Genomic DNA, 72089 nt, shown 5'->3' on the forward strand with positions numbered 1-72089 from the left:
TACAGACTTCAACCTGACTCCGGATTCACAAATACCAGATTCTTGACAGTGTCAGGGAGAGAGAGAAAGTGTTAGGGAGAGAGGGAGAAATTGTCAGGGAGAGAGTATCAGGGAGAGGCAGAGAGAAGCCGTGAAGTGGCCAGCAGCTTAAACATGTGTTTGCAAACATTTGTGACAAATTCTCTGAATTTTATTACCAGATAGATTCAGGGATGGTTACAGGTAATTTTCAGTGTGCGGAAGGGAATTTGGGGGTGGGGATTTGCACCCCCCTTCCTCTTTGTTTGTCTGTCTATGACCCCTCCCCCTTCCAGCACCTGATATATAATTATCTCCAGGTATGATTGAGCAGCTTCCAAATTGTTTGTCTGCTAGAGGCAGAGAGAGTGTCAGAAAGAAAGAGAGAGTCATGGATGGAAAGAGAGTCAGAGAGAGCGAGAGTGAGAGAGAAAAAGAGTGTCAGGGAGGAGAGAGAGAGTGCCAGGGAGAGAGAAAGAGTGTCAGGGAGAGTGTCAGGAAGAGATAGAGCGAGAAAGAGTGTCAGGAAAAGAGAGAGAAAGAGTGTTAGGGTGAGGGAGAAAGAGAGAAAATGTCAGAGAGAGAGAGTCAGGGAGAGAGAGACAGTGTTAGGGAGAGAGCTAGACAGTGTCAGGGAGATAGAGTAATAGTGTCAGGGAAAATAAGATTTTAAACCTACCGGTAAATCTTTTTCTCCTAGTCCGTAGAGGATGCTGGGGACTCCGTAAGGACCATGGGGTATAGACGAGCTCCGCAGGAGACATGGGCACTCTAAGACTTCAGATGAGTGTGAACTGGCTCCTCCCTCTATGCCCCTCCTCCAGACCTCAGTTAGAGAACTGTGCCCAGAGGAGACGGACAGTACGAGGAAAGGATTTTTGTTAATCTAAGGGCGAGATACATACCAGCCCACACCATACACACCGTACAACCTGGTATATACCAAACCAGTTAACAGCATGAACAAAACAGCATCAGCCAGAGACTGATCTCAACTGTAACATAACCCTTATGTAAGCAACAACTATATACAAGCCTTGCAGAAATAGTCCGCACTGGGACGGGCGCCCAGCATCCTCTACGGACTAGGAGAAAAAGATTTACCGGTAGGTTTAAAATCTTATTTTCTCTTACGTCCTAGAGAATGCTAGGGACTCCGTAAGGACCATGGGGATTATACCAAAGCTCCAGACCGGGCGGGAGAGTGCGGATGACTCTGCAGCACCGATTGAGCAAACATGAGGTCCTCATCAGCCAGGGTATCAAACTTGTAGAATTTTGCAAAAGTGTTTGAACCCGACCAAGTAGCTGCTCGGCAAAGCTGTAATGCCGAGACGCCTCGGGCAGCCGCCCAAGAAGAGCACTTTAAGAAAGCTTTGGACTCTGGGTGTGCACTGGCTCCTCCCTCTATGCCCCTCCTCCAGACCTCAGTTAGGGAAACTGTGCCCAGAGGAGATGGACCGTACGAGGAAGGATTTTTGTAAATCTAAGGGCGAGATCCATACCAGCCACACCAATCACACCGTATAACTTGTGATAAACAAGTATGAACAACAACATAGCCACGGTTCAACCGATAAACTATAACATAACCCTTATGTAAGCAATAACTATATACAAGTCTTGCAGAAGAAGTCCGCACTTGGGACGGGCGCCCAGCATCCTCTACGGACTACGAGAAATAGATTTACCGGTAAGTAAAATCTTATTTTCTCTAACGTCCTTGAGGATGCTGGGACTCCGTAAGGACCATGGGGATTATACTAAAGCTCCCAAACGGGCGGGAGAGTGCGGATGACTCTGTAGCACCGATTGAGCAAACAGGAGGTCCTCCTCAGCCAGGGTATCAAACTTATAGAACTTTGCAAAGGGGTTAGACCCCGACCAAGTAGCTATTCGGCACAACTGTAATGCCGAGACCCCTCGGGCAGCCGCCCAAGAAGAGCCCACTTTCCTAGTGGAATGGGCCTTAACCGATTTCGGTAACGGCAATCCTACCGTAGAATGCGCCTGCTGAATCGTGTTACAGATCCGGCGAGCAATAGTCTGCTTTGAAGCAGGAGCGCCAACCTTGTTGGCCGCATACAGAACAAACAGAGCTTCAGTCTTCCTGATTCTAGCCGTTCTGGTCACAAAAATCTTCAAAGCCTGACCACATCCAGGGACTCGGAATCCTCCAAGTCCCGTGTAGCCACAGGCACGACAATAGGTTGGTTCATATGAAAAGATGAGACCACCTTTGGCAGAAATTGAGGACGAGTCCACAACTCTGCCCTATCCATGTGAAAAACCAAGTATGGCTTTTATGTGATAAAGCCGCCAATTCCGAAACACGTCTAGCCGAAGCTAATGCCAACAACATGACCACTTTCCACGTGAGGTATTTCAACTCCACAGTTTTGAGTGGTTCAAACCAAGGTGACTTGAGGAAACGTAACACCACGTTAAGATCCCAAGGTGCCACCGGAGGCACAAAGGGAGGCTGAATATGCAGCACCCCCTTCACAAAAGTCTGTACTTCAGGAAGAGAGGCTAATTCTCTTTGAAAGAAAATGGATAAGGTCGAAATTTGGACCTTTATGGACCCTAATTTTAGGCCCAAAGTCACTCCTGTTTAAAGGAAGTGAAGCAGATGGCCCAAATGGAACTCCTCCGTAGGAGCAGCTCTGGCCTCACACCAAGAAACAAATTTCCGCCATATACGGTGATAATGTTTTAACGTCACGTCTTTCCTAGCCTTGATCAGGGTAGGAATGACTTCCTCCGGAATTCCTTTTTCTGCTAGGATCCGGCGTTCAACCGCCATGCCGTCAAACGCAGCCGCGGTAAGTCTTGGAACAGACAGGGCCCCTGCCGCAGCAGGTCCTGCCTTAGAGGAAGAGGCCACGGATCTTCTGTGAGCAACTCTTGCAGCTCCGGATACCAAGTCCTCCGTGGCCAATCTGGAACAATGAGGATTGTTCTGACCCTGCTCATTCTTATTATTCTCAACACTTTGGGTATGAGAGGAAGAGGAGGAAACACATAGACTGATCTGTACACCCAAGGTGTCACCAGAGCGTCTACCGCTACCGCCTGAGGGTCCCTTGACCTGGCGCAATACCGCTTTAGCTTTTTGTTGAGACGGGATGCCATCATGTCGATTTGAAGCAGTCCCCATCGATCCGTGATCTGTGCGAAGACTTCTTGATGAAGTCCCCACTCTCCCGGATGCAGGTCGTGCCTGCTGAGGAAGTCCGCCTCCCAGTTGTCCACCCCCGGGATGAACACTGCTGATAGCGCGCTTACATGGCCTTCCGCCCAGCGTAGAATCCTGGTCGCTTCTGCCATGGCCACTCTGCTCCTTGTTCCGCCTTGCCGGTTTATATGAGCCACTGCCGTGACGTTGTCCGACTGAATCAGAACCGGTTTTCTCCCAAGCAACTCCTCCGCTTGACACAGGGCATTGTATATGGCCCTCAACTCCAGGATGTTGATGTGGAGACAAGTCTCTAGGTTTGACCAGAGACCTTGGAAATTTCTTCCCAGTGTTACTGCTCCCCAGCCTCGGAGGCTTGCGTCCGTGGTCACCAGGACCCAGTCCTGAATGCCGAACCTGCGACCCTCTAGCAGGTGAGCACTGTTCAGCCACCACAGTAGAGATAGCCTGGTCCTGGGAGACAGGGTGATCCTTTGATGCATTCGTAAATGGGACCCGGACCACTTGTCCAAGAGGTCCCATTGAAAGGTCCTCGCATGGAACCTGCCGAAAGGGATGGCCTCGTATGAAGCCACCATCTTCCCCAGGACCCGCGTGCAATGATGCACTGAAACCTTTTTTGGTTTTAATAGGTTTCTGACCATGGCTATGAGCTCCTGAACCTTTTCGATCGGAAGAAAACCTTTTCCTGGTCTGTGTCTAGAATCAGCCCCAAAAAGGTCAGACGCGTTGTAGGGACTAGCTGGGACTTCGGTATATTGAGAATCCAGCCGTGTATCTGCAACGTCTTCATGGACAGAAACACGCTGTCCAGCAACTTCTCCCGAGATCTCGCCTTTATGAGGAGATCGTCCAAGTATGGGATAATTGTGACCCCCTGCCTGCGCAGGAGCACCATCATTTCCGCCATTACCTTGGTGAAAATCCTCTGGGCCGTGGAAAGCCCAAACGGCAACGTCTGAAATTGGTAGTGACAGTCCTGCACTGCAAATCTCAGGAACGCCTGATGAGGGGGGAATATCGGAACATGAAGGTATGCATCCTTTATGTCCAGGGACACCATCCCATCACCCCCCCCTCCAGGCTGGCGATGACCGCCCTGAGTGATTCCATCTTGAACTTGAACCTCTTCAAGTACAGATTCAGAGATTTTAGGTTTAAAATGGGTCTGACCGAACCGTCCGGTTTCGGAACCACAAAAGGGTTGAGTAATATCCCTCTCCTTGCTGGAGATGAGGAACTGTGACAATCACCTGTTGAATATACAATTTTTGGATTGCCGCCAACACTAGCTCCCTAGTGCTAGTGACGGGGAAGCCGGCAGAGCCGATTTGAAAAACTGGCGAGGACGCAAGTCTTCGAATTCCAGCCTGTATCCCTGAGAAACAATCTCTAATGCCCAGGGATCCACCTGCGAGTGAACCCAGACGTGGCTGAAAAACCGAAGACGAGCCCCCACTAGATCTGCCTCCCCCCGGGAAGCCCCAGCGTCATGCGGTGGACTTTGCAGAGGCAGGGGAGGACTTTTGCTCTTGGGAACTAGCTGTGTGCAGCTTCTTTCCACTGCCTTTCCCTCTGGCAACAAAGGACGATCCCCGTACCTTTTTGTTTTTATTGGAACGAAAGGACTGCATTTGATAATGAGGTGCCTTTTTTGTATGCTGCAGGGGGACATAAGGTAAGACATTTGACTCACCAGCCGTAGCCGTAGAGACAAAGTCCGAGAGGCCGTCTCCAAACTACTCCTCCCCTTTGTAAGGCAAGGACTCCATATGTCGCTTTGAATCGGCATCTCCCGTCCACTGTCGGGTCCACAAGAGCCGCCTAGCAGAAATAGACATAGCATTTATTCTGGAGCTTAATAAACAAATGTTTCTCTGAGCATCTCTCATATACAAGGCAGCATCTCTGATATGCTCTATGGTCATTTGAATAGCATCCCTATCTAAGGTGTCAATCTCCGTACATAAGGAATCTGCCCATGCCACAACCGCACTACAAACCCAGGCCGACGCCATAGGCGGTCTAGCAATAGTACCTGAATGAGTGTAAATGTGCTTCAAGGTAATTTCCTGCCTGCGGTCAGCAGGTTCCTTGAGGGAAGCCGTATCCTGAGAAGGCAGTGCCACCTTTTTGGACAAGCGTATCAGCGCCTTGTCTACTTTAGGCGAAGATTCCCAGCGTATCCTATCAGTTTGTGGAAAAGGATACGCCATAAGAACCCTTTTGGGAACTTGTGGTCTCCTATCCGGAGATTCCCAAGCCTTTTCGCACAATTCACTTAGTTCAAATGAGGATGGAAAGGTGACTTCAGGCTTTTTCCCTTTATACATGTGTAGCCTCGTGTCAGGGACCGGGGGTTCTTCAGTAATATGCAAAACCTCTTTAATGGCAATAATCATGTACCGAATACCTTTTGCCACCTTCGGCTGTAATTTTGCATCCTCATAGTCGACACTAGAGTCAGTATCTGTGTCATCCATCTGGGATATGGTGCGCTTCTGAGACCCCAAAGGGCCTGGCGCCACAGGGACAGGCATGCACTGGCTACCTGACTGATCCCTAGGTTCTGCCTTGTCTAACCTTTTATGCAATAGATTGACATTTGCATTCAAGACATTCAGCATATCCACCCATTCCGGTGTCGGTGTTGCCGACGGCGACATGACATTCAAGCACTCCCCCTCCACATTAAGCGAGCCTTCCTCATCAAACATGTCGACACACGCGTACCGACACACTTCACACACACAGGGAACCCCTTTCCTGAAGACAGTATCCCTGTCAAGGCCCTTTGGAGAGACAGAGAGAGAGTATGCCAGCACACACCCCAGCGCAATGATCCTGGAGACCAACACAAAATGTTTTTCCCCAGCAGCGCTGTATAATATGTTATCCGCCAATTATGTGCCCCCCCCCTCTCTTTTAAACACCCCTTCACCGTGTGTAAGCAGGGGAGAGTCCGGGGAGCATCCTCTCAGCGGTGCTGTGGAGAGAAAATGGCGCTAGTGAGTGCTGAGGGAGAAGCCCCGCCCCCTCGGCGGCGGGCTTCTGTCCCGCTCAAACTTACAAAAATATGGCGGGGGCTCTTTTATACACATGCACAGTGCCCACCTGTACATGTATATTGTCTTTTGCCATAAGAGGTGTTTATATTGCCGCCCAGGGCGCCCCCCCCCCCCTGCGCCCTGCACCCTTACAGTGACCGGAGTGTGTGAGGTGTATGGGAGCAATGACGCACAGATGCAGTGCTGTGCGTTACCTCCGTGAAGCTGAAGGCTTCTGCCGCCTGACGACTTCTGTCTTCTGTTCTTCTAGCTCTGTGAGGAGAACGGCGGCGCGGCTGCGGGGGTGGACGCCCAGTAAGAACCTGCGTTCACCCCCTCTGGAGCTAATGGTGTCCAGTAGCCGAGGAAGCAGAGCCTATCTTAGACAAGAAGTTCTGCTCCTCTCTCCTCAGTCCCTCGATGCAGGGAGCCTGTTGCCAGCAGTGCTCCCTGTGAAAAAGTAGAAGAAGTAGAGAAAAAATCCAAACAAAAATGCTTTTAGGCAGAGAACTCAGGAGAGCTCTCTGCAGTGCACCCATCCTGCTCTGGGCACAGTGTAAAACTGAGGTCTGGAGGAGGGGCATAGAGGGAGGAGCCAGTGCACACCCAGAGTCCAGAGCTTTCTTAAAGTGCCCTATCTCCTGCGGAGCCCGTCTATTCCCCACGGAGTCCCAGCATCCTCAAGGACGTTAGAGAAATTAACAATTCATACTAACAAGTAGAGAGAATTTTTAGTACTGTATACCCTTCCTCTGGAGAGCGGGATACAGGGAGACTCACCACACTTCCATATGCAAGCAAATGCGCTCGTAAGATGCTGAGTGGATTCAGACACTACTGATGTACACTACCGCTCCTGATAACTGATAATGGACACAGTCGCTCACTGACGGACACGAACGCTCAGCGACTTTCACGTGTATGCAGAAGCTAAGGCCTGCGACTAGGTCTAGGCGGGATCTCTAGTGTACACAACCGCAGCGTCTAAGCTGCGACCGAGTATCCTCGTGGTAGCGTCTGAGACGGAAGTGAGGTCTTTCAGTTCATGGAAGGGAGACGCACGGAAACTGGTCATGAACTCGGAGGAGGGGCGGCCAGGAGAGCGTCTGAATCCCCCTGTTGACTTAAACTCTAAGGATCGCGGCCTCTACCTAGTCCTGGCGCCTATGATCCCTGGAGCGTAGCGCTGTCGCACTTGAGATGTTCGCGCATCAACACACTGTTTGTAGTCTCCACCAATACAGTGTAGCTGTGTCCGGACCCCCCTAGTAAGAGGAAAATCCATAGACTTACCGTCCCCCCATGCTCCGGCCACAGCCTGGTTACGTCTGCTGGACCTGCTAGAACATCCGACACAGATGCCCGTCGAGATAGCACTATTACCGCGAAGGTAAGCGTTGTTGTGACCCGGTGGGGAGTTGTTGGAGCGACTTTTTCCAGTATGCGTTTAAGACGCTGTTAAGAAAAGTCGCTCAAAAAAAGTATAAGTCTATAAAAATAAAATAATAAAAGCTTCAGGCTGCTTTATCAACAGCAGCCCTGTGACCATGCGGCTTCCTGCCGCACCAAGCAAAAAACTGATCTCACTGAGTCAGTGGGCGGGACTATATGGTGAGACCCCGATGCATCCTGGGAGGCCAGAAAGCTCGTGACCGTGTTGGTGCCATTTCCGCTGTCGCTCAACCATATCCCAATGTTATCCTGTGGACCCAGCCAGAGAAAGAGACAGTGACATTGAGAATAAAGGGCTGTGGCCATGTGTAAAGGGGGCATGAGACGTGTCAGTGGTGACTCATGGCTGGGACCCTTCCTCACCCTAGATGTCGTTCCGCTGACCAAAGGACACCAGCAGCTGCTTGTCGTGCACCTTGAGGACCAGGTCCAGGGGTTAGCTAAATGTCTTCTCAGTCTCAGAGCGTGGCTTCTGTTGTCCAGCTGGTAGATGAGTCCGTCCGCCTTGTTCACCACATACACCCTGAAGATCTCCATCTTACCGGAGCCCCTCAGCCCGGCATGGGGAGCAGCGTATGACAGCGTGGCATGCTGGGAGTGACATTTTCCTCCACAGCCAATGGCCACTCTCCATACAGTAGGCGCAGCAGGAGCACACACACCAGTGGCGTAAGTTCATCCCCGTCGCCCAGAGGCAAGTAAGAGTTTGGTGCCCCCACCCTCGAAAAAAAAGTACCAGGACAGAGGTACTACGGCAAGTACTGAGATGAAAGGGACAGTCCAGTGCGGCCAGGACAGACTAAGACAAAAGGGACAGGCACAGAACAGAGGTGACAGGGCCAGAACAGAGGAGCAGGAGAGATGAGTGACAGGACCAGGACAGAATAGAGGGGACAGGAGAGAAGGGTGTCAGGGACAGGGCCAATACAGAGATGACACAGACAGTACAGTGGAGAAGAATAGAAATGACAGGGCCGAGATAGAGAACCAAGATAGAGGTGACAGGGACGAGAGAGGTAATAGGACCAAGACATAGGTGACAGCGCTAGGACAGAGGGGACAGGACGGGGGTGACATTGGCAGAACCAAGACAGAGGTACCAGGACAGAACTGAAGGTATAGAAGAAAGGGTTAACAGGGTTAGGACAGGAGTTTACAGGGTCAGGACAGGGGCGACAGAGACTGCACGGAATAGAAGGGTCAACAGAGAGAGATGACAGGGCGAGCAGCACAGAGGTGACAGAGACAGGACAGAGGTGACAGTGACAGAAGTGAGGGGAGACAGAGCCAGCACAGAGGTGACAGGGATGGGATAGGACAGGGGTGATAGGGACAGGAAAGAGGGGAGACAGGGCCAGCACAGATGTGACATGGTCAGGACAGGGGTGACAGGGACAGAAGAGGGGTGGCAGGGACAGGACAGGGGTGGCAGGGACTGGACAAAGGGGACAAGGACAGAACAGAAGGGTCAGCTGAGAGAGATGACAGGGACAGGGCAGGAGTGACAGTGAGGGGAGAGAGGGAAGGCGGGGCCAGCACAGATGTGACAGCGACAGGACAGGCGTGACAGAAGAGAGTGGAGACAGGGCCAGCACAGAGGTAACAGGGACAGGACAGGGATGAAAGGGACAGGAGAGAGGGGAGACAGGGCCAGCACAGAGATGACAGGTTCTTGACAGGGGTGACAGGGACAGGACAGAGGGGACAGGACAGAAGGGTTAGCAGAGAGATGACAAGGCCAGCTCAGAGGTGACAGGGACAGGACAGGTGTGACAGGAGAGCGGAGACAGGCTCAGCACAGAGGTGACAGGGACAGGACAAGGGTGAAAGGGACAGGAGAGAGGGGAGACAGGACAGCACAGAGATGACAGGTTCAGGACAGGGGTGACAGGGACAGGACAGAAGGGTTAGCAGAGAGATGACAAGGCCAGCTCAGAGGTGACAGGGACAGGACAGGTGTGACAGTGACAGGAGAGCGGAGACAGGCTCAGCACAGAGGTGACAGGGACAGGACAAGGGTGAAAGGGACAGGAGAGAAGGGAGACAGGGCCAGCACAGAGATGACAGGGATAGGACAGGGGTGAAAGGGACAGGAGAGAGTGGAGATAGGGCCAGCACAGAGTTAACAGGGACAGCACAGGGGTGAAAGGGACAGGAGAGAGGGGAGAGGGAAGACAGGGCCAGCACAGAGGTGACAGGTTCAGGGCAGGGGTGACAGGGACAGGACAGAGGGGACAGGGAGAGGACAGAAGGGTTAACAGAGAGATGACAAGGCCAACACAGAGGTGACAGGGACAGGGCAGGGGTGACAGGTCAGGAGAGAGGGGAGACAGAGCCAGGCTTAGTAAAATGACCCTGTGAGCGGTGACAGCAGTGGGTGTTCTGGGCAGTTACTTGACACTCTGTTACAGTATCTACTGTACAGGACACTCATCCGCTTCCCAGCCATGCACCTCATCCCATATCTCCACTCCCTGCACTGCTATTCTTTGGTTTCCTGGATCACTGGGTCACAGAAGCAGTAGAGGCCAGGCGCCAGGAGGGGGCGGAGCATGCAGGCGGGCAGCTACAGCTAGCTGTGTGGGGGCAGGGAAGCCATGCTGGGTCATAAAAGTCCGTAGCTGGTCCCTGCGCTGTACACACTGCCCTCCACTCGGCAGCTCCTGTGTCTGTTATAGTTGAAAGGGCACGTAACTGCCGGGGAATAATGGTGGAAGTGCCCCCTTTAGGGTTGGAGCCGGCGGCAAAATACTCCATTGTCTCCGGCAGTTCCGCCCCTGACGCATACCACGTGACCTGACCTCTAGCACATACCGCTCCCTAGGAATGCTGGGAAGTGTAGTTCATGGCCAAAATGCTGCTGCTGGTGCTGCCAAGCCAAGGAAGGGTGGAGGGAGCCACCAATCACTGAGCAGCGCTACGGGATTCCGTGTCACTGCAATGCTCAAAATCCAGAACAATCCGTTTTAGCGGTACAGACCTTAAAAAAAACGGTACTGTACCGGCTAAAATGGTACAGTTGGAGGGTATGGAGTGTCAGGGAGAGAGAGTGTATGAGAGAGAGAGAGAGAGAAAAAGTGTGTCAGGGAGTGAGAGAGGGTGTCAGGAGAGAGAAAGAGAGAGAGAGTTTCAGGGACAGAGAGAGTGTCAGGAAGAGAGAGGGAGAGAGAGAGAGTCAGAGTCAGAGAGAGAAAAAGAAAGTGTGTCAGGGAGAGAGAGAGAAAGAGAAGGAGTGTCATAGGGACAGAGGCGTAACTAGCATGGGGCGAGCAGGGCACGTGCCCTGGGCGCCGTGGCAGCCCCAGCAGAGGGGGGCGCCACCGCCACCTGCACGGCCCGCTCCGCTCGCCCCATGCAACATGGTTTCCGCCGTCGGTCTCTCCCTGGCTCCCCAGCCCCGGCTGCTGTGCCTGTCACACTGTACAGGCAGCAGCAGCTAGGACGTAGCCTCCCCCTACTCCCCCCCCCAAGCAGTGTCTAATCGTTGAGGCGCGCGTGCGCGACCTTGGAGGTGCGCGCGTGCGCGACCTTGGAGGTGCGCGCGTACACGTGTGCGCGACCTCGGAGGTGCGCGCGCGCGGGGCTTCGAAGGCGGCAGGTGAGCAGGCAGGCGGCGGCAGCAGTAGTAGTAGTTTATTGTCGGGAGGGGGGGGGGGCTGCGGTACAGTGTGTGCGTGGGTTAAGTGTGTGTGTGTGTGTGGGACAGTGTGAGTGTAAGTGAATATTTGTAGTCCTGTGTGTGTGGGGGGGGGGGGGGGAGGGAGGCAAAGTATGAGAATGTGTGTGTAGTCTGAGTGGGTGTGTGTGGGGTTTGGGGGGTGGCCAGTCTGTGTGTGTGTAATCTGTAGATTATACACACACACAGACTGGCCACCCCCAAACTCCACACACACCCACTCAGACTACACACACATTCTCATACTTTCCCCTCCCCCACCAGAGACGTAACTAGCATGGGGCGAGCAGGGCACGTGCCCCTGGGCGCCGTGGCAGCCCCAGCAGAGGGGGGCGCCACCGCCACCTGCACGGCCCGCTCCGCTCGCCCCATGCGACATGGTTTAAGCCGGCGGGCTCTCCCTGGCTCCCCAGACCCGGCTGCTGTGCCTGTCACACAGGCAGCAGCAGCTAGGACGGAGCCTCCCCCTACTCCCCCCCCCCCCCCCCCCCAAGCAGTGTCTAATCGTGGAGGCGCGCGACCTCGGAGGTGCTTTCGCGCGGGTCTTCGGAGGCGGCAGGTGAGCAGGCAGGCGGCGGCAGCAGTAGTTTATTGTCGGGAGGGGAGGGGGGGTGCGGTACAGTGTGTGTGTGGGTTAAGTGTGTGTGTGTGTGGGACAGTGGGAGTGTAAGTGAATATTGTAGTCCTGTGTGTGTGGGGGGGAGGCGAAAGTATGAGAATGTGTGTGTAGTCTGAGTGGGTGTGTGTGGGGTTTGGGGGGTGGCCAGTCTGTGTGTGTGTAATCTGTAGATTACACACACACACACAGACTGGCCACCCCCAAACTCCACACACACCCACTCAGACTACACACTCATTCTCATACTTTCCCCTCCCCCACACACACTGGACTGCAAAAACTGACACACACTCACACTGTCCCCCCCCCCCCCCCCCCCCCCCCCCACACACACACACACACGGGAAGTTAGTCATTTAGAACTAATGGAAAACTGACAGTGGATGAGACCTGAGAAGTATCATCCATTTTGTCGTAGCCGGTCTTCGAACTATAACAAGAATTTCCAAAAGTCAGTTACTAACCCTAGGATTTCCCAACTGATGGTGTGCTGAGTGACGACGCAGGTTGAGGTGATGGTGTGCTGAGTGAGTGACGACGCAGGGGAGGTGATGGTGTGCTGAGTGACGACGCAGGGGGAGGTGATGGTGTGCTGAGTGACGACGCAGAGGTAGGTTATGGTGTGCTGAGTGACGACGCAGGGGAGGTGATGGTGTGCTGAGTGACGACGCAGGGGGAGGTGATGGTGTGCTGAGTGACGACGCAGGGGGAGGTGATGGTGTGCTGAGTGAGAGACGACCAGAGGCGTAACTTACTTATTTTTTAATTAGCAGACAGCAGCAGCACGTAGGAAGGAGGCCCTGGAGGATTCACGCCTGCACCTGTCACCGTAGCAACCAGAGCCGTCCGCGCTGAGTGGAGAAGATGCCGCAGAAGAGGAGTCCAGCCAGACGCAGGACCAGGGAAGGACATCCAACCTTCGGTGGACCGGGACACTGCAGCAAGGGAGGAGACTGACCAGCAATGGGAGCACCGGAAGAAGACCCTGGCTGGCTTAAAGAAGACGGCACGGAACAGCGGGGAGGATGGCGCAGATCGGGATCCTGCAGCAGGAGAGAAGATTCCCCTTCGGAGCGCAGCAGACCACACTGAAAAGGGTGCATCCCCGGTGCAGTGCTCTGCATCCCGGTGGCGCCGAAGATGTGGAGTGTCGGAGGTGGCAGAAGCGCCGCAGCTTGGGGTGAGAAACCGCTGCAACCCTTCCACTGCTAAACTCTGCAATTAGTCGATTAAGGGGGTAGGCTCCCCTCACCACAGTGCCCCACAGGCCTTGTTAATTAAGGGGGTTGAATCCCCTCACTCTATAATGTGAATTTCGGCTCCTACCGTGTGTTATAATATGAAAGGGGCACCAGTACTAGATAGTATAATGGGTCCTACTACACTGAAGGCCACGCCCCTTCTGAGTGACCACGCCCCCTTTTCCAGGGCGCGCGCGCGCATAATGCAAACCTCCGCGTTTTCATATCCCCCTTCAAAAATTAAACTTCGACCACTGCACCTACATCTATACATACACACCCTGACATCTTTATACACAGTGACACCTATTTGTGTAGGAGATGATGATGTTAAGGTGCATGTGGAATTGAAAAGAATGTTCCCAGTATGACCTGAAACAGCTGGCGTGTCATGTTGGCACATCGCCATTAGCGTGCGCACATACTTTCCTTTTGTATTTTATTTATTATTATTTATTTATTTGGGATGGGGGGGGGGCGCCATTTTTGATCTTGCCCTGGGCTCCAAAACCCCTATTTACGCCTCTGCATAGGGAGAGAGAGAGAGAGAGATAGTGAGTGTCATGGAGGGTACAATCAATGCTGCATAGATAAAAGTAAAATCATACTTGCCTACCTGACCCTCTCCATGAGGGAGAAAATGCTCTGTTCCTGGACTTTCCTGGTAATGTATGATTGCCATCACCTGTGGTGAGCTAGTTTATTGATAAGAAAGGTGTTTCACCACAGGTGATGGCAATCATACATTACCAGGAAAGTCCAGGAACAGAGCATTTTCTCCCTCATGGAGAGGGTCAGGTAGGCAAGTATGAAGTAAATACTTAAAACAGGCTTGTCCAACCCGCGGCCCGCGGGCCGCATGCGGCCCAAGTCGGCTAGTAATGCGGCCCAGGAGCAGCGCTGCAGCAGAGGTTTTTTTTTTTTTTTTTCGAGTACGGACACCACATGTGAGGCTGAGCCGGCCCCAGCAGGCTGTCAGCACATCCTGATTGGATTGCTGCTGCTGGGACCAGCACCAGCTCACGACCTCTCCGCTGTCAGTCACAGTGTAGCCCTCCTCCGCTGCATAGCGGCACACGTGACTGAGCAGCGCGAGAGTAGAGGAGCCCAGCGGAGAAGTTGGTTGTACAAGAACACGTAAGTGAGCCGGGGGTGGGTGTCTGTCCGTGGCCGCGCCGCTGTACAGTGTCCCGGGGGGGGAGGGGGAAATCAAGATCTGAAGTCCTGCGCCGCTGTACAGTGTCCGGGGAAGGGGGGGTGGGAAATCAAGATCTGAAGTCCGTGGCCGCGGCCTGCGCCGCTGTACAGTGTCCTGTACAGACGTCCCTCCCGTAGTACAGCAGAGAGGAGCGGCGGACGGAGACGGAGGCAGCGCTGCAGGAGCGGTAAGTATGTGTCTGTGTGTGTGTGTGTTTTTTTTTACAGCTACAAGGGGCACAGTACAAGGGCGCAGCTACAAGGGGCACAGTACAAGGGGGCAGCTACAGGGCCACAACTACAAGGGGCACAGTACAAGGGGACAGCTAAAAGGGGCACAGTACAAGGGGGCAGCTACAAGGGGCACAGTACAAGGGGGCATCTACAGGGCCACAACTACAAGGGGCACAGTACAAGGGGGCAGCTACAAGGGGCACAGTACAAGGGGGCAGCTACAGGGCCACAACTACAAGGGGCACAGTACAAGGAGGCAGCTACAGGGCCACAACTACAAGGGGCACAGTACAAGGGGGCAGCTACAGGGCCACAACTACAAGGGGCACAGTACAAGGGGGCAGCTAGTGCTACAGGGCCACAACTACAAGGGGCACAGTACAAGGGGGCAGCTACAGGGCCACAACTACAAGGGGCACAGTACAAGGGGACAGCTAAAAGGGGCACAGTACAAGGGGGCAGCTACAAGGGGCACAGTACAAGGGGGCATCTACAGGGCCACAACTACAAGGGGCACAGTACAAGGGGGCAGCTACAAGGGGCACAGTACAAGGGGGCAGCTACAGGGCCACAACTACAAGGGGCACAGTACAAGGAGGCAGCTACAGGGCCACAACTACAAGGGGCACAGTACAAGGGGGCAGCTACAGGGCCACAACTACAAGGGGCACAGTACAAGGGGGCAGCTAGTGCTACAGGGCCACAACTACAAGGGGCACAGTACAAGGGGGCAGCTACAGGGGCACAACTACAAGGGGCACAGTACAAGGGGCGCAGCTACAGGGGCACAACTACAAGGGGCGCAGCTACAGGGGCACAACTACAAGGGGCACAGTACAAGGGGGCAGCTACAGGGGCACAACTACAAGGGGTGCAGCTACAGGGGCACCGCTACAAGGGGCGCAGCTACAGGGGAACAACTACAAGGGGCGCAGCTATAGTGGCACAGCTACAAGGGGTGCAGCTACAGGGGCACAACTACAAGGGACGCAGCTACAGGGGCACAGCTACAAGGGGCACAGTACAAGGGGCACAACTACAAGGGGCACAGTACAAGGGGCGCAGCTACAGGGTCACAACTACAAGGGGCGCAGCTATAGTGGCACAGCTACAAGGGGCGCAGCTACAGGGGCACAACTACAAGGGATGCAGCTACAGGGGCAAAGCTACAAGGGGCACAGTACAAGGGGCGCAGCTACAGGGGCACAACTACAAGGGGCACAGTACAAGGGGGCAGCTAAAAGGGGCACAGTACAAGGGGGCAGCTACAGGGCCACAACTACAAGGGGCACAGTACAAGGGGGCAGCTACAAGGGGCACAGTACAAGGGGGCAGCTACAAGGGGCACAGTACAAGGAGGCAGCTACAGGGCCACAACTACAAGGGGCACAGTACAAGGGGGCAGCTACAAGGGGCACAGTACAAGGGGGCAGCTACAGGGCCACAACTACAAGGGGCACAGTACAAGGAGGCAGCTACAGGGCCACAACTGCAAGGGGCACAGTACAAGGGGGCAGCTACAGGGCCACAACTACAAGGGGCACAGTACAAGGGGGCAGCTACAGGGCCACAACTACAAGGGGCACAGTACAAGGGGGCAGCTACAAGGGGCACAGTACAAGGGGGCAGCTACAGGGCCACAACTACAAGGGGCACAGTACAAGGGGGCAGCTACAAGGGGCACAGTACAAGGGGGCAGCTACAGGGCCACAACTACAAGGGGCACAGTACAAGGGGCAGCTACAGGGCCACAACTACAAGGGGCACAGTACAAGGGGGCAGCTACAGGGCCACAACTACAAGGGGCACAGTACAAGGGGGCAGCTACAGGGGCACAACTACAAGGGGCACAGTACAAGGGGCGCAGCTACAGGGGCACAACTACAAGGGGTGCAGCTACAGGGGCACAACTACAAGGGGCACAGTACAAGGGGGCAGCTACAGGGGCACAACTACAAGGGGTGCAGCTACAGGGGCACCGCTACAAGGGGCGCAGCTACAGGGGAACAACTACAAGGGGCGCAGCTATAGTGGCACAGCTACAAGGGGCGCAGCTACAGGGGCACAACTACAAGGGACGCAGCTACAGGGGCACAGCTACAAGGGGCACAGTACAAGGGGCACAGCTACAGGGGCACAACTACAAGGGGCACAGTACAAGGGGCGCAGCTACAGGGGCACAACTACAAGGGGCGAACGTCTTCCCGCGTCAGTGAGGGCATAATATTCATTCATTCGTTTGTAAGTATAATTTTCATTTTTATAGGTACCGACCCTTTTGGATTCTACTGGACAAGTGGACGTGATCGGCGTGGGATGTAGGTAAGTAATCTGTCTCTCATTCAGGTATCGTTACTGTTATTTTATTTTATGTGCGGCCCAAACCAAATTTTCATCTTCTAATGTGGCCCAGGGAAGGTGAAAGGTTGGACACCCCTGACTTAAAACAACGGAGAATAGATTTAACATTGACCACTGTAAGGGCGGAAATTCTCTTCTGCCCTCTCGTGCTGTCACATCCGGGTCCTTTCTACGAGGAGGAAATAGAACTATTGCATGACCTGCTGTGGTGACAGCACATCCGCCTCCCACAACCATAGAAAGTAGGAAGTAGTTTGTGCACTCTATCATTTGCACTTCCTGCCTCTTTGCCCACGCTCCTGCTGCACGGTGTACACCATGGTGAGAGCTCTAGGGCCGGTACATTGAGGCATAGCTGCTCAGTGACGGGTTAGGAGTAATTTGTTCAGATTTAGGTTACTCGTGTGTCCCCACCAGAGCTGGGACCTGTACATCCACAACCGGCGGGGATCGTTAAGTTTGTTACCAATACAGTCAGCGGCATGTATGGGTATGGCCGACTGTGTCCCAGTGTGATATGTCCCGTGCCTGTGACCGCTCCTTCCAGCTGATGTCATTATGTCCCGTGGGGGAGCCGTGTGCGGGATGCGGAGAGGACGCAGCTGGCGCTGCATTACATCGGCAGTACTACTTCTAATTGATGGCAGCTTTCTGGTTGATGTCAGAATTATTCCCCATACTGCAAAAACAGCACAGTGTGACTGGTATTTAATAGGAATTTACATATTATTTATCGGTGGTTCGGATGCTGCCTGTCAAGATACCTACAGCGGTATCCCGGCCGCCAGTATGCCGTAAGTGGGGTGTGCGCTAGAAAGCCCCTTGTTGGCTTGCTACATTCGTCACAATGCGAGCACGGTGGCTCACTGTGCTCGTCAAAGGTTATATTCTCCCTCTATGGCTATTGTGGATATCCACAGAGGGAGGAAATCCTGTGGTGCCTGTATTCCAGCGGTTGCATTTCACCGCCTGTCAGGATTTCAGCGTTGACATTGTGACTGTTGGGATCCCGACATGCGGTCTCGTGATTGCCTCCCATTTAGCACTCTTCCTGCCTTGCCTGTTGCATTTACCCATTCCACCAAGTGGTAAACTAATTGCTTGTTAGACAATAAACAGTTGTTTTTTTTTTTTTTTTTTTAAATATGTATTCAGCAAAATTGTAAAGATGATAAACATTTCAAGTTTACAAAACATCCTGCTTTCCTCTCTATCTATAGCGACCCATCCTGCTCCAGGGCCATGAGCGATCTATTACCCAAATCAAGTATAACCGCGATGGGGACTTACTACTTACAGTTGCTAAAGATCCAGTAAGTATGCCCTGTATTTGCAAGCAGAATTCTTCTCCTAAAACTACCTCTGTTGGCATTCTGGGCTTGCAGTATTATTTAAGTTTTTGTGGCATTTCAGTCATTTATTACTCTACTACATCAGTAATTCCTAAACTTTTTTTTTAATCACGGTGCTCTAGAGCAGTGGTAATCAACCACGGTCCTCAAGTACCCCCAACAGTTCATGTTTTCCAGGTCTCCTCACAGGATTGCAAGTGAAATAATTTGCTCCACCTGTGGGTCTTTTAAAATGTCAGTGAGTAATGAATACACGTGTTCAACTGCTAGGTGACCTGGAAAACATGAACTGTTGGGTGTACTTGAGGACCACTGCTCTAGAGTATCAGGATTTTTTTTCACGGCATTCCTAAGCCATAAGTTTCTTATTGAGAAAATTAGAAATATTAAGTAAATTGTGTTTATATTAAAATTAGAAAGAAATATTAAGTAAACTGTGTTTATAGGTCTATTATTTGAGTCCGTTGTTTGGTAAGTGACTGGATTCGCTTCTGTTTGTCCACATATTTTATGACTGATAACCACCAGCACTGGTTTTGCCTTTTACATTGACCATACATAATTTGAAATGATCCTGGACCACCAATCCAAGGCACCCCTGCAAGTGCCTTGAGGCAACCCACGAAGCGGTATGAGGTAGAAAGACCATCTTGGGAGCTCAGCAAAGCTTAACTGTTCGGTGCCTGACCTGTTCTCCAAGTATACCCCAAAGTTATCCATGTGGATACTATGGACCTCGAAGAAAGAGTTAACAAAGGTAAGTTTTACCATAACTCTTATTTTTCCTCTGAGCCATTACTCGCTCAGACATGGCTACTGCTTGGGTAGCAAAATCTATTGATGGCTGGGTAGATGCACTGGAGGGCAGTCTCTCTGCAGAAGCTACCTGGGAATTACTCTCCTATCTTTCTCTTATTAAAGAGACAGCCTCTTATATTGGGTAAGCAGGCATGGATACAGGAATATTTACTTCCAAGGTATCAGCAACTTCTATAGCTGCTAGGAGGGCTGCTCTGGTTTTGCTCTTTGAAGACAAACTCCTACTCCAAGAAAACAGTGGAATCATTACCTTTTACCGGAGAGATTTGCCTTTTTACTGTAGCAGCTTCCAGAACAGCCTTTCTTCCTTTGGCTGCGGCTTTAAAGACCAAAGCACCATCTTTTTAGGCCCTTTCGGATGCAGGGAAAAACTAAGGGGCACGCTTTTCCCAATCAGTCCCGTTCCCATAAGGGTAAACCAAGAACAAAGCAATCTTGGGCTGCTAGATGTTCGGCTTCAAAACCAAATCACAAACCCTCTACCTAACGGAACGGGCCTCCTTCTGGGAGACCCCAGAGTGTGAGGCAGACTTCTTCACTTTGCAGAGGCCTGGTGTAGGGCTACCACAGATACCTGGGTGCAGGAAGTGGTCTCTAACAGATACGTTCTCACCTTTCAGAGACATCCTCCTAAGTACTTTTGTTGTATGGGTCCTCCAGCAGATTCTTAACAGGCCATTCATGCCCCTCTACAGTCAGGAGTTATAATGTTGTTTCCTTCACTCCAACAACGGACATGGTTTTCCTACACTGTTCCTGGCCCGCAAACCAAATGGCTCTCTTTGACCCATACACAACTTCAAGGTTTTTAACAAGTTTGTCCGAGTGCCAAGGTTTCGCATGGAATCCCTCCGTTCTTTTGTCCTGGCATTGGAACCTGTGGCTTTTATGGCTTCCCTGGACATTTAGGACGCATACCTGCATGTACCTATCAATGCCATCCATCAGCATTACCTCAGGTTTGCCATTCTTTACCAACATTAGTTTCAGGCGCTGCCCTTAGGTCTCTCTACGGCCCCTCGGATCTTTACTAACATGAGGGCAATCATGGCTGCACATATTAGGGAGTCTGTATTTTTCACTACCTAGTGATTTCACTACTGATCCTGGCTCAGTCTCCGGAGGGTCTCCAACAGCATCTCTGTTAGGCCATTGCCTGTCTTCAGATGCATGGTTGGATTATAAACTGGAAGAAATCCTCCATGGCTGCATCTTTAGATTCCTAGATTCTGACTGAGAGGGTTTTTCTGCCGGCAGACATAACGGTACTCCACTTTCGTCTGCACAGTTTTCCTCAATGTCTTAGTGTCCATACACTCAGCCATTCAGGTCCCAGGGTTGATGGTCTCAACCTTTGACACGGAATACTCACAATTTCACAACAGACCTCTGTAACACCTGATTTTTATTTATTTTTCCGATGGAATGGACAGCATAATTTTTTTGAGAGCCCAGACAATGGGTTTGTCTCAAGAGGTTCAGATGTCGCTCTTGTGGTGGCTTCAGTTGTCCCACTTGGACAAGAGCCATCCATTTTGGATCCCAGATTGGGTACTACTCACCACGGATGCCAGTCTCCGGTGATGGGGTGCAGTGACCAACCAACAATCCTTGCAGGGGACGTTGGACAGTCCTCGAGTGTCTCCTGCCCATGAACATACTGGAACTCAGGACAGTGTTCAAGGCACTCAGCCAGGTGCAGGACCTTCTTCAGGGTCGGCCAGGGCAGGTTCATTCCGACAATGCGACTACGGTAGCTTACCTCAACCATCAGGGCGGCACGCAAAGTTTAGCCGCATGAGAGAAGTGACGCACGTCCTCACATGGGTAGAGCTTCATCTGACAACAATATCGACAGTGTTCATCCCAGGAGTTCTCAAGTAGGAAGCGGACTACCTAAACCAAAGGACATACTCGGGAGAATGGACTCTACATCCAAAGGTTCAGGATTTAGTGGACAGATGGGGTCTTTCAGAAGTAGATCTCATGGCATCACGCCACAACCACAAACTACCAGTATATGGGTCCAGGACCAGGGACCCTTAGCCTCCTTTGAAATCCCACCGTACTGCCATAGAGTTTACAATCTGGTATACTTCTTCCGTCCAGTTTCTCTTCTTCCGAGGGTGATTCGCAGGTTCAAGCAGGAGGGAGGCACAATGCTTCTCATAGTTCCAGACTGGCCGAGGAGTCCTTGGTTTGCAGACCTGCAGGGTCTGTCAATCAACACTCCTCTCAGACTGCCTTTAAGGTAAGATCTGTTAACACAGGGTCTGTATCTACAGTAGGACCTGCTGTCTTTGATGGCATGGCTTTGAGACATCCCTTTTTAAAATGTAAGGGCTTCTCAAGCTCTGTTGTCCAGTCAATGCTTAAAGCAAGCAAGCCTGCCTCAGCAAGGATTTATTATAGGATTTGTCACACTTATGTCCAGTGGTGTTCGCCGATGAACTACAATCCTACTTTCAGAGTGGCAAGAGTACTTGCTTTCCTTCAAACAGGATTGAACTTGGGTATTTGACTAGCGTCCCCAAAGGTACAGGTATCTTCTCTGCCCTTGTGGTTCCAGAGAAATATTGCTTTTCTCCAGATACCAGAACTTTCTTTCAAGGTATTCTCTGCATTAGGCCTCCATTTGACGCTCTGTGGAACTTTTGTCCTTGGTTCCACAAGTGTTACAAGCAGCTACGCTTGAACCATGGAACTCTGTGTGGATTTAAAGTGGCTGACTGAAAAGACTTTCTCTTCCTCCTGGTTATTGCCTCTGCTCGCAGTATGTCTGATTTAGCGTCACTTTCGTGTCTCCTCTCCTTCCCCGTCTTCCCCCTCCCCACCAATCAAGACAAAGCTGTCCTCAGGACAAGGTCTGGATACCTTTTGTATGATCTCCACATTTTATATCAATCAAGAGATTGTGGTTCCAGCTTTTCAATCTCCAAACCCTTCCACAAGTGATTTATTATTGGATGTGGTGCGAGCATTTCAGATTTATGTAAAGCGAAGTAAGTCTATCCGTAAATCTGCTATTTGTTTTGTACGGTTTTCTCAAGAAGATGGCCTGGTAACAAGCAGACCTTGGCTCAATGGCTTCGATTGACCATTGCTAAGGAATACATGGAAGCGGATCTACCTGTTTCCACAGTGCTCAAGGCTCATTTCACTCAGTCTGTGGGGCCTTCATGGGCGGCTAGTCGTAGAGCATCTGCCGAGTAGTTGTGCAGAGTGGCCACACTTTCCTTGATTTCTATTTATTCGATACCTTTGCCTCCCGGGATGCTGCATTTGGGCAATGTGTTCTCTATTCTGTCAGGTGTGTCCCTTTCTTTAGGGGATACTGCTTTAGAACATCCCCCATGGCAATCTTGTGGCGCCTATGGACCTTGAAGAAGAAATATAGTGAAAGGACATGGTGGTGATGGTTAGCTAAACAATGGGTAGGCAACCTGTGACACTCCAACTGCTGTGGAACTACACCTACCAGCATGCTCTGGCACAATTTTTGCCATTATGGAATGCTAAAATGGTGCCAGGGCATGATGGGGTGTGTAGTTCCACACCAGATGGAGATCCGCAGTTTTCTTAACTCTGAACTAACCTATCTATGACTCGCAGTAGTTTGCACCTTAAAATGACCGTAATGAGAGTTCAGTTTCTGAGCATCATTTGTTTCACCCAAGGTATTTTATTCATTTTTATTTCTTGATCTTACTATAAAATTGTAATTATTTTATCTGAAATTATAGGACTTTCATTTATTAGGCTGTTGCATTAAATATAGATTTATGCAATGAACAATTAAAAAGCAGAAAAACTGGCAAAAATCACAACTCCAGATAATTACCATAAAGTTTGTGGGTCCAAGAATCCAAATTTTCTTTTTTTTTAGGTGATGGAATTAGTTATAGGAACTGGAACCATAGTATAGGATGTTTCAACTCTTTGTTTTTTTTCCTCTGAGTGTGTTTTTGTTTTACAACATAATTGTGATCAAGAATACTTTTTTTTTTTTTTGTAAATTAAGCCCACACATGCTTTGGTAGATATAAAGATATAAAGAAAGAAGCGACTGGAAGTATAGTGTGAAAGCTTGCCGTTTACAGTCATTGATCAACATGTGAAAATGTGCATCTATATGTTTTGGTGTGTGTGGTGGGTTGTTGTTTTTTTTTTACCTCATTTGTTTACAAATACTGTGGTTTTTTTTTTTTTGGGTGCTGTGGCCATTATATATTTATGTCACGCCTTGTGTTTTTCTATTGCAAAGCTCAGCAATGTTCATAGCACTTCTCTGTATCTTTGTCTTCAGGTGGTAAACGCGTGGTACTCTGTGAACGGAGAACGCCTGGGCACATACAATGGCCACACAGGAGCAGTATGGTGCGTGGATATTGACTGTATCCTTTTGATAACAGAAGCCTTTATTCTATGCATTATATTGTCATGGGCTGATGACAGTAGGAGAATGAATGGGGTAGTCAGTAGTGTGTACACTTTGGGCATATCACTTGCTTGCTATATACTTTACACAAGTCTGTATTTGATATTCTGTGTCCCATTTTTCTAGCAGTTGTAACTGATTGAAGCTATTGTTGAATATCTACAGCTGTAGTAGCTGAGGCATAATGACATGACAGACATGTGCCAGATTGTGGGCCTTATCTGGATGATGTTTTGTGGCTGTAGCTTGCTAGTTCTCACACTGTATATGCTCCAGTGGACATTCACATGTATTTTGTCTTTGTGAGGGTGTGTCGACTGAATTGTGGGTTATGCAGAGTTGTGTGTTCTGGAAAATACCCCTGTTTTCAGATGTCTGTAGCACCAGAGATGGGGCTGGGGCAGTTGTACACTGATAATGATGACTGCCCTAATACCAAGCATGCGAATGGGAACTGTCCAGCTGCAGAGAGCAGCACAAGTCTGCATATGGGCAAATATCCTCCTTCCGTGCACAGTGTAGAAGCATTTATGGACAACTTGCATTCAGCTCTGCTTCAGCCACTCTGTGCCCTACTAACAAGCCTGGAAACAAGGTCACTGTGGAACGGTAAATTGGAACCTCTGCAGCAGAATTCTATGTGCATATTGATTAAGCAGGGTCATAAATGTGATGACATAACGAGTGTGCTGGTATTGCCTAGTACCTGTACTGTATCACATTATCAGACTTTGAATGTGAAATTCTTTAACAAAGTGTGCAGGGGACTCGCGTCATGTACTTTCTGGATCGGCAGATAACTCCTGCAGATTGTTTGACTGTGAAACAGGTGGGTACATGGAGCTTTTTATAGACCTATTAAATGTCTGCTTGTTCTGTGCCTCTGCCAATTGTTTCATTGCTTGTTTTTACATACAGATGGAGCCACGCTCATCGCAGGCGGGAGTGAGCGGCATGCCTAGGCGCACCTGCGCCTCGGCCTGCCGCCGAGCGTACACAGACGCTCCCATTCAAAGTGAATGGGGCGTGTGCGCATCCCATTCGTTCCTGACAGGGTGCATCTAGTCGCAGACGGAGCCACGATTAGCTTGGCTCCATCTGTATGTCATAAGGTGTGTACACACGGTGAGATTTTGACTTTGCGATTTTCTCCTGAATTCCCCGGAGCCTAGAACCACCGATATTGACTATCTTTACTTGAGATTTTGACTGTGACAGTTTTGACTATACTATTTACTAGATTGTACACTATAGTCAAAATTGCCTTGACTGTGCGATACCGACCCCATGGGAGTGCGAATCTGTATCGCAAGCTGTATAAACAGTGCGATTTGCACTAACCTTCCTTACGATTTCCTTTGACTATATAGTCAAAATTGTAAGGATAATTTGCACCGTGTGTACACAACTATAGATTCTCCAGATGTTTCAAACTTCCCTTTGTTTGTCTTATTCCTAAGTAGTGTGTTTTGTTTCATCACCTCCTTCACTTCTGTCTTTACCTACACTTCAGCTAATGTGTATTTATGGTGAAATCAGATGCATCTGCTCACCAGTGAAGAACAAAGGACGAGTAATGCCAGCATCTGCTCAGCATTCCGCTGGTGCTGCACTTAAAAATAGTGCTTTTCTCTCTTTTCTCTAACGTCCTAGTGGATGCTGGGGACTCCGAAAGGACCATGGGGAATAGCGGCTCCGCAGGAGACTGGGCACAAAAGTAAAAAGCTTTAGGACTACCTGGTGTGCACTGGCTCCTCCCCCTATGACCCTCCTCCAAGCCTCAGTTAAGATTTTGTGCCCGAACGAGAAGGGTGCAATCTAGGTGGCTCTCCTGAGCTGCTTAGAGTAAAAGTTTAAATAGGTTTTTTTATTTTCAGTGAGACCTGCTGGCAACAGGCTCACTGCATCGAGGGACTAAGGGGAGAAGAAGCGAACTCACCTGCGTGCAGAGTGGATTGGGCTTCTTAGGCTACTGGACATTAGCTCCAGAGGGACGATCACAGGCCCAGTCATGGATGGGTCCCGGAGCCGCGCCGCCGTCCCCCTTACAGAGCCAGAAGACTGAAGAGGTCCGGAAAATCGGCGGCAGAAGACGTCCTGTCTTCACTAAGGTAGCGCACAGCACCGCAGCTGTGCGCCATTGCTCTCAGCACACTTCACACTCCGGTCACTTCACTGAGGGTGCAGGGCGCTGGGGGGGGGGGGCGCCCTGAGACGCAATAAAAACACCTTTTTGGCAAAAAATACATCACATATAGCTCCTGGGCTATATGGATGTGTTTAACCCCTGCCTATTTTTACATAAAAAAGCGGGAGAAAGGCCGTCAAAAAAGGGGCGGAGCCTATCTCCTCAGCACACTGGCGCCATTTTTTCCTCACAGCTCCGTTGGAGGAAGGCTCCCTGACTCTCCCCTGCAGTCCTGCACTACAGAAACAGGGTAAAACAAGAGAGGGGGGGGGGCACTAAATTGGCATATAAATATATACAGCAGCTATATTAGGGAAAAACACTTATATAAGGTTATCCCTGTATATATATAGCGCTCTGGTGTGTGCTGGCAAACTCTCCCTCTGTCTCCCCAAAGGGCTAGTGGGGTCCTGTCCTCTATCAGAGCATTCCCTGTGTGTGTGCTGTGTGTCGGTACGTTGTGTCGACATGTATGAGGAGGAAAATGGTGTGGAGGCGGAGCAATTGCCTGTGTTAGTGATGTCACCCCCTAGGGAGTCGACACCTGACTGGATGGTCTTATGGAAAGAATTACGTGATAGTGTCAGCACTTTACAAAAGACTGACGACATGAGACAGCCGGCAAATCAGTTAATACCTGTACAGGCGTCTCAAACACCGTCAGGGGCTCTAAAGCGCCCGTTACCTCAGGTCGATACAGACACGGACACTGACTCCAGTGTCGACGGTGAGGAAACAAACGTATTTTCCAGTAGGGCCACACGTTACATGATCACGGCAATGAAGGAGGTTTTGAACATTTCTGATACTACAAGTACCACAAAAAAGGGTATTATGTGGGGTGTGAAAAAACTACCCGTAGTTTTTCCCGAATCAGATTAATTAAATGAGGTGTGTGATGAAGCGTGGGTTTCCCCCGATAAAAAACTGCTAATTTCTAAAAAGTTATTGGCATTATACCCTTTCCCGCCAGAGGTTAGGGCGCGTTGGGAAACACCCCCTAGCGTAGATAAGGCGCTCACACGCTTATCAAAACAAGTGGCGTTACCGTCCCCTGATACGGCCGCCCTCAAGGAACCAGCTGATAGGAAGCTGGAAAATATCCTTAAAAGTATATACACACATACTGGTATTATACTGCGACCAGCAATCGCCTCAGCCTGGATGTGCAGTGCTGGGGTGGCTTGGTTGGATTTCCTGACTGAAAAATATTGATACCCTGGACAGGGACAATATATTATTGACTATAGAGCATTTAAAGGATGCATTTCTATATATGCGAGATGCACAGAGGGATATTTGCACTCTGGCATCAAGAGAGAGTGCGATGTCCATTTCTGCCAGAAGAGGATTATGGACGCGACAGTGGTCAGGGGATGCGGATTCCAAACGAAATATGGAAGTATTGCCGTATAAAGGGGAGGAGTTATTTGGGGTCGGTCTATCGGACCTGGTGGCCACGGCAACGGCTGGAAAATCCACCTTTTTACCACAAGTCACCTCGCAGCAGAAAAAGATACCGTCTTTTCAGGCTCAGTCCTTTCGTCCCCATAAGGGCAAGCGGGCAAAAGGCCACTCATATCTGCCCCGGGGCAGAGGAAGGGGAAAAAGACTGCAGCAGACAGCCTCTTCCCACGAACAGAAGCCCTCCCCGGCTTCTGCCAAGTCCTCAGCATGACGCTGGGGCCTTACAAGCGGACTCAGGCACGGTGGGGGCCCGTCTCAAGAATTTCAGCGCGCAGTGGGCTCACTCGCAAGTGGACCCCTGGATCCTGCAGGTAGTATCTCAGGGGTACAAATTGGAATCCGAGACGTCTCCCCCTCGCCGGTTCCTGAAGTCTGCTTTACCAACGTCTCCCCCCGACAGGGAGGCGGTATTGGAAGCCATTCACAAGCTGTACAACAGGGAAAGGGGTATTATTCCACGCTGTTTGTGGTACCGAAGCCGGACGGCTCGGTGAGACCCATTTTAAATCTGAAATCCTTGAACACTTACATAAAAAGGTTCAAGTTCAAGATGGAGTCACTCAGAGCAGTGATAGCGAACCTGGAAGAAGGGGACTATATGGTGTCTCTGGACATCAAGGATGCTTACCTCCATGTCCCAATTTGCCCTTCTCACCAAGGGTACCTCAGGTTTGTGGTACAGAACTGTCACTATCAGTTTCAGACGCTGCCGTTTGGATTGTCCACGGCACCCCGGGTCTTTACCAAGGTAATGGCCGAAATGATTCTTCTTCGAAGAAAAGGCGTCTTAATTATCCCTTACTTGGACGATCACCTGATAAGGGCAAGGTCCAGAGAACAGTTAGAGGTCGGAGTAGCACTATCTCAAGTAGTACTACGACAGCACGGATGGATTCTAAATATTCCAAAATCGCAGCTGATTCCGACGACACGTCTGCTGTTCCTAGGGATGATTCTGGACACAGTACAGAAAAAGGTGTTTCTCCCGGAGGAGAAGGCCAAGGAGTTATCCGACCTAGTCAGGAACCTCCTAAGACCAGGCCAAGTGTCAGTACATCAATGCACAAGGGTCCTGGGAAAGATGGTGGCTTCTTACGAAGCGATTCCATTCGGCAGATTCCACGCAAGAACTTTTCAGTGGGATCTGCTGGACAAATGGTCCGGGTCGCATCTTCAAATGCATCAGCGGATAACCCTGTCTCCAAGGACAAGGGTGTCTCTCCTGTGGTGGTTACAGAGTGCTCATCTCCTAGAGGGCCGCAGATTCGGCATTCAGGATTGGGTCCTGGTGACCACGGATGCCAGCCTGAGAGGCTGGGGAGCAGTCACACAGGGAAGAAATTTCCAGGGCTTGTGGTCAAGCATGGAAACGTCACTTCACATAAATATCCTGGAACTAAGGGCCATTTACAATGCCCTAAGTCAGGCAAGACCTCTGCTTCAGGGTCAGCCGGTGTTGATCCAGTCGGACAACATCACGGCAGTCGCCCACGTAAACAGACAGGGCGGCACAAGAAGCAGGAGGGCAATGATGGAAGTGGCAAGGATTCTTCGCTGGGCGGAGAATCATGTGATAGCACTGTCAGCAGTGTTCATTCCGGGAGTGGACAACTGGGAAGCAGACTTCCTCAGCAGACACGATCTTCACCCGGGGGAGTGGGGACTTCACCCAGAAGTCTTCCACATGATTGTGAACCGTTGGGAAAAACCAAAGGTGGACATGATGGCGTCCCGCCTCAACAAAAAACTGGACAGATATTGCGCCAGGTCAAGGGACCCTCAGGCAATAGCTGTGGACGCTCTGGTAACACCGTGGGTGTACCAGTCAGTGTATGTGTTCCCTCCTCTTCCTCTCATACCAAAAGTACTGAGAATCATAAGAAGGAGAGGAGTAAAGACTATACTCGTGGCTCCGGATTGGCCAAGAAGGACTTGGTACCCGGAAATTCAAGAGATGCTCACGGAAGACCCGTGGCCTCTACCTCTAAGAAAGGACCTGCTCCAGCAGGGACCATGTCTGTTCCAAGACTTACCGCGGCTGCGTTTGACGGCATGGCGGTTGAACGCCGGATCCTGAAGGAAAAAGGCATTCCGGATGAAGTCATCCCTACCCTGATCAAAGCCAGGAAGGATGTAACCGTACAACATTATCACTGTATTTGGCGTAAATATGTTGCGTGGTGCGAGGCCAGGAAGGCCCCTACAGAGGAATTTCAACTGGGTCGTTTCCTGCATTTCCTGCAAACAGGACTGTCTATGGGCCTCAAATTGGGGTCCATTAAGGTTCAAATTTCGGCCCTGTCAATATTCTTCCAAAAAGAACTGGCTTCTGTTCCTGAAGTTCAGACGTTTGTCAAGGGAGTACTGCATATACAGCCTCCTTTTGTGCCTCCAGTGGCACCTTGGGATCTCAATGTAGTTTTGGGATTCCTAAAATCACATTGGTTTGAACCACTCACCACTGTGGACTTAAAATATCTCACATGGAAAGTGGTAATGCTGTTAGCCCTGGCTTCAGGCAGGCGTGTCTTAGAATTGGCGGCTTTATCCTATAAAAGCCCTTACCTAATTTTTCATACGGACAGGGCAGAATTGAGGACTCGTCCTCAATTTCTCCCTAAGGTGGTTTCAGCTTTTCACTTAAACCAGCCTATTGTGGTGCCTGCGGCTACTAGGGACTTGGAGGATTCCAAGTTGCTGGACGTAGTCAGGGCCCTGAAAATATGTTTCCAGGACGGCTGGAGTCAGAAAATCTGATTCGCTGTTTATCCTGTATGCACCCAACAAGCTGGGTGCTCCTGCTTCTAAGCAGACGATTTGCTCGTTGGATTTGTAGTACAATTCAGCTTGCACATTCTGTGGCAGGCCTGCCACAGCCAAAATCTGTAAAAGCCCATTCCACACGGAAAGTGGGCTCATCTTGGGCGGCTGCCCGAGGGGTCTCGGCTTTACAACTTTGCCGAGCAGCTACTTGGTCAGGGGCAAACACGTTTGCTAAATTCTACAAATTTGATACCCTGGCTGAGGAGGACCTGGAGTTCTCTCATTCGGTGCTGCAGAGTCATCCGCACTCTCCCGCCCGTTTGGGAGCTTTGGTATAATCCCCATGGTCCTTTCGGAGTCCCCAGCATCCACTAGGACGTTAGAGAAAATAAGAATTTACTTACCGATAATTCTATTTCTCATAGTCCGTAGTGGATGCTGGGCGCCCATCCCAAGTGCGGATTGTCTGCATTACTTGTACATAGTTATTGTTACAAAAATCGGGTTATTGTTGTGAGCCATCTTTTCAGAGGCTCCTTCTGTTATCATGCTGTTAACTGGGTTCAGATCACAAGTTGTACGGTGTGATTGGTGTGGCTGGTATGAGTCTTACCCGGGATTCAAAATCCTTCCTTATTGTGTACGCTTGTCCGGGCACAGTATCCTAACTGAGGCTTGGAGGAGGGTCATAGGGGGAGGAGCCAGTGCACACCAGGTAGTCCTAAAGCTTTTTACTTTTGTGCCCAGTCTCCTGCGGAGCCGCTATTCCCCATGGTCCTTTCGGAGTCCCCAGCATCCACTACGGACTATGAGAAATAGAATTATCGGTAAGTAAATTCTTATTTATTTATTTATTTATTTTTGGGGATATTATTTACGAAGTCCGGACCAAGCATACAGAGCAAGGTGTCTGGAGAAGTGTAAATCAAACTACCCTAGTTTTTGTGACAATCTCATTCTCTCTAGTGCTTTTCCTCACTGGCTTCTACTTTTTTTTGCACCTTCAGGGAAACAGCTAGCATTACTGGAGACTAATTCCGCTGTCAGGACCTGTGGATTTGACTTTGGAGGCAACATCATCATGTTCTCAACAGACAAGCAGATGGGTTACCAATGTTTTGTCAACTTCTTTGACCTAAGGGACCCATCCCAGATTGGTAAGGAATTGGAAGAATAAGGTTTCTGGGGAACGTAAAAACAACTTAATGTTTGCAGAAAAAAAATGAAGAACGAAGATATTTGTGCTTAAGTGAAACAAATACCTTTCTAGACCAAATAGTTCAGAGCGTACATGCTTTCATATACTTGTTTATTGATTTTCTAATTAAGTGTGGATATTTGGGTACACACTAGAAAGATATATTGTTCGTTAGAGCAACGAACAATATATCTGTAGTGCATATCTGTAGATCGGCCCTGCAGCACAGCTGAGGCTAATAGATCTTGCAGATATACAAGCATATCTGGCCGACCGTCCCATATACCAGTGGCAGGATCCGCTGACAATGTCACAGAAAAACATGCAAATTCATGTGCTCGCCCAATTGTGATGTCTGGTCTGACATATCGAGCAGCCAGTCGCGAAGTGTGTATATAGCGGTCACCGGATTTGTCTGCATAGTGTGTATCCAGCATTAGTGTTGAACACCTAAATGAGGACCTGATTCTGGTGTGGTTGATAATGGCACAGCCACAAGGAAGTGGCTGTGCAGTACTGTACCCCAAGCTCTCTAATGGTGCAGGAGTAGGGAGGCCAATCCCGGGATCGGCAGGATCCCGGGATTTGGGCCCAAAAATGCCGGGAATTGAATCCCGGGATTGGAGCCTCCAATCGCGGGATTCAAGGGATTACATTGCGCATGTGCGGGAGGGTGGGTGTAAGTAATATTACTTGCTAACATTAGGCGGGTGGCAGCCATGGACAAGCTGAACGCGGCGGCACTTCAAATGTAGCGCCGGCCGCCAACCAATCAGAGCTGGCGGACCGGCAGCGGACGCTTCCCTGACTGGCTGCCGGTCCCCCTGCTCTGGTTGGCTGGCGACTGGCTCTTCATTTGAAATGCCGCCACGTTCAGTGTGTCCATGGCGGCCGCCCGCCTAATTAGTGTTATTACTTACACCCATCCTCCCGCACCGCTACCTACAACCTTCAATGATCCCTACTGCAATCCCGGGAATCCCGGGATTGACCGTTTTTCAATCCCGAATCTCGGGTTTGAAAAAACGGCCCAGGATTGGCCTCCCTATGCAGGAGTCCTCTATAGAAAATAGATGCCTCCTGCCAGCATATGAGATCCAACTTCATAAGCCGAAGCTTACTTGGCCATCAGACTGCCGGGTCCAGTAAGAGCCTGGCCTCGGCACACCTACAAAACGGGGGAGACTGTTTTATAGAACAGCTGAAGGTAAGGGGGGACTGGGAGCAATCACGCAGGACCTGTTATGCATGCGCAGTTCCCCAAACATCGTATTTCTGTGTAAACCATCAGGTCTTTCGTACAAATCAGAATCTAGCCCTGTGTTTGAAGCCTGTTACCATTAATTAGGATGTAGCTATAATCTTTTTAGGTTGTGATTTCACTTCCATTTTTTTTTTTTATATCTAGTGGGGGTTTTTTTTGTTTTTAATCTTTCAACTACATTTTCTTTCCTAATAATAATAATAATAATAAATGGCAATTTACTTTGGTATAAATTTGATTACATTGAGTACAATTACTCTTGGTAACTGACTGATCTCTTATATTCTGTTTATAATATAATTTATAAAATGTGAAAACTGTAGGCAGCTAATCCTATTTGTGTATGATGAATTATTTTTCATTACACTGATATCATAAGGATATACTGCCATTCCATAAATGAAGGTTGTGTTTTGTAAGTAACCAGTGATTATTAAGTAGACTACATCAGATGTCTCTGCTGTATATCCGGTTATAAATCCTTGCATAGTAACTCAGTGGCTAGTAATGTTTGAGATTCATTTTTGTCGATCTCTTTGTAACCTGGCAGAGGACAATGAGCCATACATGAAGATTAGTTGCAGCGAGTCTAAGATAACGAGTGCTGTGTGGGGGCCGCTGGGTGAGAATATCATTGCTGGACATGAAAATGGGGAGCTGAACCAATATAGTGCTAAGGTGAGACCAGGGTCCTTTCCACCAGATGCCCAGATTGTTGTGTTTAGCCATAGAAAGACATGTAAATGATACTCTATATTTAGTAAACAGCTTTCCTTCCTCACCGTAAAATATTTGTCATATGCTTGATGTAGTGGTGTGAGTTATGGGATGGACAGAAGCTCACTGTGTCTCTCTAAATGTCCTTTTTTCCAGTCTGGAGAGATTGTGAACAGTATCAAAGAACACACAAAGCAGGTCAATGATATCCAGAGTTCCAGAGATATGACCATGTTCGTAACAGCATCTAAGGACTGCAGCGCCAAGGTGAGAGCGTTCCTAAACTGAAAGGAGTAATGTAGATGAATGTTTTAAGAAGGGAAAAAAAGTAACTGGAAATCAAAATCAATTAAATGACTGGTAGTCACCACTAACCTTTCCTTTTTTGGTCTGTCTTAGCCCTGCGATCGCCTCTGCCTGATTGACGGGCAGAGGCGGTTGCTGGACGGGTCGGTGGCATTTGGCCGGCGTCTAGGGGGTGCCGTCCGAACTGCCAAAGTGATTACCATGCGGTCATGTGATCGCATGGTAATCACGTGATGGGCACGTCACCGCTGAGTGGGAGCACCCACTGGCTGCTCCCGGCAGGTGCCCATCGCAGTGCGATATATTGCATGTGTTAATAAAAACATATGCGATCGCACTGTGACGCGAGAAATATTATGTGCAGCACATACTATCATGAGACGCGACATTCGAGCGGCGTCCAATACTGTCCAAGTAAACAGTACTACCTGTTCAAGGGGTTATCTCTCTTAATACCAAATATCGCGGATCGCATCCGCTAGCCTGTCAGGGGTGCTACCTGGCTGTGACCAGTGTCAGGCCTATTTCACACTGCATTTGCCAACCTGGCTTATTGCTGGGTTGGTGACGTCGCTGGTGACGCGGTGGGGGCGTCGCTTAAAGATCACATGATCTCTAAGCGCCAGCCGCACATTCACTGTAAACGGGAAGGTGGGTCGATGAGACCCCGGCTCCCGTTTACACAGCAGAGTTTGCCGGGTTGAACACGTGTTCAACCCTGCAAACTTCCCGAGTTGTAATACCGGGTCACTCGACCCGGATTATTTCAACTCCGTCCTTTTACACCAACCAGCACACGGGTTATGCACGTTCATGTGCAATAACCTGTTTTATGCTGGCAGTGTAAAAAGGGTATTAGAGCCCCCCCCCCAAAAAAAAATCCCCCTGCTGTTGATGCCTCAGTATCACGCCTGTCTAAAGAGAGAGTACTGCCGGTTCCAGGGGTTACGGCCTTAAATGAACCCGCAGACCGGAAAATAGTGACTTAAAATCTGTTTGTTGCAGCAGGGGCATCCCAAAGGCCTGTTATTGCAGGTTGTTGGGTGACTCACACCATACATACTTGGGCTGATAACCATCAGGAGGTCCTCACTGGGGATAAGTCCCTGGCTGATATGGTGATGCTGATTCAGCACATCCAGGATTCTGCCCGCTTCCTCTGTGATACCATCGAAGCAATTGGCGTTATGAAAGCCTGTACCTCTACCATGGCGGTTTCTACACGCAGAGCATGATAGTTACGTCAGTGGGTGGCAGATGCAGAGTATAAAAAGAGTGTGGAAGCCTTACACTTCACAGGAGATTGGATGTTTGGAAGTGAATTAGATACTTGGATTTTAAAGGCTACTGCTGGACAGTCCACGTACCTCCCCTCTGCTGCTCCACCAGCTAGGAGCTCTTACACTGGGCTTTCTGTACAGTCCTTTCGGACACCAGCCTGCGGTGCTGGGGAGCGGTCACCCAAGGGGCGCAGTATTCAGGGCCGGTGGACAAGCCTCGAAGGCTGCCTTCCTGTAAACATACTGGAACTCAGAGCGATATACAATGCTCTGCTGCTTGGGGGCTCCTCTGCTTCAAGGTCAAGCCATTCAGGTTCAATCAGACAATGCCACGAAAGTGGCATTCGTCAATAGAAATGGATGGACAAAGAGCAGGGCCTGTATGCGGGAGGTATCCTAGGTACTCCTCTGTGTCAAAAGGAATGCAAAGGTGGTATCGGCTATGTTAATTTGTTCAAAATACTGAGTTTGCTTTTCTCTATCGTCCTAGTGGATGCTGGGGTTCCTGAAAGGACCATGGGGAATAGCGGCTCCGCAGGAGACAGGGCACAAAAGTAAAGCTTTCCGATCAGGTGGTGTGCACTGGCTCCTCCCCCTATGACCCTCCTCCAAGCCAGTTAGATTTTTGTGCCCGGCCGAGAAGGGTGCAATCTAGGTGGCTCTCCTAAAGAGCTGCTTAGAGAAAGTTTAGCTTAGGTTTTTTATTTTACAGTGAGTCCTGCTGGCAACAGGATCACTGCAACGAGGGACTTAGGGGAGAAGAAGTGAACTCACCTGCGTGCAGGATGGATTGGCTTCTTGGCTACTGGACATCAGCTCCAGAGGGACGATCACAGGTACAGCCTGGATGGTCACCGGAGCCTCGCCGCCGGCCCCCTTGCAGATGCTGAAACATGAAGAGGTCCAGAATCGGCGGCAGAAGACTCCTCAGTCTTCTAAAGGTAGCGCACAGCACTGCAGCTGTGCGCCATTTTCCCCTCAGCACACTTCACACGGCAGTCACTGAGGGTGCAGGGCGCTGGGAGGGGAGCGCCCTGGGAGGCAAATGAAAACCTATTTGGCTAAAAAAAATACCTCACATATAGCCTCCGGGGCTATATGGAGATATTTAACCCCTGCCAGAATACACTAAAGAGCGGGAGACGAGCCCGCCGGAAAAGGGGCGGGGCCTATCTCCTCAGCACACAGCGCCATTTTCCTTACACAGCTCCGCTGGTCAGGACGGCTCCCAGGTCTCTCCCCTGCACTGCACTACAGAAACAGGGTAAAACAAGAGAGGGGGGGGCAAAATAGTGGCAAAAATTATATTATAAAAGCAGCTATACAGGGAGCACTTATTATAAGGCTATCCCTGTCATATATAGCGCTTTTGGTGTGTGCTGGCAAACTCTCCCTCTGTCTCCCCAAAGGGCTAGTGGGGTCCTGTCTTCGTGTAGAGCATTCCCTGTGTGTCTGCTGTGTGTCGGTACGTGTGTGTCGACATGTATGAGGACGATATTGGTGTGGAGGCGGAGCAATTGCCAAATATGGGGATGTCACCTCCTAGGGGGTCGACACCAGAATGGATGCCTTTATTTATGGAATTACGGGATAGTGTCAACACGCTAAAGCAGTCGTTTGTCGACATGAGACGGCCGGACAATCAGTGCCTGTCCAGGCGCCTCAAACACCGTCAGGGGCTGTAAAACGCCCTTTGCCTCAGTCGGTCGACACAGACCCAGACACAGGCACTGATTCCAGTGGCGACGGTGACGAATCAACCGTATTTTCCAGTAGGGCCACACGTTATATGATTTTGGCAATGAAGGAGGCGTTACATTTAGCTGATACTACTGGTACCACTAAACAGGGTATTATGTGGGGTGTGAAAAAACTACCTATAGTTTTTCCTGAATCAGAAGAACTAAATGATGTATGTGATGAAGCGTGGGTTGCCCCCGATAAAAAGATGCTAATTTCAAAGAAGTTATTAGCTTTATACCCTTTCCCGTCAGAGGTTAGGGCGCGCTGGGAAACACCTCCTAGGGTGGATAAGGCGCTCACACGCTTATCTAAACAAGTGGCGTTACCCTCTCCTGAGACGGCCGCACTTAAAGATCCAACAGATAGGAGGATGGAAAATATCCAAAAAAGTATATACACACATACAGGTGTTATACTACGACCAGCTATAGCGTCAGCCTGGATGTGCAGTGCTGGAGTAGTTTGGTCAGAGTCCCTGATTGAAAATATTGATACCCTGGATAGGGACAATGTTTTACTGTCTTTAGAGCAAATAAAGGATGCATTTCTTTATATGCGTGATGCACAGAGGGATATCTGCACACTGGCATCACGGGTAAGTGCTATGTCCATTTCGGCCAGAAGAAGTTTATGGACGCGACAGTGGTCAGGCGATGCGGACTCAAAACAGCATATGGAAGTTTTGCCGTATAAAGGGGAGGAGTTATTTGGAGTCGGTCTATCAGATTTGGTGGCCACGGCTACAGCCGGGAAATCCACCTTTTTACCTCAAGCTACTCCCCAACAGAAAAAGACACCGACTTTTAAACCGCAGTCCTTTCGTTCCTTTAAAAACAAGAGAGCAAAGGGATATTCATATCTGCCACGAGGCAGAGGAAGGGGGAAGAGACACCAACAGGCAGCTCCTTCCCAGGAACAGAAGCCCTCCCCCGCTTCTACAAAAGCCTCAGCATGACGCTGGGGCTTCTCAAGCGGACTCGGGGGCGGTGGGCGGTCGTCTCAAGCATTTCAGCGCGCAGTGGGCTCACTCGCAGGTAGATCCCTGGATCCTGCAGATAATATCTCAGGGGTACAGGTTGGAACTAGAGACAGATCCGCCTCGCCGTTTCCTGAAGTCTGCTTTACCAACGTCCCCCTCCGAAAGGGAGACGGTTTTGGAAGCCATTCACAAGCTGTACTCTCAGCAGGTGATAGTCAAGGTACCTCTTCTACAACAGGGAAAGGGGTATTATTCCACTCTATTTGTGGTACCGAAGCCGGACGGCTCGGTAAGACCTATTCTAAATCTGAAGTCCTTGAACCTGTACATAAAGAAGTTCAAGTTCAAAATGGAGTCACTCAGAGCAGTGATAGCGAACCTGGAAGAAGGGGACTTTATGGTGTCCTTGGACATCAAGGATGCGTACCTCCACGTTCCAATTTACCCCTCACACCAGGGGTACCTCAGGTTCGTTGTACAAAACTGTCACTATCGGTTTCAGACGCTGCCGTTCGGATTGTCCACGGCACCTCGGGTCTTTACAAAGGTAATGGCCGAGATGATGATTCTTCTTCGAAGAAAAGGCGTATTAATTATCCCATACTTGGACGATCTCCTAATAAGGGCAAGGTCCAGAGAACAGCTAGAGAGGGGATTAGCACTGTCTCAAGAAGTGCTAAAACAACACGGCTGGATTCTGAATATTCCAAAATCCCAGTTAATGCCGACAACTCGTCTGCTGTTCCTAGGGATGATTCTGGACACGGTTCAGAAAAAGGTTTTTCTCCCGGAGGAAAAAGCCAAGGAGTTGTCCGAGCTTGTCAGGAACCTCCTAAAACCAGGAAAGGTGTCTGTACATCAATGCACAAGAGTCCTGGGAAAAAATGGTGGCTTCTTACGAAGCAATTCCATTCGGCAGATTCCATGCACGAGTTTTCCAGAGGGATCTGTTAGACAAATGGTCAGGGTCGCATCTTCAGATGCACCAGCGGATAACCCTGTCTCCAAGGACAAGGGTATCTCTTCTGTGGTGGTTGCAGAGTGCTCATCTATTGGAGGGCCGCAGATTCGGCATACAGGATTGGATCCTGGTGACCACGGACGCCAGCCTGAGAGGCTGGGGAGCAGTCACACAAGGAAGAAACTTCCAGGGAGTGTGGACGAGCCTGGAAACGTCTCTTCACATAAACATTCTGGAACTAAGAGCAATCTACAATGCTCTAAGCCAGGCAGAACCTCTGCTTCAAGGAAAACCGGTGTTGATCCAGTCGGACAACATCACGGCAGTCGCCCATGTGAACAGACAGGGCGGCACAAGAAGCAGGAGTGCAATGGCAGAAGCTGCAAGGATTCTTCGCTGGGCAGAGAATCATGTGATAGCACTGTCAGCAGTGTTCATCCCGGGAGTGGACAACTGGGAAGCAGACTTCCTCAGCAGACACGACCTTCACCCGGGAGAGTGGGGACTTCATCCGGAAGTCTTCCACATGCTGGTAACCCGTTGGGAAAGACCAATGGTGGACATGATGGCGTCTCGCCTCAACAAAAAACTGGACAGGTATTGCGCCAGGTCAAGAGATCCGCAGGCAATAGCTGTGGACGCGCTGGTAACGCCTTGGGTGTACCAGTCGGTGTATGTGTTTCCTCCTCTGCCTCTCATACCAAAAGTATTGAGAATTATACGGCAAAGAGGCGTAAGAACGATACTAGTGGTTCCGGATTGGCCAAGAAGGACTTGGTACCCGGAACTTCAAGAGATGATCACGGAAGATCCGTGGCCTCTACCTCTAAGGAGGGACTTGCTTCAGCAGGGTCCCTGTCTGTTTCAAGACTTACCGCGGCTGCGTTTGACGGCATGGCGGTTGAACGCCGGATCCTAAAGGAAAAAGGCATGCCGGAAGAAGTCATTCCTACTTTGATTAAAGCAAGGAAGGAAGTAACCGTGCAACACTATCACCGCATTTGGCGAAGATATGTTGCGTGGTGCGAGGATCGGAGTGCTCCGACGGAGGAATTTCAACTGGGTCGATTCCTACATTTCCTGCAATCAGGATTGTCTATGGGTCTCAAATTGGGATCTATTAAGGTTCAAATTTCGGCCCTGTCGATTTTCTTTCAAAAAGAATTGGCTTCAGTTCCTGAAGTCCAGACTTTTGTTAAGGGAGTGCTGCATATACAGCCTCCTGTGGTGCCTCCAGTGGCACCGTGGGATCTCAATGTGGTTTTGGAATTTCTAAAATCTCATTGGTTTGAACCACTAAAAAAGGTGGATTTAAAATATCTCACATGGAAAGTGACCATGTTACTAGCCCTGGCTTCGGCCAGGAGAGTGTCAGAACTGGCAGCTTTATCTTACAAAAGCCCATATCTGATTTTCCATTCGGACAGGGCAGAACTGCGGACTCGTCCGCATTTTCTCCCTAAGGTGGTGTCAGCATTTCATCTGAACCAGCCTATTGTAGTGCCTGCGGCTACAAGTGACTTGGAGGACTCCCAAGTTACTGGACGTTGTCAGAGCATTAAAAATATATATTGCAAGGACAGCTGGAGTCAGAAAATCTGACTCGTTGTTTATATTGTATGCACCCAACAAGATGGGTGCTCCGGCGTCTAAGCAGACGATTGCTCGTTGGATCTGTAGCACAATCCAACTTGCACATTCTGTGGCAGGCCTGCCACAGCCTAAATCTGTAAAGGCCCACTCCACAAGGAAGGTGGGCTCATCTTGGGCGGCTGCCCGAGGGGTCTCGGCATTACAACTTTGCCGAGCAGCTACGTGGTCAGGGGAGAACACGTTTGTAAAATTTTACAAATTTGATACTCTGGCTAAGGAGGACCTGGAGTTCTCTCATTCGGTGCTGCAGAGTCATCCGCACTCTCCCGCCCGTTTGGGAGCTTTGGTATAATCCCCATGGTCCTTTCAGGAACCCCAGCATCCACTAGGACGATAGAGAAAATAAGAATTTACTTACCGATAATTCTATTTCTCGGAGTCCGTAGTGGATGCTGGGCGCCCATCCCAAGTGCGGATTATCTGCAATAATTGTACATAGTTATTGTTAACTAATTCGGGTTATTGTTAAGAAGCCATCTTTCAGAGGCTCCTCTGTTATCATACTGTTAACTGGTTTTGATCACAAGTTGTACGGTGTGATTGGTGTGGCTGGTATGAGTCTTACCCGGGATTCAAAATTCCTCCCTTATTGTGTACGCTCGTCCGGGCACAGTACCTAACTGGCTTGGAGGAGGGTCATAGGGGGAGGAGCCAGTGCACACCACCTGATCGGAAAGCTTTACTTTTGTGCCCTGTCTCCTGCGGAGCCGCTATTCCCCATGGTCCTTTCAGGAACCCCAGCATCCACTACGGACTCCGAGAAATAGAATTATCGGTAAGTAAATTCTTATTTTAACTTGTATAGAGATAATAGGCTACATACTCTCATGCTAAACACAAATTTTAAGGTCATTCGCCTTTTAATCATGTCCTCTAATCTACAGCTTGGTCGCCATTTTGTCTCCCCTAACATATTATTTTCTCACTATTTGGGGGACATTGCTACTATGGGGTATACAAGGTCGGACCTGTTCCCAAATACTCATCAGTCATTACTTGGTGGCTGAGCAGAGGGTTGTCTCTTTATGATACATCCACAGTCAAGTAAGAGCTCCCTTGCAAGGAGGGTTACCAGCAGGATCATTCAGGAGAACGTTTTAACAACAATGTCCGTAGCATTCATATACAAATGAAAGGGAGATTCTCTGAAGGCGCACACTGGATCCCAAAGACTTGTGTTAAACAGACATTCTCATGCGCTTCATAGGATAGCCTTGGCAACTACGGGAACATTCCTCAAGTGTTATTGTGGTAGCCATGATTCTTGGGTATCTATGTAGACCTTTTGTCAGGTAATGATGGTTTCTCCATACAGTCCTAGTATTGCATCTCCACAGCAAGAATGGTGTCGGAGCAAAGTTCTCATTAAATCTGTATATGTTGTTAGTGCTCTTTAAAATCTGTCTAAATTACTTGAGATTCAGAAGACTGATCATATTTTGGTCCTGTGTGATCCCTAAATGAGAAGTTAATCAGCACTAAAGCAAATAATTTTCTGGTAATTTCTGTGTGTGTTTTAGTAGGCCTGCATTTGGGTGGGAGCCCTGTTCCTGGTAGTGTACACGCACATTCTACCAGATCATAGAGCCTTAGCCAAGCACTGTGTAGGGCAGCCACTTGGTCCTTGGTACTGAATTTTACTCAAAATGTACAGTTTGTTGCATTACAGGAGTTTACTTTAACCTGAGTGTATGTAGTTATGCAGATGCCTCTACTGCAGTAATGTGTTTTGCTAATATGTCAAACTATCTTCTCTTTGCAGCTGTTTGACATCACATCACTGGAACATCTGAAATCATTTCGTACAGAGCGGCCAGTAAACTCTGCAGCTGTTTCTCCAATCTATGACCATGTAAGCACAGTTTTATCCTTTTGTATTTCTGGTGTAAAGCAAGTGATTTGCCCCTCTGACATCACCATTTTGCAGGTTGTTATTGGAGGAGGACAGGAAGCTATGGATGTGACAACAACATCGACCAGGATTGGTAAATTTGAGGCAAGGTAAGCTGGGTAAATCGGAGGCAAAGTAAATGAACCATTCATGTGGCACTGTATGCTAACTTCTGCCTTTTACAGGTTTTTCCATGTTGCTACTGAGGAAGAATTTGGAAGAGTGAAGGGCCATTTTGGACCTATTAACAGTTTGGCATTCCACCCAGATGGCAAGAGGTGAGTGTACTCTGAGAGAGTCTACTAATCAACATACATTGAAATACCAGAATAACGTGTCATTGTCTGTCTTCCATCTTTCCACAGTTATAGCAGCGGCGGGGAGGACGGATACGTCAGAATACATTACTTTGACCAACAATATTTTGATTTTGAGATTGAATCTTAAGCGATTGTCAACTGGAAGGCAGTTCAGTATACACTTTAAATGAAAGCCATCATGTAAAGTGTAATAAAAATGTTTTAGGTGGAACCAAATAGATCATTTCTTAAAAAAATCTCTTTTGCAGTCAGCTTCTCAAAACATCGAAATTTTGGCATCAAGTGGGGAGGGTTAAGTTTACGCAGTGGGGAAGGGAGGGTTAGGGTTAGGCACCACCGGGGAGGGTTAGGGGGATTAATGGGGGTCTGTTGGACGGGATGCCACGGTCTGTATACTGACAGCCGGCACCCCGTCCTTCGGCAAATCATACTGAACCCAGCTCCACATTGGCACCTACAGGCTTTAGGGGAGGTTCAGCTTTATAGTGAAAACATTCATTTTCTGCAGAACTCGTTTTGAAAGGCTCCTCTCTTAAAAAATATATACTACTACTGCTTACCAACAACTCCCCTTGTATCAAACCTTCTGGGAGTTATATCCGAGCACATTTATTTATTTAATATTCCATTTGGGTTTATTTTTTAAGCAAAATATGGAGGTGTACAAAATCCAATGCTACTTTCATATATTATGGTTTGGATAATGTACCTATTTTAAAGGTATTGTGCTGGAGTTCTGGATTTATGCTACACAAAAAGTGTTAGAGCTGCTTCCCTCTTCTTAAGTAATAAAAGCAACCAAATCAAAGGATATCTGATGCCCCCACTCACAGTAATGCATCATGCAGATTTTGGAGCAATGGCAACCAGCTTGTAGTTGGACTACAATATTCAGCATTCTAGTCACTGAAGGCTACCTATACCTGCATGAAAGTGTTGGTAATTATGATTAAACTTGCACTTCGTTTTCACTCAGTGCCCAGGTATGGACTTTTTTTTTAAATTTGTATAAAGAAAGCAGTGATTGGACAGAGAATCAGCATGGACATTGCCTTTGCAGGGAAAGATCCTTCCGAGATCTTTTGAAAAAATAAAAAAAATAAAAAAATCGCTTAATATTTGAACAGTCTGAGGATTCTTTATTCTCTCCATGTGATGTGTAATACTCTAGAACATCTCAGTTGAAATAAAGAACTTTTTAGCAGTGGTTACACAGGTCTTCACTTACAACTTCCCATAATTATTGCCAGAGCAGTTCTGTTATCTAAGCAAGTATCCTAGGAAAAAACCTATTAGCCCAAATACCGCAACAATTTTTCTTTTGGCTCTTTTCTTACCACAGTTGTAACTTTGTTTCCTTATAGATGTTGATTAGGTTGTTTTCTCTTTCATCCACTAGGGGACACTGGAGTCCTATACAGTAGGGGTGTGAAGCCTTGAACCGGAGGTGTGGCACAATCTTAAATTAGCATTGTCTGCACAGCCGGCTCCTCCCCCTTCACATCCCTCCTCCCTCAGTTTGAAAAATTGTGCTGGAGGCACAATACGTGGAGCACTTGAGCTCCTGACTAAAAACTAAAAGGGGGTCTGCGTAACCCTAATAAAGGGGGGACAAAGCTACCTGAGTTCAGAGAGACAAAGATCCCTATTGAAGGGACCTGCATCTCTCCACAGGAGATCCTCCAAAATAGTGAGTACTGGTCGTATAAGATTAGGCTAGGGTCTTCCAGTAGTAAAAGTTGTTTTTTTTTCTCTCTCTCTCTATCTCTTATAGCTTTGCTGTTAAAAACAGTCTTGTATAACTCCCCTTTATAAAGACTAATTAGGGAAGGGCAGAGCAGGCAAAGCAGCAAGTGTGGCCGGCGCGTGGGAGCCCTAGTGCGGCGCGGGAGCTATCTCAGGGACTCAGCCTGTCTTTCCCTGTAAGCAGGAGGGGACGGCAAAGCAGCAAGCACTTAAACCCATCGCCGCTACGGGAGACGGACCCGTCGCGCGCGCGCCAGCCGGCGGGTCCGGAGCGCGCTGTGTAGCGGCCACAGGGGACGAGTAAATGCAAATCAAGCACCTAAATGTTAAATAACAGTGCGGCACACTTTTTTTTTATAGGAAGGCCATGTTTTTTTTACGTTTTGGCGCCATGCTGAGGTGAGGGATGGGTCCCCCCTCCCCCACCAGTAGTGTACATAGGAAAAAGGTTATTAATAAAGGAAATAACTCCCCCTGCTGCACGGCCTGGATAGTACATGCATTAAGATAGTAGAGAGAGTTAGGCAACAGCTCCCTCTGCTGGTGTAATGTATATAGACAATATACGAGGATCTCCTGAAAAGTAATCAAACTTTACAAATTTATATTTTCAAGGGACGTCTGTTTCAAAGATCCCGGAGAAAACACACGGAAGCAAGCCAACTCTAACATCGTAGCTGATTTACAGTTTGGGTGTGAGGGTTGCGAGTCGGCTGGTGTTTTATTTTTTGGCCTGTTCCTTTTATAGAGAAAAAGGGGACAGGTAATTCCAGCCGGATCCAATACCTTCGCTTCCGTCATCTCCCAGTCTTTCTCTTCCTAGTTTAAAGGGTGAAAGCGCTGCGTAATACCCTGGTAAGGGGTTTTTAAAAAAAGAAAAACATGTCTAAGGCTACCAAGACCTCAAAGACCTGCTATGTTTGTACGAAATGTAACAAGAAGAGCACGTGGGTTGGCGGCTCCGGGGTGTGCGATTCCTGCTTAGACAAGGACGCTCCACCTGGGAGCAGTGCTCTGGCTAAGGCATGGGAGGACAACCTTGCTAATAGAATCTCCAAGGAAATGGCAGAATCCCGCAAACAGCAATCGGAATGGGCTGCGGGATTCTCAAAGACAATGGAGGAATTTCTCATCAAGTTAACGCCGCCCGCACACGCTGAGACGACTGTGCGCAAGGCTGTTAAAAGAGCTCTTCCTATTATACCAGAATCTGAGGAGGAAGAGAGTTTTCTTCTGGATACGGAAGAAGGTGAGTTAATTGAACCCAACCTAGACGCCGATTTTCCTGAAGAAGACTCGGCGATCTCGTGTCTGGATTCCTTAATTGACGCAGTAAAGGACATCCTAAGCTTTAAGGAAGAGGAAGTCTGGGAGCCGGAAGATTTCGATTTGTTCGAATCCCAGAAACCGCGTTCAGCAGCGTTCCCCATTCCTAAATCCCTCCAATCGCAGATGGAGGAGGCTTGGAAACAACCGGACAAACGTTTTCAATTTCCGAAATGTTTTCAGGTAACTTACCCCCTACCTAAGGGTGTAATGGACAAGTGGGAGTCTCCACCGGTAGTGGATGCTTCACTAGGAAGATTGTCAAAGAAGACAATCTTGCCAATTCCTAACGTAACTACTTTAAAAGATGCGTCCGACCGAAAAGTTGACACAGCGTTAAAATCAATGTTTGTAGCAGCAGGTGCAGCGCAGAGACCTGCGATTGTCTGTGCTTGGGTCAACAAGGCCATGGGTGCATGGTCCGGCCGTATTGTACAAGCTATTGAGGAGGAAAATAGCTTAGAAGAGATTACACAGCTGGCGGAACACATTCGAGAATCTGCTTCATACTTGTGTCAAGCTTCTAAGGATATTAGCAGAATAGCATCGCGCATATCTGCATCGGCCATATCGGCTAGAAGGATTTTATGGCTCAGAGAATGGCAAGGTGACTCTGACACCAAGAAGGCGGTAGAATCCATTCCCTTAGGGGGTGAAATGCTGTTCGGACCAGAATTGGACAAGTGGATTTCGCAGGCTACAGCGGGGAAGTCCACTTTTCTGCCTACTCCTTATACGAGAACCGCTCCACAAACTAGGAGAGGTTATTCGGGACCATCGTTTACTTCATTTAGATCACAGTCCTTTCGAGCCCGAGGTAGGGGTTTCGGTACACAAGCACGCGGGGGCAGAGGTAGAGGCCGCTCGCAAGCAGCAACCAGACAACAGGATAATCCTGCTGACAAGACCGTGGCATGACGGCCTCCCAGCTCACCTGGGTCCCCCTTGGTGGGCGGCCGACTGGAAGGTTTTCAGGACATCTGGGCCAAAACCTCACCAGAGCTTTGGGTGAACAACTTAATCTCTCAGGGATACAAACTGGAATTTCAACAGAGGCCTCTCAGTTTTTTACAACAGGATTGCCTCAGTGCCCTCAAAAAGCAAGGGCACTACGGGCAGCAATTCAAAAATTACTACAAGCAGAGGTCATTATTCCGGTTCCTGCTTCTCAGAGAGGAACGGGGTTCTATTCCAATCTTTTTGTCGTGCCAAAACCAGACTGGACGGTCAGACCAATACTCAATTTAAGTTTTCAACCAGTTTTTAAGAGTCTACAGATTCAAGATGGAATCAATCCAATCAGTTATTGCAGGCTTAGAACCAAGCGAGTTCATGGTATCCATGGACATAAAGTATGCATATCTGCATATCCCAATCTGGACTCCTCACCAGGCTTACTTACGGTTCGCACTGGTGGCGGAGCACTACCAATTCCGGGCCTTGCCGTTCGGTCTAGCGTCGGCCCCAAGAATTTTCACAAAGATCATGGTGGCAGGACTGAGACTGTTGGGGGTCACGATTATACCTTATCTGGACGATTTACTGATCAAAGCTCCATCTAAGAATCGACTGCTCAAGGATGTTCAGACATCCCATCAATTTCTAATTCAACATGGATGGATTGTCAATTTCCAAAAGTCCAACCTCATACCGACTCAACGGATTCAATTCCTCGGTCTCATCTTGGACACGGTCCTATTACGTGTGTTCCTACCAGAGAACAAGGTACAGGACCTACAGAGATTAGTGGCTCAGGTACTGAGGACGCAGACCGTTTCTCTGCACCTCTGTGTGCAACTTCTCGGGAAGATGGTGGCGTCGTTCGAAGCTCTCCAGTACGGCAGACTTCATTCCCGACCATTCCAAATGAACCTCATTGCTCAGGGAGCAGGCTCGCACTGGCTTCTCCATCGGAGAATTCGACTTCAACCACAAGTACGGGTCTCCTTGATATGGTGGTCTTTACACAAGAACCTTACAGCCGGCAAGAAATGCGGCATTTGGGATTGGAAGATCTTGACGACGGACGCCAGTCTCAGAGGTTGGGGAGCCGTCCTAGACGACCATCAGTTTCAGGGACGGTGGACGCTACAGGAAAGCAAATTACCCATAAATATCCTCGAACTAAGAGCAGTCTACAATGCCCTTCTCTTCGCAGAAGACCTAGTCATGAATCAAAACATCAGGATTCAGTCAGACAATGTCACGACGATGGCTTACATAAACCGTCAAGGAGGAACAAAGAGCAGGATGGCGTTAAAGGAGGCCACAAAGATCTTGTTGTGGGCAGAAAGAAGAGACATCATTCTCTCCGCAGTGTTCATTCCAGGTGTGGAGAACTGGGAAGCAGATTACCTCAGTCGCCAGGACATGCATCCGGGGGAGTGGTGCCTTCATCCACGGATTTTCAACATGATTGTGAGAAGATGGGGTCTACCTCAGGTGGACCTAATGGCGTCTCGACAAAACCATCAACTGCCCAGATGTGTGTCAAGAACTCGAGATCCAGCAGCAGAAGGAGTGGACGATTAACACTTCCGTGGGGTTACAGAAGGGTTTACATATTTCCACCATTCCCACTCATACCCAGGGTTCTGAAAAGAGTAAAGCGGGAACGAGTGTGGGTTATTCTAATCGCACCAGATTGGCCCCGCAGGAGTTGGTACACCGACTTGCGAGGGTTACTTGCGGAAGATCCTTGGAGGTTACCTCAGAGAGAGGACCTGCTATCTCAGGGACCGTTCCTGCACCCCGACCTAAACAGGCTGCGTTTGACGGCGTGGCTATTGAAACACGGATCTTAAGAAAAAGAGGGATCCCACGAACGGCCATTCCTACAATGATTGCCTCTAGGAAGCCGGTCACAGCCAGGCACTACTACAGGATTTGGAGACGGTACATGGCTTGGTGTCAGGAACGGGGATGGAATTCATCAAACTTCCATTTATCGCGACTTCTACTGTTCCTTCAGGCTGGTCTAGAGGGAGGACTCGGATTGGGCTCTTTGAAGGTTCAGATTTCGGCTCTCTCCATCCTTTTTCAACAGCGGCTAGCATCCTTGCCAGAGATTCAAACCTTTTTACAGGGGGTTCTGAGGATTAAACCCCCTTTTTGTCCTCCCACGGCACCATGGGACTTAGGTTTGGTGTTAGAATATTTGAAGTCACCGACTTTTGAGCCGTTGACAAGTACAGACCTGAAATATCTTTCCTGGAAGGTCACGTTATTACTTGCCTTGGCTTCGGCTAGGCGGGTTTCTGAGTTGGGAGCCTTATCCTGTAAGAGTCCTTTCTTAGTTTTTCATGAGGATAGGGCGGAACTCCGTACAAGAGCAGACTTCCTTCCGAAGGTGGTGTCGGGGTTTCATGTAAACCAGCCAATAGTGGTCCCATCTTTCCAGGGTCTCACAGATGAGGACGTGTCATTGGATGTTGTCCGAGCTTTACGGGTATACGTACAGGTTACGTCATCTTTCAGAAAGTCGGACCATTTGTTTGTTCTTTATGATGGGCCAAAGAAGGGTTGGCCGGCCTCTAAGCAGACTCTGTCCAGATGGATTAGACTTGCCATTCGGCAGGCTTATATTTCCTGTGGAAAACAGGTTCCGGTTCAAACGGGTGCTCATACTACCCGATCAGTGGGTGCCTCGTGGGCGGCTGCCAGGGGTGCTTCCACTACTCAACTTTGCAGAGCGGCGACGTGGTCTTCAGCCCACACGTTCGTGAGATTTTACAAGTTTGATACTTTTGCGTCCGGAGAAGCTAAGTTCGGACGTTTAGTTTTGCAGGCCACCGACAGCACTCCCTCCCTGAGGGAAAACTTGGGGACGTCCCCTACTGTATAGGACTCCAGTGTCCCCTAGTGGATGAAAGAGAAAAGAGGATTTTGGTACTTACCGATAAATCCATTTCTCTGAATCCTCTAGGGGACACTGGACGCCCGCCTCGGTGCTGTCAACCTGCTGTGTTCAAAGTTCTTGTTTTAATCAGTTCGTGCAGGCAGCGTTCGGTTAAGAGTTCTTGGCCGCTGTTTGATATGTTGTACGGTTCGGTTCCTCGCCATGGGCTATAGTGTCATGTCCTATTCGCTCAGTCACATTTTTCAAACTGAGGGAGGAGGGATGTGAAGGGGGAGGAGCCGGCTGTGCAGACAATGCTAATTTAAGATTGTGCCACACCTCCGGTTCAAGGCTTCACACCCCTACTGTATAGGACTCCAGTGTCCCCTAGAGGATTCAGAGAAATGGATTTATCGGTAAGTACCAAAATCCTTTTTTCTATGCTAGATGTTATTGTGGAAAACGGAGTCTGCTTATGTGTTCATTCAATGGGCAATATGCAGTCATTTCCAATAAACACATTAAAAGGCCTTTCTTCTCTCAAAGAAAGCTGTCCTCTAGAGCAGGCCTGGCCAGCCTGTGGCTCTCCAGCAGTTGTGAAACTACACATCCAGCATGTTCTGTTATAGTTTTGATATTAGGGAATGCTAAAACTGTGGCAGGGCATGCTGGGATGTGTAGTTTCACAACAGCTGGAAAGCCTCAGGTTGGCCAGGCCTGCTCTAGAGGAGGAGTGGGCAGTATTTCAGCTGGTTGGTGCTAGGGGCACTGGACAGATTTGGTTGAACTGTCGTGGGCTGCACACAACATCCTCCACTCCAGTAATTGTCCTCTTATGAGCTGTATACCCACCCCCCCTTTTGGGGATATACACCATGTACCGCTCCAGAAATTGTAACTCCTTGTGACATGAACCTCCTCAGGTATGCACCCTAAATGCACAGCTCATGACATATATTACCCACACAGCATGCAGCCTGTGGCAATTAGTATCAAGAAACACTTTTAGTAATAAAACACACATGGGGCCTAATTCAGATGTGGTTGCAGGTGCTTCTTGTCACAGTACCAATGATCGGTACTTTGTGCATGCGCTTGACCCGTACTGTGCATGTGCAGTACAGGTCTGTGACATAGTCTGCTGCCATTTGGGAGGGGGTGGGGATGGCTTTGGTTTCCCAAAGCAGAGGTGTGTCAGGACCGCTTGTGGGGCGCTAGGATCTTTGTCGGAAGTTAGAGCTTTCCTTGCCTAATTGTTGGTTATGTGGCGGATGGCCTTACCAACTATGGGTCACACAGCTGGTTGATGGGGTTGTAGGGGATCTGATGCTGCATCCTAGCTTGCAGCTCGGATCACCAATGTGTAATCACTAATGCGAGGAGTGACACCAACAGCTAGCATCCTATTTTGAGAATATTTATGGCAGAAAACATATTTGGCACTTAACAATAGTCACCATTGCATGAGGCTCCTTGATAACAAGGCGGTCTGTCTGCTGCTTCTCTCCTACACAAACACATTAAAGGTAGTATATGGATAGTCTGGCGCTATTGTTACTGTAAAGTGCCTGCTGCTATGTTCCAAAGGCTTGGTTCATAGCCTCAAAAATATACAGAAAGAAAACACCAAAGAACAGCACTGGCACTTTTACATAAAAAGAAGAAAACTACATTAAAGGCAGTTTTCTTCATTTCAATGGGAGAAACGGTTCTACAGCAGTCAGAGCTTGATATCCACTGATTCATTTCGACTGGTATCACCAGTTGTAAACTGCAAACCTACTTGTATAACACAATTTTATTGACCTGGTGCTAGTAATCGGTATGGAGAATTGGTCTAGTTATGCCTCAGTGTCCTCAGAACAGGTTACAGGCACAAAAACCTTTGCAGGGTAACTAGAACAAACATTAAAATATTCAACCGTAATTATTAATGTCATGTCAACTTACAACACTCTAGAAAACAAGGGGCAGATCTACTAAAATGTAGTTTGCTCCAACCATGGGTTTCATGTTCTGTGCTGTGCAGAAAACGGAGCAATTCAGTAACAAACTACACATTAAAGTGCATGAATCAAAACCAACTGATCCCTAGCCACAATCCTAGTTTTTATAAATGGGAACACTGCAGATGGGGCTTAGCAGGTGAAAACAATAAAAACCAGTGACAGATGAGACAGTTTAATGTGGTTGCTGTTGCGCCATCATGCCAGCCAGGGGTCCTTACCCTTACAGCCCAGCCTACTTAGCATTGAGGAAGACCTGTAAAAAATGATGCCTCATGACTTGAGCGTACTGACTAATCGCTATCACTGTGAGGAACAGTAACATTTCCTCGGTCTCCCATGCCCGCTCCATTATGCCTCATAGTCACTCGCTCACACCTGGTAGCTGAGAACATTCTGGAATGTGAAAGCCAACACACATACATTTATGAGAATCTCCTAATCAAAGGGCACTTTGCAGTTTAATAGGGTGAAAAAACAAGTGTTTTTCTGCTGCGGGGTGCACTGGGCTCCACAAGGATAGACATTGGGGGGTAGAGTAGGCTCTTGATCCGAAGCACCAACAGGCTCAAAAGCTTTGACCTTCTTCCCAAGATGCATAGCGCCGCCTCCTATATCACTCCGCCTCCGTGCACATGAGTTCAGTAAGTTTGTAGTTGGTGCTTGCAGTGCAAGCATGTAACAGGAAGAGCTGCTCACAGCAGCTCTAGAAAAAGCTTTTTCTGAGGAAAAAAGACTACAAGGGCTGCAGCAGAGGCACAGATTGTGTTAGATGTCAGTAGACATTGACTGCTGCAGCTCCATCTCTCCCCCAGCGGTACTGTACACTCCCGCGCCCTGGTTGCCGGGTACCTACAGCAGGAGGCTCCGGTTTTCTTCCAAGTTAGTCACACACGGCTGGGGCTCTCCGGGATCGCGTGGCCGCACTCCGGGAGGAGGTAAGTGGGTCCCGCTCGCGGGACTCGCACTTTATCGCGATCCGGCGTGGCCGGTGGGAGGCTGGCCGCGCGCGCTGGCTGTGGACACTGTGGCAGGACAGGCGTTCCCACTAGATCACCAGGGCATGGGTGCAGGTCAGGTTTTCTCTCTAAACCTTTTTACAAGTAGCCCGCAGTACCCGGTGGTTTTGCCAGCAGAGGGGATAAGGCTTAGACCTGGAGCCCCTCTCCCAGCCCCTGGGCGCCATTTCCAACAAATGTTCCTGCCCTGGAGCTGCATATCTGTCTCTCCCTCACTCCCGGTCAGTGTTTGGGCACCATTTCTTTCAGTTACACTGTTCTTGGGACTGCTTGGGCAAATCCTCCTTTGTAAAGCCGACTGGTTGTCAGCGCTGTGACTTTACATGACACTTTAATATTCTACATGTCAATTAGACAGTGTTAGTTAAGAGAGTGCATTTAGTCAGGGTTCTTTGGTGCAAGTACCCTGTGATATACATCCAGTTCTTACTGTGCAGTGCTATATCTATTGACTTCATAGCTATATATATAAGCTGGTCCAGTGCAGTATTATTGTTAGTAATAACCTCTGCATTGTATAACTGTGACTACATGTGTGTGCATTAGGTTGTCTCTCACTCAACTTGCTATCCCTATATTCTATAACCTGAGGGACCTTGGTGCGTCAGGTTTTATAATTATATAGGATTTTCACAAGATATACTTTAATACGTATTTTTCTTTGTGATTTTAGTCACCATATCTCTCCTGTATCTCTGCTTGTGCTGACTACACTGCGCAGGGGTTTGGCAAGAGGTATTGTGCTGCGGACAATTGTACTGTGTTACCTGATACTGCAAGTTATATCATGTCTGCTTCTGAAGGTAACTGTTCTGGGGCTGAACACACTGCCGGTGTTGCTGAAGCCACAGATCCCTATGAGGAGACTATAGCAGCTGTGGGCTCTGGTTCTGGGGACTCCTTGCCCCCCAGTGGGACTGTAGCAACGGGGGTACATAATAACCCACCGTTAGCTACTTTCTCCATGCTTCTACATACGCTAGTTACTAAACTAACACCCCCTATGGGATCTCCTATGCCGGTGCAACCGTATGTGGTTCCCGCAGCTAACCCGCCGTGGGCGGATAATTTGTCTGCTCAATTGAAGAAGTTGAACCAGTCCTTTACTACTAAAAAGTCTGACCCTCGCTCGCCTAGGACCAAGGGGTCCTCTAAGCGAGCTCTTATCTCACAATCCACTGCTATCACTGACACCTCGTCTGATGAAGATGGTGCTTACACTGATCCCACAGATTGACACAGATACTGCTGATGGGGAGGGTAGTTCACATGTGGATGTTCCTGATCTTTTGGAGGCTATTAAGTTGATTTTACAGATTACGGTTGATCCCGAGCCATCCGTCCTTCCTAAAAAACCAGATAGGTTCAAGCGTCAGAAGATGGTTAAACAAGTTTTAACTCACTCTGACCACCTAGTGGATATACGTCAGGAACCCTGGGGAAACCCGGGAAAGAAGTTTGTGCCTCAAAAGAAGATGCTGGCTCGCTATCCCCTCGCGCCAGAGCTGTATAAAAATTGGGAAACGCCTCCTCCAATAGACTCACATGTGGCTAGGATGGTGGTTTCCTCAGCTCTACCTGTCACTACAGTCACGTCTCTAAGAGAGCCTACGGATAAACGTGTGGAGGGTTGTCTGAAAGCGATTTACACCCTCACGGGTGCTGCACAAAGGCCCACTATTGCAGCAACATGGGCTGCAGGGAACATTGAAACATGGGCCTTGGAGTTAGAAGCTGAAATCTCCTCTGACCATGCTAGACAATGCTTCTCATATATTGTCACAGCTTCTCACTATGGGGGTCATTCCGAGTTGTTCGCTCGGTATTTTTTTCTCGCAATGGAGCGATTAGTCGCTAATGCGCATGCGCAATGCCCGCAGTGCGACTGTGCCAAGTAAATTTGCTATGCAGTTAGGAATTTTACTCACGGCATTACGAGGTTTTCTCTGACGTCCTAGTGGATGCTGGGGACTCCGTAAGGACCATGGGGAATAGACGGGCTCCGCAGGAGACTGGGCACTCTATAAGAAAGATTTGGTACTATCTGGTGTGCACTGGCTCCTCCCTCTATGCCCCTCCTCCAGACCTCAGTTAGATTTCTGTGCCCGGCCGAGCTGGATGCACACTAGGGGCTCTCCTGAGCTCCTAGAAAGAAAGTATATGTTAGGTTTTTTATTTTACAGTGAGACCTGCTGGCAACAGGCTCACTGCAACGAGGGACTAAGGGGAGAAGAAGCGAACCTACCTGCTTGCAGCTAGCTTGGGCTTCTTAGGCTACTGGACACCATTAGCTCCAGAGGGATCGACCGCAGGACCCGTCCTTGGTGTTCGTTCCCGGAGCCGCGCCGCCGTCCCCCTTACAGAGCCAGAAGCAAGAAGATGGTCCGGAAAATTGGCGGCAGAAGACTTCAGTCTTCACCAAGGTAGCGCACAGCACTGCAGCTGTGCGCCATTGCTCCTCATACACACTTCACACTCCGGTCACTGAGGGTGCAGGGCGCTGGGGGGGGGGGCGCCCTGAGCAGCAATAAAATCACCTTGGCTGGCAAAATAACCACAATATATAGCCCCAGAAGCTATATATGTGGTAATTACCCTTGCCAGAATACAGAAAAAAGCGGGAGAAAAGTCAGCCAAAAAAGGGGCGGAGCCATCTCCCTCAGCACACTGGCGCCATTTCTCCCTCACAGTTCCGCTGGAAGGAAGCTCCCTGACTCTCCCCTGCAGTCTACACTACAGAAAAGGGTAAAAAAAGAGAGGGGGGCACTAAAATTAGGCGCAGTAAATATTATAGCAGCTATAGGGGACATAATTCAGTTAGTCCCTGCATTATATAGCGCTCTGGTGTGTGCTGGCATACTCTCTCTCTGTCTCCCCAAAGGGCTTTTGTGGGGTCCTGTCTCCTTTAAGAGCATTCCCTGTGTGTGTGCGGTGTGTCGGTACGGCTGTGTCGACATGTTTGATGAGGAGGCTTATGTGGAGGCGGAGCAGATGCCTATAAATGTGATGTCACCCCCTGCGGGGCAGACACCTGAGTGGATGGACTTATGGAAGGAATTACGTGCAAGTGTCGACTCCTTACATAAAAAATTTGACGACATGCCAAATGCGGGACAGCCGGCTTCTCAGCTCGTGCCTGCCCAGACAATTCAAAGGCCATCAGGGGCTCTGAAACGCCCACTACCTCAGATGGCAGACACAGATGTCGACACGGATACTGATACCAGTGTCGACGACGATGAGTCAAATTTAATGTCCACTAGGGCCATTCGTTGCACGATTGAGGCAATGAAAGAGGTATTACACATTTCTGATATAAACCCAGGTACCTCAAAAAAGGGTATTATGTTTGGGGAGAAAAAACTACCAATAGTTTTTCCCCCATCTGAAGAATTAAATGAAGTGTGTGAAGAAGCGTGGGCTTTCCCCGATAAAAAATTGGTGATTTCAAAAAAATTACTAATGGCGTTCCCTTTTTCGCCAGAGGATAGGTCACGTTGGGAAACTCCCCCTAGGGTGGATAAAGCGCTCACACGTTTGTCTAAAAAGGTGGCACTACCGTCTCCGGATACGGCCGCCCTAAAGGAACCTGCTGATAGAAAGCAGGAGGCTATCCTAAAGTCTATATATACACACACTGGTGTTATACTGAGACCAGCTATTGCTTCAGCGTGGATGTGCAGTGCTGCTGCTGCTTGGTCAGATTCCCTGTCGGAAAATATTGACACCCTAGACAGGGACACTATATTGCTAACCGTAGAGCATATAAAAGACTCAGTCTTGTACATGAGAGATGCACAGAGGGAGATCTGCCGGCTGGCATCTAGAATAAGTGCATTGTCCATTTCTGCTAGGAGAGGCTTATGGACTCGGCAGTGGACAGGGGATGCAGATTCTAAAAGGCACATGGAAGTTTTGCCTTATAAGGGTGAGGAGTTATTCGGGGATGGTCTCTCAGCTCAGACCTTGTTTCCACAGCAACAGCTGGGAAGTCAGCATTTTTGCCCCATGTCCCCTCACAGCCTAAGAAAGCGCCGTATTATCAGGTACAGTCCTTTCGACCCCAGAAAAACAGGCGGGGAAAAGGCGGGTCCTTTCTGTCCAGAGGCAGAGGAAGGGGAAAAAAGCTGCAACACGCAGCAGGTTCCCAGGAACAAAAGTCCTCCCCCGCTTCTTCCAAATCCGCCGCATGACGGTGGGGCTCCACAGGCGGAGCCAGGTACGGTTGGGGGCCGCCTCAAAAATTTCAGCGATCAGTGGCTTCGCTCACGGGTGGATCCCTGGATCCTTCAAGTAGTATCTCAGGGGTACAAGCTGGAATTCGAGGCGCCTCCCCCCCGCCGTTTCCTCAAATCGGCCTTACCGACAACTCCCTCGGGCAGGGAGGCTGTACTAGAGGCAATTCACAAGCTGTATTCCCAGCAGGTGATAGTCAAGGTACCCCTAGTTCAACAAGGACGGGGTTACTATTCCACACTGTTTGTGGTACCGAAACCGGACGGTTCGGTGAGACCCATTTTAAATTTGAAATCCTTGAACACATACATAAAAAGATTCAAGTTCAAGATGGAATCGCTCAGGGCGGTTATTGCAAGCCTGGACGAGGGGGATTACATGGTATCCCTGGACATCAAGGATGCTTACCTGCATGTCCCAATTTACCTTCCTCACCAGGAGTACCTCAGATTTGTGGTACAGGATTGCCATTACCAATTCCAGACACTATCGTTTGGACTGTCCACGGCACCGAGGGTGTTTACCAAGGTAATGGCAGAAATGATGATACTCCTTCGAAAAAAGGGAGTTTTAATTATCCCGTACTTGGACGATCTCCTAATAAAGGCGAGGTCCAGGGAGCAGTTACTGGTCGGAGTAGCACTATCTCGGGAAGTGCTACAACAGCATCGCTGGATTCTAAATATTCCAAAGTCACAACTGGTTCCTTCCACACGCTTACTGTTCCTGGGGATGATTCTGGACACAGAACAGAAAGCCAAGGAGCTGTCATCTCTAGTCAGAGACCTCCTAAAACCAAAACGGGTATCGGTGCATCACTGCACACGAGTCCTGGGAAAAATGGTGGCTTCATACGAAGCAATTCCATTCGGCAGGTTCCATGCGAGGACCTTCCAGTGGGACCTCTTGGACAAGTGGTCAGGATCGCATCTTCAGATGCATCAACTGATAACCCTGTCTCCAAGGACCAGGGTGTCTCTACTGTGGTGGCTGCAGAGTGCTCATCTTCTAGAGGGCCGCAGATTCGGCATACAGGACTGGGTCCTGGTGACCACGGATGCAAGCCTTCGAGGCTGGGGCGCAGTCACACAGGGAAGAAATTTCCAGGGACTTTGGTCAAGTCAGGAGTCGTCCCTACACATAAATATTCTGGAACTGAGGGCCATTTACAATGCCCTAAGTCAGGCAAGGCCCCTGCTTCAAAACCAGCCGGTTCTGATCCAATCAAACAACATCACGGCAGTCGCCCATGTAAACCGACAGGGCGGCACAAGAAGCAGGATGGCGATGGCAGAAGCCACAAGGATTCTCCGATGGGCGGAAAATCACGTACTAGCACTGTCAGCAGTGTTCATTCCGGGAGTGGACAACTGGGAAGCAGACTTCCTCAGCAGACACGACCTACACCCGGGAGAGTGGGGACTTCATCCAGAAGTCTTCCTACTGTTGGTAAACCGTTGGGAAAGGCCACAGGTGGACATGATGGCGTCCCGCCTCAACAAAAAACTAAAGAGATATTGCGCCAGGTCAAGGGACCCTCAGGCGATAGCTGTGGACGCTCTAGTGACACCGTGGGTATACCAGTCGGTTTATGTGTTCCCTCCTCTGCCTCTCATACCAAAGGTACTGAGAATAATAAGAAGGCGAGGAGTAAGAACGATACTCGTGGTTCCGGATTGGCCAAGAAGAGCTTGGTACCCAGAACTTCAAGAAATGTTGTCAGAGGACCCATGGCCTCTACCGCTCAGACAGGATCTGCTACAGCAGGGGCCCTGTCTGTTCCAAGACTTACCGCGGCTGCGTTTGACGGCATGGCGGTTGAATTCCGGATCCTAAAGGAAAAGGGCATTCCGGAGGAAGTCATTCCTACGCTGATAAAAGCCAGGAAAGAAGTAACCGCAAACCATTATCACCGCATTTGGCGAAAATATGTTGCGTGGTGTGAGGCCAGGAAGGCCCCTACAGAGGAATTTCAGCTGGGTCGTTTTCTGCACTTCCTACAGTCGGGAGTGACTATGGGCCTAAAATTGGGTTCCATTAAGGTCCAGATTTCGGCTCTGTCGATTTTCTTCCAGAAAGAACTGGCTTCACTGCCTGAAGTTCAGACTTTTGTAAAGGGAGTGCTTCATATTCAGCCCCCTTTTGTGCCTCCTGTGGCACCTTGGGATCTCAATGTGGTGTTGAGTTTCCTAAAATCACATTGGTTTGAACCACTTAAAACTGTGGATCTGAAATATCTCACGTGGAAAGTGGTCATGTTATTGGCCTTGGCTTCGGCCAGGCGTGTGTCAGAATTGGCGGCTTTGTCATGTAAAAGCCCTTATCTGATTTTCCATATGGATAGGGCAGAATTGAGGACTCGTCCCCAGTTTCTCCCTAAGGTGGTATCAGCTTTTCACTTGAACCAACCTATTGTGGTGCCTGCGGCTACTAGGGACTTGGAGGATTCCAAGTTACTGGACGTAGTCAGGGCCTTGAAAATTTATGTTTCCAGAACGGCTGAAGTCAGGAAAACTGACTCGCTTTTTATCCTGTATGCACCCAACAAAATAGGTGCTCCTGCTTTTAAGCAGACTATTGCTCGCTGGATTTGTAGCTCAATTCAGCTGGCGCATTCTGCGGCTGGATTGCCGCATCCTAAATCAGTGAAAGCCCATTCCACGAGGAAGGTGGGCTCATCTTGGGCGGCTGCCCGAGGGGTCTCTGCTTTACAACTTTGCCGAGCTGCAACTTGGTCAGGGGCAAACACGTTTGCTAAATTCTACAAATTTGATACCCTGGCTGAGGAGGACCTGGAGTTCTCTCATTCGGTGCTGCAGAGTCATCCGCACTCTCCCGCCCGTTTGGGAGCTTTGGTATAATCCCCATGGTCCTTACGGAGTCCCCAGCATCCACTAGGACGTCAGAGAAAATAAGAATTTACTCACCGGTAATTCTATTTCTCGTAGTCCGTAGTGGATGCTGGGCGCCCATCCCAAGTGCGGATTGTCTGCAATACTTGTATATAGTTATTGCCTAACTAAAGGGTTATTGTTGAGCCATCTGTTGAGAGGCTCAGTTATATTTCATACTGTTAACTGGGTATAATATCACGAGTTATACGGTGTGATTGGTGTGGCTGGTATGAGTCTTACCCGGGATTCAAAATCCTTCCTTATTGTGTCAGCTCTTCCGGGCACAGTATCCTAACTGAGGTCTGGAGGAGGGGCATAGAGGGAGGAGCCAGTGCACACCAGATAGTACCAAATCTTTTTTATAGAGTGCCCAGTCTCCTGTGGAGCCCGTCTATTCCCCATGGTCCTTACGGAGTCCCCAGCATCCACTATGGACTACGAGAAATAGAATTACCGGTGAGTAAATTCTTATTTTTTCTTCGTTCTGGTGATCGTAATGTGATTGACAGGAAGTGGGTGTTTATGGGCGGAAACTGGCCGTTTTATGGGAGTGTGTGAAAAAACGCAGGCGTTTCAGTGAAAAACGCGGGAGTGCTGGAGAAATGGAGGAGTGTCTGGGCGAACGCTGGGTGTGTTAGTGACGTCAAACCAGGAACGACAAGCACTGAACTGATCGCAGATGCCGAGTAAGTGTGGAGCTACTCAGAAACTGCTAAGAAGTGTCTATTCGCTATTTTGCTAATCTTTCGTTCGCAATTTTGATATGCTAAGATTCACTCCTAGTAGGCGGCGGCTTAGCGTGTGCAAAGCTGCTAAAAGCAGCTTGCGAGCGAACAACTCGGAATGACCCCCTATATTAAAGAGGCGGCTTCTGATGCCGGTATTCTAGCAGCCAAGGCCTCTACTACATCAGTCCTAGCTTGCCGGATATTGTGGCTGAGATCCTGGTCTGTGGATCTGGACCCTAGAAAAACCCTGGAGGTACTCCCTTTCAAGGGAGATACTCTGTTTGGGGAAGACTGAAATAAGATAGTGGCTGACTTGGCTACTGCCAAAACTGCCTGTCTGCCTAATACTGCTCCTTCTGTGTCAAAGGCTAAAGGTACTTCCTTTCACCCCTTTTCGTCCTTCATGTAAAGCAAAAGGTCAGGCGTACAACAAGCAGGCCCGCACTTCCAAACCTGGTAAGCCGAAGCCCAAAAGAGACTGGGATGCCCGTCAGCCAGCGTCCAAGACTGATAAGCCTGCCGCATGATGGGGCGGGCCACCCCCTGGGGGATCCCAGGGTGGGGGGGCCGGCTTCTAGGGTATACCCAGGAATGCTTGAAGACCACTTCAGATGCCTGGGTACGGGAAGTCGGCACTCGAGGTTACGCCATAGCCTTCAAAAACCGCCCCCCTCATCGATTTTGCCTGACAGACTTCCCGTTGGACCAGACAAAGGCAAACACTCTACATTCGGTGGTACAGACCCTCCTGGAAACAGGAGTCGTAGTACAGGTGCCTCTTGCTCAGAGGGGACGGGGGTACTATTCTCCGCTGTTTCTAGTCCCGAAACCGAAAGGGTCCTCTCGGCTCAATCTCAAGGCATTGAACAGGTTTGTGAAAGTTTCCAAGTTTCGTATGTAAACCCTTCGCTCTATAGTTCTGGCCTTTGAACCTGGGGATTACATGGTCTCCCTGGACATACAGGATGCTTACCTGCATATTCCTATAGCAGTGTCACATCAACAATACCTGAGGTTTGCGATTGGCAACCTCCATTACCAGTTTCGGGAGTTACCTTTTGGTTCAACTACGGCTCCGCGAGTCTTCACCAAAGTTATGATGGTGGTACTCCGCCGTCAAGGGGTCAGGATCCTGCCGTATCTGGACGACCTGTTAATCCTGGCAAATTCCCCAGAAGTTCTCCTATGTCATCTGGATATGACTGTCCGGTTTCTACAAGCCCACGGGTGGCTCATCAACTGGAAGAAATCCTCCCTGGTCCCTGCTCAGAGCATGGTGCACCTGGGAGCACTATTGGACACTCACAACCAGCGGTTGTTGTCTCAGGAGAAAGTCCTGAAGCTTCAGGACAGGATTCGTGGCTTCCTTTCTCGTCTGCAAGTGTCGACACATTCGGCAATGCAGGTGCTGGGCCTCATGGTCTCAGCGTTCGACATGGTGGAGTATGCTCAATTCTATTCTCGCCCCCTCCAGAGGCTGATTCTAGCCAAGTGGGATGGCCTGCCTCACCGGATCAGGTCTCACATGATCTCATTGACTCCGGAGGTCCGTCTGTCGCTGCACTGGTGGCTCGGGACCAACGATTGTGCAGGGGCCGTCCCTTCTGGATATCCGACTGGGTCCTGTTGATGACTGATGCCAGTCTCAGAGGTTGGGGAGCAGTGCTGGAGCAACACTCCCTTCAGGGTCGGTGGACCAAGGAGGAATCTCTCCTCTCGATCAACATTCTGGAATTGCGGGCGGTCTTCAATGCGTTGAACCTGGCCCAGCATTTAATTCAGAACCGTCCTGTTCAAGTACAGTCGGACAACGCCACCACAGTGGCTTACATAAATCATCAAGGCGGTACTCAAAGCCGTTTGGCAATGAAGGAAGTCTCACGGATTTTACATTGGGCGGAATGCCATCTACCGGCCATATCGGCAATATTCATTCCGGGAGTCCTGAATTGGAAAGCGGACTTTCTCAGTCGTCAGGACGTACACGCTGGAGAGTGGGGCCTCCATCCAGAAGTGATTCAACTCCTAGTGGAAAAGTGGGGCCTTCCAGACATAGCTCTGATGGCGTCTCGACACAATCACAAGGTTCCGGTCTTCGGAGCAAGGACGAGGGATCCTCAAGCAGCATTCGTGGATGCGCTGGCGGTGCCGTGGAGGTTACGACTGCCGTACGTGTTCCCTCCGGTGTCACTCCTGCCCAGAGTAATTCGGAAGTTCAAGCAAGAAAGAGGAATTCTGCTTCTCATAGCTCCAGCGTGGCCCAGATGGCACTGGTTCTCAGACCTGCAGGGCCTATCGTCAGAGCGTCCAATTCTACTTCCACAACGCCCAGACCTCCTCGTTCAGGGCCCCAGTGTCTACCACGACCTAGCCCGGCTGTCTTTGACGGCGTGGCTCTTGAAGCTTCCGTCTTGAGGGCTAAAGAGTTTTCTGAGGTGGTCATTCAAACTATGTTGCGGGCTCGGAAACCGGCTTCGGCTCGATTTACTATAGGGTCTGGCATTCTTACTTTGTTTGGTGCGCATCTAACGATTATGATGCTTCCAAGTTTAGTATAGCCAAGTCGTTGGTTTTTCTTCAGCAGGGCCTGGACTTAGGCCTGCATCTGGCCTCCCTCAAGGTTCAAATATCTGCCTTGTCGGTGTGGTTTCAGAGAAAAATTGTGACCTTACCTGATGTGCATACCTTTACTCAGGGTGTGTTGCGTATCCAACCTCCCTAGGTCCCGCCTGTGGCTCCTTGGGACTTGTAGGTGGTTTTGGAGGCGTTACAAGAGTCTCCATTTGAAAATCTTGGTTCAGCTGATCTTAAGTGGTTTTCCCTTAAGGTGGTGTTTCTGCTGGCTATTGCTTCAGCTAGAAGAGTGTCGGATTTGGGTGCCTTGTCTTGTAGTTCCCTATATCTGATATTTCACCGTGACCGGGCGGTTCTTAGGACTCGTCCCGGTTATTTGCCTAAGGTGGTTTCTTCGTTCCACCTTAATCAGGAGATTGTGGTACCGCCTTTGTCTCTCCTGATCTGTCTCCCAAAGAGCGGTCTTTGGATGTGGTACGGGCTCTCTGTATCTATGTGAAGAGAACTGCTTCTGTTAGAAAAACTGATTCTCTCTTTATTCTGTTTGGGTTTCACAAACGTGGCTGGCCTGCTCAAGCAGACTTTGGCCAGATGGATTAGATTGGTGATTGCACATGCTTATGTGAAGGCTGGTCTGTCAGCTCCTGCTCACATTACGGCCCATTCTACTCGGTCCGTTGGACCTTCTTGGGCGGCCCGCTGAGGTGCGACCCTTGAACAATTGTGCAAGGCGGCTACGTGGTCCTCAATGGACACGTTCATAAGGTTCTATGCCTTCGATACTTCCGCTTCCCAGGATGCTTCCTTTGGACGCCGGTTTCTTGTGACCGCTACAGTGCGTCCCCTCCCATAAGGAACTGCTTTAGGACATCCCCAATGTCTATCCTTGTGGAGCCCAGTGTACCCTGCAGCAGAAAACGAGTTTTATGGTAAGCACTTACCTTTGTTAAAACTCTTTCTGCGAGGTACATTGGGCTCCACAAGGCGCCCACCCTGACGCACTTAGCTTCTTTGGGTTGGTATGGCATTAGCCGCTGACACTTCTCCTGTCGGGAGAGTGTGGTGTTTGTGGCAACTTGCAGTTGTCGTCTCTTTTACTTGCTACTGTATTGGGCTGGTTAACAAAACTGAGCTCCTGTGCACGGAGGTGGGGTGATATAGGAGGCGGCGCTATGCATCTTGGGAAGAAGGTAAAAGCTTTTGAGCCTGTTGGTCCTTTGGATCAAGATCCTACTCTACACCCCAATGTCTATCCTTGTGGAGCCCAGTGTACCTCGCAGAAAGAGTTTTAACAAAGGTAAGTTCTTACCATAAAACTCTTTTTTAGGTACTTACAGTTAAATTAATTTCACTTAATCTGGCTGGGGGATATTGCTCTACCTAGGGGTATAGAGGGTGCAAGAGCAGGCTCAAAATTCTTACTGAATTTGTTAGGTTTACCTCTCCTGTGCTGCATCCCATCAAACCATGGGACTTCACTTGAAATTTCACAAGCCCATAGAAGAGCTAAAAAGAAAGCGCTGAAAGAGAACCTGGCTCAACAACATGAATGAAGAGAGCATAGTGAAAGAAGGGATGGAACTTGGTGTACTCCAGATGGATTTAATGTAAGTGGCAACAATCCTCTCTTCTCATTCATCCTATCTGGGCACATTACAAAGCTTCCCCAAGAGATGGCTAAATATATCCCACTACAATTGGCGATTCCCCGAGACTAACTGGATTTTGCTGACAGATGGAAAGTAGGTACAGTCACCGTAAGTACACCTTAAGGTCATCGGCTATCCAGTCATAAATGGACCTCCACCAGAAGGTGATCCGTCTACTAAGAGGAGCAGTTATTGACACATCCACAAGTAATGCAGGAGGGAATAGAGAGAGAGAGCGAGAGAGAGAGAGAGACCCTATTCCAACAAGCAATACCCAGTTCACGGGTGAGGATAAAAGGGAAAAACCCACAACCTGAGGGACCAATGGCCAAAGTAATACAACTCTGCCTCAACAAATTACTGAGCACTGGGACCTACAAGAGAAGTAGCCAATGCAGGACTCATCGTGATAAGATAATAAGCAACCAAGTTTAGAGACACAAAGAAGGGAACTGTAAACCCAGGCAAGACTCCAAAGGAAGATCTTTGGGAAACAACCGGTGATACGTGAGCAGTTGAATGAGGTGGCCCCTGAAGGACAATGCTAAAATCTTCTGAAAAAGCAGGCATATCTCGCTAGGAGCACACTTATAGGGTTGAATTTGGAAACTTAAGGGAGAGAAAAGTCAAACCACGTTCTCATCCCAATGCATACCCAAGCAATATCCATATGCAATGCACAGAGAAGACACCTGTCCAGGACCTGACATAAGGATGCCAGGTGACTGCCCCATGTACCAGGTAAATAGTTCTCAATCTAGACAGAGTAACATGATAGAGCCCATGAGTAACACAGTATTCAAACTTGCCTTGAAAGCGGCATGAAATGATATGTAAACAGCCAACAAGTCCGTACTTATACAAATATATAGAGTACTTCACAAACTTAGAAGCTTAAAAAGTCAGTAACAACTTACCACAGAGAGCAGAAATGGGACACAGCAAAGCACGAGCAGAACTCAAGCATAAAAGTCCAGTGCCACATAATTCTGATACACTGTAGTAGTACAGCAGGTAAATACTGGCTTCATTTCAGGCACAGCAGTAAAGACACCATAGACTCACTGTGTACAGTATATTAAACTATAGAGTGCAGGTTCTAGAAAAGTCTCATTATTGGGCTAGGCTAATGTACTGTAGGCTGGTAAACGGAAAGCTCATTCAGCAATGCAGTGTCTCACAGCTGTATACATACGGACACTACTGTAGCTGTGAATTATCTGAAACAAAAAGTTTCACAAGCAGGAATGTGGAAAACACCCACTCATTATTATTATTAGCCTTTATTTATATGGCACCACAAGGGTTCCGCAGCACCCAATTACAGAGTACATAAACAAATAATCAAACAGTTGATGACAGCACAGGACAAGTACAGGGTAAATAAACATAGTTGCATCAGCAAATGACACTGGAATAAGTATGTCAAAGTCAGAAAAATATTTCTATACACATTGCCATATTTGCACCTCACCCTGGTACGCGCTGCGCATGCGTGCGCTTTCCCGTGAAGGCGCATATCCGCTACTGTGTGCACTCGCTCGCACTCGGTATGCGTATTTACGGTAAAGAGTATGTAGTCGTAGCGTGCGACTCATTCGTTACACATTTTTATAATTAATGTAGTTTATAGATCATGATCCCTTTGATAGATTCTGAAAGTTTGGTTAATATAGAATGTCCCTGAACGGAGGAATCCCTCTTTGTATTGTGCGAAGGGTCTAACAGGAGTCATACAGTGGTGTTTGGTACCCATCGGAAGAGTATTTAAATAGCAATATTCCGGTGTTGGTTTGGAGCGGATTAATCGCTCGTGCGAATAGTTATGGACATAAGAAGTTATGTCCATTTATTATTATTTGTTCTTACTTAGTCATGCACCTGAACAGTTGGAGACAGGTATCAGTGGGTCTCAAATGGCTCTTTGACCTCAGAGATCCCCCAAACAATAGTTTGCATGTTGGGAGGGCCTCATATCTTTACATGCATAAGGTAAGCACCGGAATAGTAATTGAAGATCAATTGTACTCCAAATCAGTATCTTTCCCGCAGACGGAGTACAATAGTCTTTAATTACACTGAGCTTTGAGACTCAATGAGGAGGGCCAACACCTGTGTTTTCGAATGGATTAGGGTTTGTATCCAGGAGAATGAGGGCTGAGATGTCATTGTCTCAACTGAAAGTGGACATCATGAATATAGAACAAAACCCAGACAGGATTCTGTTTTGTATTCGTCAAACAATAGCTCTCCAGAAGACAGGAATGTGTTGGTCATCACCCATTGTGTTGCATAACCAAGGCCACTGATACAAGACAGCCCACCTGTATGACTCAACCTATGACCTTTGTTATAATGCGAAGCCGAATTCCTGCGTCCAATGGACAATGAGATTGTAGGGACCATTGGATTGCATTGTGTGAGTAGCATAAAAGACGGGCCTGTGGCATCCAGCTGGCACTTCTCATCAGACGGTTCTCATTGCTGATAATCGGGAAGCTGGCTGTCCAGAAGCGCTTGCGATCGTTACCCTTGTGCGTAAGTTTCTCTCCGTAATCATTGTCTTTCTGTGAGCCATTTCTCTCATCTCTCTCCCTATCTCTCTCTCTCTCTCTCTCCGTCTCTCTCCATCTCTCTCTCTCTCTCTCCGTCTCTCTCTCTCTCTCCCTTCTCTTTTCTCCCATATCTCCCCTTGACTAGTATTGTATTGTATTGTATTAGATTGGTATTGTATTGTATTTCTAGTGTAGCTATTTTGGTTAGGAAGTCTCTGTTATATTGTAGTGTATCATTTGTACTGTGATTCCTTTTTGCAAGTATATTAGTTATAATACATATAATAGGCTTTGGACCCTAAACAAGTATCTGTGTATTTCTTATAGTGTTAAGTGTTCACTTGAGCGTCGGTGACTCTCAAGCAGCTTTGTAGTTAATCAGGTTACACCAGGTTGCACTTACACCCTGTCTCAACACTAAGGTATACTGTGTATTTCATTGTTAAAAATATAGATATAAAGGTATAGCGTTGTGAGCGTCTGCGCCGCTGGTGATCTCCTCGTGGTCTCGAGCGTCTGCTACGCCATAGCGAATCATTACGTTAGTCAACAGCCAATAGCGTGCCTGCCTGTGATCTCTGGGCCGTGAGCGAACGTGACGCTTGAGCGTCTCGCCTACGGCTGAGCGATCGTTACGCAACTAGCGTACCCTTACTGTACTTCTTAAGTAAACAGCGTACAGTGTTCTTAGACCTCATAAAGGGTTGTTTATACGATAAAGGAATCCAGCTTTATCAATTGGGGGCCGTCCAGTCCTTCACATATCTGCACTAGGTAGATCAGCAGACATTATCCCTCAGCAAAGGGCGGGAGGTTGTCTCGCAGTGCTGATGGGATAAGCGTCTGCTTCGCTTAGATAAAGAGTGCTGAAGGAACCCGGGAACCGGAGGTAAGAACAAAACGCTTGTGTTTTTTTAAAACTGTTTATTTTTCTTCTGTCTTGCGTATATACGCACGCATACATATATATATCTGCATTTCTTTTCCATCTGTGTATTTCATTTTTCGTATATCACTATCCTGTTTGCCAGTTTTATAGTTGAAAGAAAAGTGCTAAAAGAGACTTGCTGTTATTTCATAGTTTAAGAATAGAGGTAATAGTTAAAAGTGTAGACAAACACACAGGTTTGCCGGGGAGATAAGGCAAAGCCAGTGGGGTACGCGGTAGATGATCAGGGATCGTTTACATTGATAAAAGTATATTGTGTTACGGTGGATCTTTGTTTTGCGTACACGTGTCTCTAACAAAGACTAGCGTACGCAATCCAAAGGCCGACGCACGCAGCGTTCATTACGCAACGTAGCGTCCGGTTACGCCCACGTAGCTCAAGTCACGATAAGCGATAATTAGCGCAAAGCGGTAAGTAACGCACAGCGGTAAATAACGCAAATCTATTTTTGGAAAATTTGAAATTTAGTTTAACAGATCCTGCTCCTAATTGGTAACACAGCTGGGCTAAAGGAAAAAAATTTCTGCGCAGAAATAGAAGTGGAAGCAAAAGTGTACATGTGTTGAGTGAGTGTGTTTTTGTATACATAAGTTTATATAACTTAGAGGTTGAACCAAAAAGAAATCGGGTACTCGTAAAGGACATACGTGTAAGTGACATATACGGTGGCTAGGGAGGCATCCCTGGTTAAATAATATTTGAGCATTAGAGTATAGCGGATCACAAGGTAACAAGACCAGGAGGTCACAAGGTAACAAGGCCAGGAGGTCACAAGGTAACAAGGCCAGGAGGTCACAAGGTAACAAGACCAGGAGGTCATAAGGTACAAGAAGGTCCGCTATAAAGGTACAAGAAGCACAACCCCGGGGGTTGGTGCTAAAACCCATATAGGCCATTGGAAGCTCTGGCTGAAGGAATTCGCAGCCGCAATTTTCGATTCCATTGATCTCTCAGTACATAACAAGTAGTGCTTATGTACTGAACGATTGTACCGCACGTAATTGTGTGCAGTAGTTAGTAATCTGACCTAATACCATTAGAGTAAAGTGGTCACAAACGCTATTTGTACATTCTGACGTGATTTGTGTAATTTTTTATTTTTGGAAGGGAAGTTCGCTGGTCACTCAGGAACTATCGAACAACCCCACCTTTACTGGAAAGAGTAAGTGTCCTTCGGGTAACCCTCGTATGTTCCAGTAAACAGAAGGTTTTTGGTAGGGCCCTGTATCGAGTACGCCAGCACCATATCGGTGTGATCAGGTCGTATTGGTCGAGGTGGGCGAGTGAGTGGGGTACTCGGTAAACCGCCACCGCCGGCCTATTTTGAATAATTTGGTTTGCTGTAAGGGTTCGCTGAAGACCGTGATATAAAGATCAAAGGAGTAGTAAGCAACACCTGCAGATTATGGGGGCCAGTTGTTCAGGTAGGGGGCGATCAACCTCGGTTCGGGTTGATTCAGAAGACCGTCCAGTAGGATCGGCCAGGTACATAATGTGTGAGAAACATGGAAGTCACACAGAAGTTTTATGTGATGAATGGGAAAGAATGACTGTACATGATGGGGAGAAGTTCCCAAATATAGACAGCTTTAGCCCAAAAGTGTTACAAAATTTAAGGAGGAGGATATGTCTCATTGAACCAACAAAGAGACGAAGTAAACATTATGATTATTTGCAGTTATGGCAACAGGAAGGTGAATTACAAAGAGAGTCAATTGACTTTTCTGACTCTTATCTTGAGAAGAGAGACATGGCATCAGGGAGGATTGTGGTTGCGGAGAAAAGCACAAGGTTGAACAATAAAAACGCTCTTAGCAACTGTAGTATAGATCATAAGAATAAGTGTAATAAATGTAACAATGATTATTGTAATGTTGTTGAATGTACAACTATTAACCTATGCAAGTTGCACCCCATGTCAAACTTTCCCCAGGAATACAAACAAGAAAGTGAGCCCAGAACAATGTCGACACCTCTTCCAGAAGCCATCCTACAAGACATCCAGGTGGACGCGACCAAATTGGTAAAGGCAATAATCAAACCCCCTAACGGAGGGTCAGGTGAGGTCGTGTCCACAGGTACGTACAATGTTTTATATCACGCACAAACAAATGTACCCCATATTATAAGACCAAAACAAGGTGATGTAATTGAGTTTAGTCCTGTCAGGGTGATCACAGTCCCCAATGGGAAGACTGGCGATCAGGGAACCATTCCCGTCAAGGACAGTGCAATGCGCCATCCCTGGTCCCGGACAGAATTGAGATCAATCATATCTGATTACCCAGATCCTAGGAAAGATCTAACTGTATGATCAAAGATTCACAGAAGGTATATCAACTCCCTAGACAACGACATAATCATGGTATCCAAGGAATCAGGTAGGTACAGGGAAAGCGGTTGATGGTGATGAGCATCCAAGCGTTTGAGGAGGCATCAAATCAGCCAAGACCCCAGTTCACTGACACTTGGAGAAAGCCAAGGATCTGTTACCATTGTAGAAGAGAAGGGCATTATGCCAACAATTGTAATAACCCACATAAAGTTAGACCCCCTAGACCAAGAAATGAGCAAAATTACAACACACACCGTTATAATCAGAGATCAGATAGGAGGATATTTTGAGCCACACCCATGATAGGTAGTCAAGAAAGATGAGCATACGACGGATGGTAAGCCTGAGGTAACGGTTAACAAAGTGGGAGGTCATTCACTGAAGACACAGGAATGACCAGGTGAAAAGTTGTAAATGTATTTGTGAAAAATGTTTTTTTTTTTTTTTTCTCTCTCTCTCTATCCCCATCTCTGACGAGTAGTGGTAAGAATTCACACATTGCATATCCACTTGGTCCTTGCAGAAGTCTACCAAACCCCAGCATGACCTCCGCCACAATGTATTTCTGGCCAGATACAGACAGTGGAGTAATGCAGGTGCTGGTGGGGAGAGACTGCTCAAGGAGACCATTAGACACATAGATATGACAGCCTAATAAGTCTGACAATGTTTTTCTAATGCTAACAATGTTTTCTTAATGTTGACAATGTTTAAAAATGTTTTGTTTCTCTTTTCTTATTGATGGTTATTGTCGAGTTATGTAATGTATATATGCACATGAATTGTTCTCTATCTCTTTTGTTTTTTTTGTGTTTTCTCTCTCTTCTCACTCATGTTTCCATGGTTTAAAGATGCTATGTCACCCCTCAGTTGGACCAATGGTAATGCCAGATTTTTGCTCCTTACAGAAAGATCGTCGGTTAGGGAGGGAATATTGCATCACCAGAATGTTCGTTTGGAAGACTGAGAGACAGCACCTTTGAGAGGACAGCAGAACAAGAAGAACAACAAGACGAGAGAACTTACTATCGTAACAAGTTCTCTCCCCCTCAAACTGTTTTCTTATACCCCCTTTACAAATTTCTTCTTTTCTCCTCCTGTAAGATGGACTTGCCCCAAGAGACTGTGATATGGATTTTCCCGTTAACCATGATGTTGACCAGAGCAGTCTGTTTCGGTGAGAGTACCAGTGAGGTCGAGAAAGGATCCAGAAAGGTCCTGATGACTGAGACGGAGGTGTAAATTTCCAATAGCAACCCAATCACCAAGCAAAGGCGAGTACCGGGCACGATCTAACAACCATGTTATTTGTAAACAATTGTGAAGGATTGTTAGTTCAAAAAGAAAATTGTATCTGTAGGCTCTGTGACAATCTGGTAGAGGATGGATGCATAAAGAAATGCCAACCCAGTTTTAATATCCATATGGACCGGCATCCATTGAGTGACTATCACTCCTTAGTGGGTAGTGTGTTAAATAAAACAGATTGTTGGGTATGCTCTCAAGTACCTCAGGGTCATAGTAAATCAGGGCTAGTACCATTTCCTTTAACGGTAGGGGAGGTACTTGAGCTAAATGGTGGGAGACCGGTGGACCGGAGGTTTAACATCTCCAGCCCTCCTAGTTTGAAGCTCCACCAATACCATGTGGATAGGTCCCTCTTATGTTTTAATATCTCCAATCCCCGTAAGCCGGGAAATTGGGAAGTGTCATGGAGCAACCTTACCATGACCTTTTCACACAGAGCAGATAGAATGCCTACAGATACAGAGCTTGTACGCCACATAGCCAGTAGAGAAAAATCTTTCCGGTATCGATATACCTTAGGAAATAGGATTACTAGAGTTGGA

General features: G+C 48.7%; 1 protein-coding gene across 2 annotated transcripts; it reads left to right on the forward strand.

The window, feature by feature from the left end:
- The first annotated feature begins 17260 nt into the window (after positions 1–17260).
- EIF3I (eukaryotic translation initiation factor 3 subunit I) lies at positions 17261–43507 on the forward strand. 2 transcript variants are annotated; one of them, XM_063954259.1, is made up of 11 exons: positions 17261–17365; positions 18265–18357; positions 23522–23609; positions 24417–24482; positions 31079–31228; positions 33084–33211; positions 33407–33517; positions 41935–42024; positions 42100–42173; positions 42249–42341; positions 42429–43507. In XM_063954259.1, exons 1-11 carry the CDS (start codon positions 17363–17365, stop codon positions 42508–42510), a joined length of 978 nt encoding a protein of 325 aa, XP_063810329.1. In that variant the 5' UTR covers positions 17261–17362; the 3' UTR covers positions 42511–43507. The 2 variants fall into 2 exon arrangements, with proteins under 2 accessions (XP_063810329.1, XP_063810328.1); XM_063954258.1 differs by lacking the exon at positions 17261–17365 and adding an exon at positions 17615–17698.
- The last annotated feature ends 28582 nt before the right edge of the window (positions 43508–72089 follow it).

Source organism: Pseudophryne corroboree, chromosome 2 (genome assembly GCF_028390025.1).
Source record: "Pseudophryne corroboree isolate aPseCor3 chromosome 2, aPseCor3.hap2, whole genome shotgun sequence".
Taxonomy (NCBI): Eukaryota; Metazoa; Chordata; class Amphibia; order Anura; family Myobatrachidae; genus Pseudophryne; species Pseudophryne corroboree.

Excerpts from the sequence above, each read along its gene's own strand:
- EIF3I (XM_063954258.1), top strand. The coding sequence starts at position 17,630 with ATGCGGAGAGGACGCAGCTGGCGCTGCATTACATCGGCAGTACTACTT. Across the intron at positions 33,212-33,406 it reads TGAACCAATATAGTGCTAAG|TCTGGAGAGATTGTGAACAG; the intron begins GTGAGACCAGGG and ends CCTTTTTTCCAG. Across the intron at positions 42,174-42,248 it reads ATTGGTAAATTTGAGGCAAG|GTTTTTCCATGTTGCTACTG; the intron begins GTAAGCTGGGTA and ends TGCCTTTTACAG.